This window comes from Manacus vitellinus, unplaced genomic scaffold (genome assembly GCF_001715985.3).
Source record: "Manacus vitellinus isolate BGI_N305 unplaced genomic scaffold, ASM171598v3 scaffold_57_pilon, whole genome shotgun sequence".
In the NCBI taxonomy this organism is placed as follows: domain Eukaryota; kingdom Metazoa; phylum Chordata; class Aves; order Passeriformes; family Pipridae; genus Manacus; species Manacus vitellinus.
In genome coordinates, this window is record NW_021940666.1 from 938593 (window position 1) to 996862 (window position 58270).

The 58270-nt window shown below is 37.0% G+C and overlaps 1 protein-coding gene across 1 annotated transcript; it reads left to right on the plus strand.

Annotated features, from left to right (window-relative positions):
* The first annotated feature begins 6298 nt into the window (after positions 1-6298).
* Positions 6299-41217, plus strand: DCDC1 (doublecortin domain containing 1). Its single transcript, XM_029963255.1, has 3 exons — positions 6299-6387; positions 14092-14191; positions 41026-41217. The coding sequence occupies exons 1-3, from the start codon at positions 6299-6301 to the stop codon at positions 41215-41217; spliced, it is 381 nt and encodes a 126-aa protein (XP_029819115.1).
* The last annotated feature ends 17053 nt before the right edge of the window (positions 41218-58270 follow it).

Genomic DNA, 58270 nt, shown 5'->3' on the forward strand with positions numbered 1-58270 from the left:
GAATATCTCTGAGATAACCCTTTTCAGTGTGAAGTCAACTATTGCATTCCCCCTTCCCCTCCCCCAATTTTGTTATCTTTATCTTCCTAATTCCATATTTAGTGGTCTGACATGAACTCTTTAACTTTCTTCTCTTTTCTAGCCCTTTCTGTGTAAAACTACACTTCAGATTAACTTCTAACTCAAGGACAAATCAAAAATTGAGAAGTGTCATTAGGATCCATCCATAACAATCAAATATTGTTTTTTACTGACATCTGACATTGATCAAAAAGAATTAAGAGCAGCTCGTTCCTGGTTTCACGTCAGGAGCAGTGCAGAGCTGCTTATTCTGCCCCCAAAACAGAATTTTGGTAAGTGCAATTTCCTTCTTCTTCCATCATTGTGCCAGAATAGACATAAATTTCGTTGACCCTCTTGCTGGCACAGATTTGTCCCTCATGGACCTCTTCACTAACTCTGTTTCCTCTATTGCCATGATGAAAATGTGTAGCCATGATTCAGTCCTCCCTCCTTGCTGCTGCCAGCCTACTTTCTGCCAAAGTGTTTTGGAACAAAGGAAAAACACCCCGTGGCTGGGTGGGAAGGATGGGTAAGAAGCTTGAAATGAGGTAAAAATTCAATATATTCCAAAACATTCTGTGTAGTTGCTCTCAGTGTGTTTAATGTCATCCATGACCCCAGCACTGAGTTGGATCCCATGTAGAGGATGGATTCATCTTGCCTTTAGCAAGAACCTCCCTGCCTGCAGGGGTTATATCTCATACAGCCAATATAAGTTAGGTAGAGATCACATTTTTATCACTTCTGCAACTTCCTAAACAAACTAGGGATGTTTTTTTCAGATTTAGTTTCCCACGTTTTTAAATACAGGATTCCTTTCGCCTGCAAAGCTATTTTTAAAAGAGAGATTTCAACGTAGCAAAGTGTTTTGTATTCAGTTAAGAATTCAAGTAACTCCTTTGCTTTTGTTAGAACTGTGGTGCTGCTCTAATTATAAACATTAAACTCTGTTCTGCTCTTTTAGGGGAAAAATGTAGTTTACAATGTCAAGACTCAGTAAGCTAATCATAGGATTATGCAGGGAATATTATAATGAAAAGCTATTAAATCAAGCATTTTCCTTACAATATTTCATGCAGTGAAGTTGACAGCATATTCTATAAATGAAACATTAATACAGAATTCATGGCAGTTAAAAGTCAAGAATTATTTCAGCATAAGTTTCTGGATGGCAAAAAAGTATTAGTCCCTCAGACTTAATTATTATTAAGTATTAGTATTATTAAGACTTAATTGTTATTAATACATGCATTTTATTGGAAAGATACTAGTAAATATGTATTAACATTTCATTTCCTGAAGTAATTAAAAATATTTTTAGAATTATATCAATGATACTTCATTTCCCTACCAATAACTTGTATTTGCCAATAACTTGTCTCAGTAACATTACTTTTCCTTGTCATCTACTAATTTCTAACACATATTTTTCTTCAATAAAACTGACTCACTAAACAACAGATCCATGTAGACCTCAGTCTTGATCTCCTTGCTTTGGCAGAAATCCTAAACTATCTGCCTGAAGTTGGCATGAATAGCTTTTCCAGTTTCATGTACTTAGTGATTTTATCTCTGCCTGCTAAAAGCAAGTACCAAAAAAAAAGAAAAAAAGCTCTTAATGACCCATCACTTACTAACAGAAATATGGAGGTAGAAGACAAATGCTATTTATTATTACCATAACAAAAATATGCCCAGAACCTCCCCACAAATGCTTAGAAGGCCATGAAAATAAAAAGGAACAATGAAATTTAGGTAGAGAAAGAACCATGTATCGTGGGCAAGATATTAAATATGTTTATGGTTCTAGATGCTTCAGATTTTCCAGTAAATGTCATTCAGTTAGTTCAGGGACACTACATTTTCTGCATGGAGCTTGAAAATTAACAACCCAGCTATACAAATCCACTTGATTTATTTTAATATTGTGAATCAAATGCAAGAACCATTCAGGGTGTTTTACCTCTCCTCCTAAAGACTTCTGGCACGCTAAAAAGTGTGGGAGTGGTGACAGGTACTGCACCACCCAGTGCTCAAACACCTCGTCTGGGAACAGACATGCTTCTCTTGGAATTCTTTCAGGAAGAATTTCTTCCCAGAAATGGTGATTGGATCTTGGAAGGGGCTGCCCAGGGAGGTGGTGGAGTCACAGTCCCTGGAGGTGTTTAAGGAAAGGCTGGATGTGGCACTCGGTGCCATGGTCTAGTTGACACAGTGGTGTTTGGTTGGACTTGATGATCTCAGAAGTCTTTTCCAGCCTAATTGATTCTGGGATTTGTGAGTCTGAACATTTGCACCTTTGCACCTGGGAGCAGCTTTAACCTGTGGACAACCAGGAGGAAGTGAGGAGCTGAACTGAGCAGCACAGCCTGCAAAGTGAGTGCTGCCTGCAAGGTGGTCACAGTTCTTTGGTTCTCTTTGGAATCGTGACATCCACCCCCAGAGAATGTCAGCCCCTTTATCTTTGAATATTCCTTATGTTTGAAATTAATTCAGTGGTACTTCCAAGTCAAGTGGCCAGCTTTGTCTTTAAATATTCCTTACTTTTGAAATTGGTCTAACTAAACAATTTCTTATAAGTGTAATTTGAATAGAAGGTATTCAGTAAATGACTGGGCATATTAATTATCATATGTGTTATGAAAAACAATAAAATGTAGATATATTTAGTCAGCCCAAGGTTAGATTATTATTCACTAACAACTTAATTATGCATTCAAACAATTGGTTTAACACAATTGGTATCATTGGGATACATGATATGTTTCGTATTATTTAAAAGGTGCTAAATCTGAATATTTGCACCCATAATAAAAAAAAACTAATTGTGGCACCATCACAGCCTTACTTTTGATGTTTTTCTGGTTTCTGATTACCTTTTGAATAGTCTTGCTTCTATTTTACAATTAGAGCAATAAAGGGCCGTGAAATTCCATTTCTTTCCTTCCTTAGCATTCTTCCTATGAGATTCTCAAAGGTGAGTGCTGTTGATGCTGTATTTTGAAAGTATTTGGGCATATGCAGGTGCAGAGAAGTGCACAATGTGATTTTCAAGATTTGGGCAGTATTTCCTCTCTACTGGGGAGGAAAATGCTGGAATCTTTGGTGGGGAAGTCATCATTACTTCAGTCATTACTTACTAAGAAAAGTCTTCATGATTCCTGATGCTGTTCGTTTTGCCTTGCTTAGAAAACAATTACAGATGCTGGGCTGAGATCCTGCTCTAAATCAATACTGCAGTTGTTGTAGCTTGGCTGATCTACACCAGCTGAGGATTTGTTTCACCAAATGTAAACTCTTATTGCTGTTGTCACAATTGTGTGTGTCCTGCCCCCTGTTCAGGTTTCAATTGACAGGTTCACTGCAAAGTGGCTCAGGGCACTCTCTGATAACATGAGTGGGCTCAGAGTAACAGAGCATTTAAGCTGCCAGCTGACTTTCCAGAGCCAAACTAAACGGGAGAGGCACGAACAGATACTGATAATAGATGGACTTTCTGTATAGACATGATATAAATACCTGGTACTCTTATTTGCTGTAGGTTTGCAGTGGCATCAATAGGCTTTAAGTTCTAAAATACCTTACAGAGCTACCTCAAAACCAATGGACTCTATAATCATTCATTAGAATCTATGACATTATAAACATTGCATGATAAATATTCATCAGTCCAGGTGCAGCTGACACAGCCCTCACCTTGGTGAACGTAGATTATGGAGGAAGGAAACAGCTTTAATATAGCAAGAAAAACGTGCTGCTCTCATCAGGTAGAGCTTTGCAAGGCTGTAACACACAGTCCTCTCCCATCCATGCCCTCACCCTGTCACATGCCAGCCAAGGAGATGACCCTCCTATATTTGTAATGGGAAAAGAAGCTTATTCTTCACATGTGCTTTTTTTTTTTGGTTTTTTTTTTTTGTTTGTTTGGTTGGTTTTTTGGTTTTTTTCCACGTTGTGTTCTTTTGCCATTCCCTCACCCAACTCCTGTACAAGTGTCACTTCCATGATGAGTTTTCCTGGAGAATGAGGAGTAAAATGTGTAGGCTCTCTGCAGCACAATGAGAGCATGCATTTTTTTCAACTTATGCGTACGTAAGCCTTCTTTTGTGAATCAGACTCATAGGGTCAGATAATGTTTAAAGGGAAAGGCTTTATGTCTCTCAGGCCTGCATGTTTCCACATGGATGCTTCTACACACACACAGATTGAATTATGAACAGACCTATTAATGCTGGGATCACAAAAGGTCAAGTTTTGTCTTCTTTTACCTCTATTCAGAATTGCTTTTGAAAGGGGGGAAAAAAGGGATTTGCAGAAAAAAAAAAAAGATTCATGATGAAGAATTTTACAGGTCTTTTTTTTTTTTTTTTTTTTTTTTTCTGTCCTTTAGCAACATCTGGGAGTTGGGGAAAAAAAATCTTATTATGTAAAATAGTCCAGGGGTATTGTATTACCAGATTTTAATATATCTCCTTTGGGTCACTTGGAGGGTTACCTAATGGAATGACCTGCTACATAAGCAACTAAAACACCAAAAAGGAACTCCAGGAAAATTTTTCTGCTACTATAATGGGAATGTTTAACTGAAGAAAAATTGTAGAAATATTCCAAGAAATAACTTTCTTTCTTTTTCTTTTTTTTTTTTTTTTTTAATAATAATAGAGGTCCAGTTCCTAAAATATTTTCTCAGGGAAATCTTAATGCTGAAGTTGAACTATTCCTTCAGACTGTTCATTTGAAAAGTTACATTAAACATCCACATCCACACAAAACTGGATGTTGCAAAGTGCTCTGCCAGATCTCATCATAAGTAACATTTATATTATTTTCTCAAATACCTTTGCTAGAGGAAAATCAAATAATCTTACTGAAGAGTTCCTACTGCTGTATTTTCATGTTCAATATCCAGTGATGCAGAGTCATGAAATCAACCTAATGCCTAAATATATTTTCTCCTATATTTTCTGCAGAAGACATTGTTGAGAGAAGTGAGACAATAGTAGATGCTTTTAAGATGTCAAAAAGTTAACTAAAGCTCTACATTACTTTTGGCATCATTTTGTGGATGTATATTTGTATGTGGGCATGAGTGCAAACACTTGCATATATGGATTTATAAGTACAGCACTACTCACTTTTCTTAATGCTAAAAATGTATTGCTGTGTATTTATGCTTTGCTTATATTTGCAAAAAAATAAAAAGGTACAGAATATCCTGAAGTAGAAAAAATGCACAAGTAGAATGTAGAATTTCTGACTGTGCTTAAGGCTGGACATTGATCATAGAAGTTCAGAGAAACCTAAGAAAACTAAGGAAATGGAAATGATGATTAAAAAACCGAAATGCGTTAGTAGCAAATGTGATTTACATTGAAAGAATATTTGTCATTATTTTTATGTTTTAAGAGTTGTTGATTTAAAAATGGATTGTTGTTGCTCAGTAAAAATAATCTAGGAATCCCTCTGAGCTGGAGTGAATGAGAGTAATGGAAGGAAGTCAACTCTGGCACTGCATAAAATTAGGAAAAAAAATGATAGCAAAATACTGTAATGCTGTTATATAAATGCCATAATTTGAAATTTTGTATTTTTTTTTCCACAGGCATAGGAAAGAAAGGAATAGTAAAAATACAGCTGGCTTAAAGCTTTGTCTTCAAAAAGAGTAGGAGTATTTTATTTAAAGTAAAAATGAAAAGACTGTGACTCAACTAGGATGGAAATAAAAGATTGTAAACAACATTATAAAAATAACATTATAAAAAACCCCATGCATAAAATAGATGTACAAGATGAACTTCAACAAAAACAAAGCTTGTTACATTTTTTCTTCTGAGTAAATAATGAAATTCCAGAACTCACTTTTACAAGTTATCACTGTATCTTTGTTGTTTGAAAATAACCATAAATAAGCAGATTATTCTTGTTATCTACTACTTCAGGAGATCTAACTTTGTATAATGTGGGGTACAAATGTGTACTAAGTCATTAATTCAGCAGGGCCAATACTTATCTACAGGATGTTTTGCAGCAAGGAGTCACTGCCAGAGACTCAGCTGGGCTGGGCTGGGTTGAGCACCATGTGGCAACATCCATATTCTTTCTTTAATATGCAGCAAAAAGGTTTTGTGTTTTCAAAACTGATATCTTTTACTCATAATGGAATAGAATAAGAGATGTAATGTAGCAACAAAGAAGAAGAGTCTGTTCCAGCTGTTGGAAAACATTTCACTTCAATATGTGTTACAGTGTCCTTCAAACAGAAGACAGGATAAATAAAACTGAGGAGTCTCGTGCAATTCAGGACTTCACAGCTGCCTTGATGGTGTGAGTATATTTTTCTCTTGTACATAAATACTCTGCAGTAAAATCATGTGATTGCCCACACAATACAAAGCTGTGACTCTTGAGTTGCCATGCACAGTCTGCCCCAGTCATTTCTTCAAAGCCATGAAAACCAATGGTATATGTAATCTCATTTTCTTTCAGTTAGAGGCACAATTACTTATGAAAAATGAATTTAGGAACAGAAATGGAGACAGCTGGAGGCATCAGTTCAAACAGTGTATTTTGTGTTTGTACATGTAAAGCTTACATTTCCAACTGAGAGACAAAGTTTGATGCTTCCACACTGAAAAGTAACTCCTTAATTGTGTTCCTGTGTTTGAATTATATAACTGGTGTATGACTGGTAAGACTTTGCAATTCTGACACCTGAAATTTCTGCAACCGAGAAGTTTGAGAGCATTTGGGCTGGCTCTTTGTGAGTGTCCCTGTTTTGAGCATCCTGCTGGTGTCAGCCCTTTCTGAAGGCTGATTTCGTCAGCATTTCTGAACCATTTACAAAATTTAACATTATGACAGTGATGGTTACACAGTTAACACAATCAGCTGTATTTAACAGCTCCAAAAAGGTAAATCCTAAACTGTAACTATGTGGTTACTGTGTCTGTCAAATATAAACACTGACCACTGGAAAGGCTACCTTTATTTTTTTCAAAGGACATTGTAAGGGTGATGTTGATATTTGAATGCATGGCAAAGGTGATTTTTATTTGTTTAGATGTCTTCTATACTTCCTTGATTTGAGACATTCTCTCTTCCCAAATGCAAAAAGGATATGTATCTGGCTCTTATTGTAATGAAAACATGGCTTGAAAGATGTGTAAAAATATTGAAAATATTCTAATGAAAGCTGTGAGAATATGTGCTAAATATAGTTAAACAAACATACAGTTTATACATTTAACTTTGTTAGGAGTTAAAGAACTATGTTTTTCTCCTTTATTTTAATGTATGCCATTTGTCTGTGGATACAGAGACTGTAAATTGCAAATTCTGGAAATAATGAATGTGTTTTTTCCAGTTATTAAAGATCATTTTAAGTGTATAATTACTGATGATTTATGTGATATAAAGGGGGAGGAAAACTGTATTTGTTCCCTGCATTTGCCACTCTTAACTGTGGTTTTGCCTATGGTTATGCCTCTTGTTCCTCTAGAAGCATTAAAACATAACCATACATCTGTATTAGAAATTCCTTGATATGCAGAAGTTACACATTCTGTGCCCTCCCAAACTGGAACCAGTAAACCTGCCATATTTTCTGCAGGTGTGTGAGGCAGGATCTGATAGGGGTGACATGAACATTAGCTCCTCCCAGTGACCGTTGTAATTTAATTGCTCAGGTGAGGAAGCTGATTGATGAAATGCAAGCAGCTGCCCAAAAGCTCTAGAGGTCGTGTGGTTCCCTCTTCTACTGTCACAAGCTAAGCAGGAACTGGAGGTCTTTTGTAGCTCTGTGTATAAACCAGAGCTTCCTACAAACCCAGGTCTGCTACAGGATTTGTGTCCAGGGTATGTTTCATATTCAACTAATATGGTCTGATATCTTAATTAAAAATATCTTCTGTTTGGTAATGTTGTATATACCTTTAGGAATTCTGAAGTGTAGTTGTTCAGAATTAGGCTTTGTTTCTCATTATCTGGGACGGTTTCTATCAGTTTTTAAACTGAAGTTGTTAAAATACATGTCATAAATTAATTTCACTAATTAGTTTTAAAACTCAGTGAGCAGGCCATATATATATAGTTAAACTCCTTTTATGAAAGTTAGATTCTATGGAATTAAACAGCACTGCCTTGAAGACTTTGTTGGAACATTTAAAGAACTGTTTGAACATTTATAGTATTCATAAGAGAGGATATTAATACATCTGGGAAAATACTGCCTAAGCTCTAATCAACCTTACCTTGATAGACAAATATTCTAAGAAACTCTTTGATTAGTTGCATATCCACTATACCTGTGGGTATGGGTATCCACTTTGACTGGTGGACAGCCTATGTGAGAGCTAAAATAATTCAGGATGACTTTTACACAAAAAGATTTGCTCTTAATTGCCTAAATCAGTGTTGCCTGGATTCCTGCTATGGAGTCCAGCAGGCTGAAGTGAAGAGAACAGAAGCACTTTGCTGGGTTTGGGTCAACTTTACAAACAGCTTGGAAGCACTTTGGGAATTTACTGTCTTAACTTTCTTCCAACTTAGCCTTTAGTGGTTTCATTGCTATAATGATAACTCTTAATCTTGTTTCTGTAACTGTGGTACATAACAGCAAACTTGTGTCTTCTTCCACTTTCTTCACTCTTCCACAGAAAGAAAGTGGATTAATATCCAAGTTTTAGATATTAATTGTTTCCAATGGCACGTTAATGCACTGAGTACTGGGCATCTGTTATATACATACAGGAATCCTTTACACTCAGGAAATCAACTTGCCATATGATCTGTCTCTTCTAGGAAAGTCTTGTTCTAAAAGCAGAATGTTTCCTTTTTGTATTACGGCATTTTGCTGTATGACAAACTCTGGTGATTTCTGGCTTTGTTTTGGAAAAGAAGCCCTCATATTTTTCATTTCTTGGCTGGAGAAGACAACAAGTAGTTTCATGCAGGTCAAACTGTGCTGGTGTCATTTGGCAGCTGTTTCTGGTGAAGTCCCTGGGAAGCACTCACAGCTTAGTTGTGTGTGAGTGGGGAGATATTACAAAGCTGAATGTTTGATATTGAACCCTCAGAAAATGAAGAGAACCTCCTCAGTTCTGATCACAGTGCTCTACCTAAGCTCTGATAGGGAGTGAAATAACCCTGAGGAACACCTCATGTTATAAAATCAGTCACAGTTGTTCAGTTTGGGAATTTTTTTCATGTTGTGGAATTAAGAAACTCTTCAGTGAGAATAAAGAAAACCGTAATGGTGCCTGTCAGAATGAGCCTGGGAATAATTTGCTTTCAGGAATAGAGCTTGCAGATGTTGCAGGTTGAAAATCTTGTTATTTAGTTTGCCTTATTTCTTTATGTGTTTGTGAAGTGATTGAATGTGGTACCTAGAGAGAAACACAGCCTGGAAATTAGACCTGTACTTTCGTACTTGGTTATTTGTTGCAACCAAAACCAATCCATAATCAGAGTTTAATTGGCATTCAGAATGAACTGTTGTCTGAAGCTAAAACACATTCCTATCAATACACACTTATGTTAACTCTTATGTTTTCCTGAATTAATCAGTAAGAAAACATGTTTTGACCTTGCATCATGGAGGGTCCTGCTGTGTAAACTGCAGCTGTTCCTGATGGCTGGTGATCTCTCCAGGCCATCATCAGGGCACCTGCTGCCTCAGGAACTGCACTTGGGAATGCTTTGTGGAACTGGGGCTCCAGGTGCTGCTGGAATGGAAGGAAAAGTCTGAGCTTGTGTTTTGTTGGGGCTTTTTTATTGGAAATTCTGGAACTTTTGGGGCCAGCTTTAGATATTTTGAATATTCCATCTGCTTTTAAAGCAGCGTAATTTCTTAGGTAAGCTGTAGTATGGCTGTGAATGCAAGCCCACTCCACCTCCTGGTGTGGTGGGACTCTATTCCACCTCTTCCAGGCAGGCATCTAATCATATAATTTAGGTGTATATTTCTGTAATTGTCAGGCACATCAGATTATTTTTTTGGCTTTCTGAGGCTTTGGTATTGCTTCCCAGCATTTGAAAGAAAACTTTTTTAGCACTGATTAGATATTTTTCTTATAAGCTTTTGAGAGTTACAGAAATGTTTTTTTTGAAGTACATCAACAATTCACTGAAAAAACCTTTTTTCATTTTTATTAAGAGCATGTGTTGGAATGTTCTCTATCACAAAGACAATTTTCATCTTTTATAAGTCACCTTTTTTTAAAAAAAAAAAGAAGTCTTCAGTTATTTTTTAAATTTGGGATGACTCTGTTACACCTGATCTGAGTGTGGAGTCAATATTCTTCTAAAAATGTTAACACTTTTTGTGAAAAGCTTTTCTTTTTTGTCAGGAGAAGACTTCTAATCTCAAAGTTACAAGAGGAGATTACCTGCCAGCAGGCAGTAAACTTTTTTTTTCCACTTTTTTGTTTCTGTGAACATTTTAGTCTTCAGAAGACTTGAAATGATTGCTAAGAAAAAAATGCCGTTAAGTAGCATTTCTGATTTTTTTTTTTAAATTTATATTAGGATTGGAGTCTCTTGAGGTATTTATGATGGGCATGTTGTAATATGCTGAAAAAAAATTACACACTGTGAATAAGAAGCCCAGATTGAATAAAACATATTTTACATAAACATCAGCACTACATTTGTGGACTTATTTAGAGATTACGATAGAACCTTTAGTATGAGCAGGAGTAAGTTTTGATGATGAGCTTGAATAACTTTTGATTGAAACATCTTGTATATGCTCATGTTCCTTCACAGCTATGCTTCAATTATATTCCATCAGACTTGTATTTTGCAACAACCAAACGTGTTTTTTTCAAAACTTGTTTCTCATGAGAATTTTTTCCATCTCCTCCATAGAAATTCAGACAAGTCCCATATAAGGATTGTTCAAGTGGCTAACACCTCACAGGGTCAACTGTTTTAATTTTAAAAAGAAAACAAGGGGAGGGTGAGGAAATGTGGTTGCACACAGAGCTGAGTTGCTGAGTGAGATGCTTCTTTATTGGATTTCGGTGCAATTTTGACCTCTGATTTATGGCTGCTTTTCATGTCGCTGTTCTCTGGTTCGTGGTCATTTCTTAGTATGTTAGAAAATAGATGCAAGGCAAAAAGTTTCTTTCACTGTGCACTCCCCCCCTCCCCTCCAGTCCCCAGTGAATACCTGTCTAACCACTCCCCAGCACAGACACAGCTGGCTCTTCGTTGGGAATCGTCCCTGAATCGAGCATTGTCTGTGTGCAGACTGACTCTTAATTAAATCATATATGACCAAGCCATACTGTAGGTAGGGAAGCTTACTCTGTGGTTAAAAAAGACTGAGATAAATGAAGAGTACAAGGCACAAAGCATTCCTGACATAAATGCTGTGCAGCACGCTCTGCTTTAATCCTCCTGTGCCTGCACCCGCAGGTTGGGGTGTCCTGAAGTGCCAGTGCTTACTTCTGTGGAATGCCAAGATGTGAGGTCATGTCTACAGGGAATATAGATCCTGGTCTGTAGAGTAAGGTTGTTTGGCTCTGATTTGTGCACAGAGTATTTTCTTTTGTATGACATTAAAGGGTAATTATAGTTACGCACAGAGAAATGCTAAAAATTGCACCTTTCAGCGGAATCTGCTGGTTTAGGTGAATTCCAAACACCCAGGAGTCACAGAGTGTAGCACCAAGCTTTTTAGTTCTTTGTGTAGTGAGGTTTCCACTGCTTACCTGTGATTTTTTTCATCAAGAAGTGGCATTATTTAGTTGATGAAATTGCACTGACTGGTGTTTCTCACCAATGGCCTAATTCTCCTCAATAATTACAACTGAAAAGTTCAACTTAGAGCATATAGCTGAAAAAACCCAGACTTTCAGTTAAAAATAGTTCACTTTTTCTAAATTATTTTTTAGTTCAGAGATATATATACACACATATAAATGTGTGTGCAGATTTATGTGTGATGTGCATTTACTTAAAACAACAAACAAGTGACGGTCTACATCCCATTTTCCCTTTTTCCAGTTCTGAAATAAGTTGAAAGATTGTAAACTGCCCTTTAGCCTTGAATTTTCACTTTATAGTGACGTCTAAAGAATAAGCTTTATGTGTGGTCTGTGTATCTGTTTTGACTTGTGCCTTTCATCAAATGTGAAAAATTTGTGGTGCACCAGTTCTAGGTGACTTCTGCTTGCAGCACTGAGAATGGAATAAAGATGGGAACTGGAAGCTTTGGGTGGCAGGTTTCATTTTGTTCAACAACAGCTTGGTGAACTGGTTAATTTGAGCTGATTGAAGTTAATATTTCTTAAAAAAACCTCAAATATAAAAGACAATTTCTAAGACTTTGGTCTTGAACTAGTTGCGTTTAATGTACAAACTTTTGTCAGAAAACTGTCTCCATCTGACCCTTGAACAAGTTTTATTTTAAATGAATTAGTTTTGTAAGAATGGGTTTAAACATACAGTTATGCTCTGGATTAGTGATATTTTAGAGACTGCATGAAATATTTAAATTTTCTTCAAGAAATACATTGAATGTATCAAAAAAGACACTGAAAATAGAGACATTTTTGGATTTTTTGTGCCATGTGGTCCTTACTATATATAGCAAACAGTCTGGATCTTTTCTGAATAGATTAAGATCTGTCTGGCAGTAGATGGGTTCATTTTAGCTGATTTTTCTTCTACCTGGATGCTGTAATACGAAGGAAAAGTAGACATGTAGAAAGAAAAGTTAAATTGGTGAGAATGAATGTTTGTTTTCCCTCTCTTAAAAGAATCTTCACATTAACTTAAATGATAAAAGTTCTGGAGCTCTTGATATGTTGATTGTTGCAGCAATTTTAGAGTCATATCTGACTCAAGTGCTTTGCTTGAAGCACTGCTACAGTCCTCTGCATATAGTTTTTAACAGCTATAATATTTTCCCTCTGGAGATTTCCCTTGGATCATTTGGTCTTGGCTGCAGAAGATCCTGGATAAGTGTAGTCTTAAGGCTGAACACATGTTGTTTTTCAGCCAGAGCCCTTTCCAGTTCTGAGATGTGCTGTTTTGAGGCATGGCTGTGGTTGTCTTTTGTGAGGTGATGTGCAATAAAATCACCCTTGTCCTCACAGGGAACTGAAATGTTTTATTTCCCATTTGGGTACCTTCTAAAAGAAAAAACAAACAAACAAACAAAAAGGGTTGCAAAGAGTGAGCATCACAGTTATGAAAGTCAGTCCTTACCTGTTGAACATCTAAGGATGTCAGCACTTATAGGCTGATATTTAGAGCTCAGTGCTAACACACAGAGAAAACTCTGAATTCTGTGTTGCCTTGCATTGCTTTGGTCATTATGCTGAAAACCCCATTATGAAGTTTTTTCTCATATGGGAAAAAAATGTAGTTGCTCTGAGCCTAAACTGTGAAGTACAGAAGTTAAAATTTGCAAAATATCTGATGGATTAAGGGAATGTTAGGCTCATATAACTAAGATAATTTGGAAAATTTTTATAAACAAGAAACCTCCTTATATTTGGTATTTTTTCCATAGTGTACTGTAGTATTTTGTAAGTGAACCAAATATTAAGAATATTTTCATGTCACCTTTTACTTTCAATAGCAATGTTTACAGAGTTTTCAAATCCCTGCTTGCTTTCTTGCAAGCCAAAAAGTGCTGGAGAAATGGTGGGAATTTCCCAGACAGTCTGGCAAAGATTGGCCCAGAGACTCAAGAGGGCAAAGGAGTTAATGCTGATGGCCCACTCAGTGCAGCCCGGTGGGTTGTGTTTGGCTGGATCATGTGTGATCTGTAGACTGAATGTCTTACTTGTGGTTGGGCAACATCAGATGTGTTGCTGCCACACAACTTTATGGGGAAGGAATCCAGTTCTGAGACTGGTGGGTGAAATGGAGCGTGGAAAGTGGGGATGGGGAGGAGACCTGCCTCTAAGGGGCTTCTCTAGATCTAAATTAAAATGCTAATGTAGATGCATTGTAAATGAGTACTGAGAGTTAATTGTTTTGTTTTGCATCTTTAACTTGCATATTTTTTTTCAGGTATATGGAGATGACAAAGGCACATGGAAAGTGCTTCTCTGTCAATGAGAAAGAATCGGGAAATTATTCTGGGAGTCAATCCAGAGCTGTTACAAAAAGAGTAAGTAAATTACAACTTTTAGTTCAATTACTAGATTGTTCAGAATTAAGCAATTTTTTTAGGTTTTTCACTCAAAAAAATCAGGCTTTTACAGCTTTGATGGGTGCCCACCAGGATTACCATGGGGATCAATGTGATATCCCTGGTGCAGTTGGACACTTGCCAGGTAGGGATGTGCTCAGACATCTGAGGTACAGTTGTGACACTGATGTGCAGGAACAACCCTCAGAGGAGCAGTGATGAGAGAAGTCAGCCCTGGTGCCAGCTTAGCCTGGCATTTCTGCTCCATAGGTTAAGGAACATCTCTGTGACTCTGAGTGAGAGAGCAGCTGATTTATCTCCTGCCATGTAATCTTAGGTCATTCCTCACATAGCCAGCATATTTTGTGGTGTAAAAAAAAAAAAATCTCTTTATTCTATCCCTTGTCTAACCAGATGGTCATATAATATCATGTTGTTAATTGATTTGAATTTTGTATCCAGAGACCAATGTGTTTGTTTTTGAAAAGGATTGTTTTCTCTTTTGTGCCTGTTTTGGTGACTGCTTTTACAAAAGTGACAAATTTTTATGCATTTGTGATAACCATAATACTTTCTTCTTTTATATAGTAGTTCTGATAGCACTTCCTAATCTGTAGCCCTTTCATGCTGAGAGGTCTTTGAACTGCAGATTCATTGTCAATGAATTCACAAAGTTGGTCAGAAAATGTCCATATTTTCTATAAGTAGGTGTCTTTCCTTAACCCGGGTTTCATTTTTAGATCAGTAAAATAATCTGGCTCCAGAGAAGCCTGGTAGAATCTATTAGCAATCTCATCTATGCTCAAGTATGAATACTGAAAAAATAGACTTAATGGATCCATTAAAGTATGAATATTTGGTTTAAATTGCTCTGGCATCATTGAAACACCCTAATTCATAACAGCCAGCTAGTGATTTCTAGTTATATATTAAAAATTCAACTGCTTTGAAAAGTCTTCTTAAAAACTGTCTCCCTTCCTGGAACTCTTTATTGAAAATCTCTTTGGTGACAAGTTTCACTTTTCTTTCTGAAATTGTTTTTCAGTGGTGATCACTTCTGGCAAACTGCAAAAAATTGTCCAAAATTTATTTTTAAATTGCATTCAGGGCTGTATCTAAGCTTCAGTATAAACTAGTTATGAATGTCATTTTTTTCATCAGTAGTTCTGTTTCATGCTTCTTCAGAATCAGGTGTCTATAGGAATATTTCTTCAGGTCAAAATATTAAGTTGTTACTCTAGCTGACACAAAGCCAGGTTGGATGGGGCTTTGAGCAACTTGGTCTAGTGAAACCCAAGCATTTCTGTGAGTCTGTGAAATAAGAACCACCTGTCTGAGGTTAAATTTTCAAATAATGACTTTTTACCTGTGAATATGCTTTCCAGGGATTAGTCTGTGAAAATGCATATCTGTCAGATTCAATTAGTTTAGTCCCAAATTGTTCCTTTTTGTCAATGTTTCACCATTGTTTGGTCTCTGTCACTGTTCTTCATTTTTGCAGCTCAGTTTCCCCTATGGTGCTTTACTATGAATTTCACTAGAGAAATTTTTAAGCCTTGCCACTGTTAATATCAATTCTGCCCCATCAATACCAGGAACAGTGGAAGTCTATTTTTGCAAGCCATTAGTGTCAGGCTTCTTTTAAATAAATCTGCTCAAAATCATGTTGCATGACACACGTGCTGAATTGTTACCTCTATTGATTGCCAACAGCATGTGGGTCTTCTGGGGCTGGGGATGATGATGTTGGGGTCTGCACACTTAGACAAACCTGTTTCACACTGAACATAAACCTACCTAGAGCTCTCAAATGCTTCTCACACCTCAGTTACAGGGCAGTGACTTGGAGACAGTCAAGTCACTGTCTTGGAGACTATTAAATCTTAAATTGCTCTATATTTTTGGATAGAGAACAGGACAACTACATAGCATGCCCATGATGTGAAATTGTTAAGGTATGTTTATAACTAAAGACACCTTTCATAGGAACACATTTAGATGCTTTAAGGTACTCTTCATCATTCTGAGATGCTCAGTGCAGAGACCAGAAAACCAAGAATGGTGGCTGTGCTCAGAATTTTGCCCACTGGTTCCTATATAAACCACAATGTCTACTTGATACACAAGCCTTCCCTAGGAAAGCTACCAGTCACTCTGCAGCTTTTGTGTATTAAAGAATCCATTATATTCGTACCTACCCACTTAAGAAAAAACAAACTTGCTGTTTTGCTTTTCAAATTATGCCTGATTTGTTCCACTTCTGTCTGCTAGATTAAACATTCCTTTATATAGGGAGTCAATGCTCCACTCAGTGTCTAGGAAGCCCACGTTATTGTAGATGAATGATCCCACATTTTACTGGAGGAGTCTCTGGGGACAGACCCCTTGTTCCTCTTGTTGAAACAACAGGGATTGCTACCTAGGAGCCCTTTTGTTCCTGGAATCTGTGAGTTTATTAAAGTTCAAAAGAAAGATTATTTATTTATTTTCTCCACACAGATAAAAGCCACATAAAACAAGTTGTAAAAATAAACAAAGACCCCTATGATCTTATTTACACTTTGATCTTTTCTTGATGGTTTCTTGACGTTCATGTCAGCTTCTTTACTATTCCCTAGGTAGCATCCACTGTCTTTCCCTGTATGTTTCCTTGCTGCTATATTTGCTTTTATCAACACACCCTTGATTTTCCCTCATGGTTTGCTCAAACTCTTCTTCCTTTTGTTAACATTTTAACACCTAGCATTTTCAGTTCTGCATTCAGGGTGGTAAACAAGTAAGTTTTGTCTAGCAGGGAGACAAGGAGGCATTTGGCAATCCCATACCTCCTCCCACCGGAGAGTTTTCTCCTCCCCTTTTATTGTCCCTTCTCTTCACCTGTTTTCCATCATCTTGTTCAGAATAAAATAATGAATTGGATCTGCCTCTGGAGGTTTAAGTTCCCTGCTCAGCATTCTGGTCCTCTTCAGCTCAGGTCTCAGTGCCAATCTTGGTGAGCTACTTGCTGGAGTTCAGAGAACAGGTTTTTGTTCCCAGTTCAAGGTATGTGAGGGTTGCAACCCTCTGCCCATAAATGCTGCCTGATACATCTTCAGTGTCCTCCTCAGTGGTTCCAAAAATCCAGAGAGGTTCCCTTAGAGTTCTGTCTCTGTTACTGCTGAAATGCAATGTTCAGGATTTCTACAGTCCCAGTCTTTGGGCCACTGTTGGAGATGTGATTGCCATTCCAAATGTTAGTGAGAGAATTTCTAATTGAAATCTTGTTGATTAGGATGGTAGGTCTTTCTTCTACATGTGGGTTGTTTTGCTATTTATCACAGGGATTTCCTGTGCTAGGCCTAGATACCTCTCTTGTTTCTTCCTGACTTTATTTTAGCACAAATGAAACTACTTCTTTTTCACCTAAGCCTTGCACCTCTAAGGATTAATCTGTCAATCTGGACAGGAAAGGGATATTTTAATGCTTTTGCTGTTGTCTCTTAAATAGTTTGTTGCTGAGGCCTCTGTAGACATGACTATCTCCATGTCAGGGTGCATTGGAGCCTGTTATGAGATTCCTGAGGAGGGGACATAAAGGGTGTCTGATAAGCTCAATTGATGGAGAGATGAGGAAGGATGAGGTAGAGATGTGCCTCAAAGGAAAAATCTACTTAATCTTTGATAATGAATTGTATTGGCAGTGATAATTGTGTATTTTTTTAAATGTGCTTTATATCTCATTATTCCAATGGTTTCATTATAATAAGAACATAATAAGTGTTTTTGCATTTAAATTACTTTTGCATTGAATTTTGTGCTACAATTCTCCTTGTTTAAGAGGCTGGTTGGGTTTTAGTCTCTGTTAACAGCAATTAAGTTCCTCATATAAACTAGCTGTCTAATCTGTTTATTCTCAATAGAGAGACAATGACCCAAATGCCTTGTTTATCCTAAAACCAGTGTGAATTGCCTCAGGTAGGTGTCTATCTCAACCTACAAATTACAGAAATATCCTAAACAACTGCCTTAGACTAGATGACTTAACTTTTAAAATCTCATTTCTTCTGTACGAAGCAGGAATTCATCTTAAATTAGTGGCTGAAGTAGCTGCTGTGGTTACTGAAATGTAAATTGTCATGCCTCCATTCTGTAACTGGGTGGAGGAAAATGCACTATCTATAAGTTTTTTCCTTTATCTTCTCCTGTATGTATCTCTGATATGTAAATTAGTGACTCCATTAAACTTTGAAACATGTTTATAGAAAACCTCAGATTTCAAATTAAAAAAAAATCCATTTTTTTTCATATTGCTACAGGCTGAAAAAGCATGTAAGATTAAGTGATCAATAAATGGAGCTTCAACTGCTAGGGTACTATCTTTTTCTTTCCATGAGTAATCATTAGATACTTCAAACATTGATTTGAACTGATTAATATTGACGAATTCATAGGTATTGGAATACCAAGACAACGGGCATAACAATATGGAAAACATTGTTTGGTGCCTAGCTGATCTCCAATATTTAGTTTTGCATCATCACTTAAGTACATTATTTAGAAATACAGAAGATTATGTATGTGTGTGAAAATATACCCTCCATTCTTGAGCTCAAATGAGAACTCTTATGTAAGTAATACATCGATTTTAATCTATTGTTCTACCTCACAGTCCTTCCCCTTCCTTAGCATTTGTTCCCAATGTGACTCTACTGGGTGTGGTTGGGAGGCAATTTAATGAGGTGGTAAGATGGGGTGTAAGTAGATATTATACATATATATTACATATATATAATCTGTTATATACATGTATTTTTTTCAGTGACAAATATGTTTAAGTAATCCCTGTTCTTGTCACCTCATTCCTATGTTATTGCCCCATTCTCTGTTATTTTAAGAAATAAACCCCAAAGGATCAGTTTTCTGGCCTGATTAATCACATATCTAAGAGTTATGAAGGTGAAGGTGTGAAGAACATTTTAGAACAACTATGTGAGTACACAGAGCAGAAGGGGAGACGAGACCTTGCACCAGAGCTGTGACCAAAGAAACACACTATATAAGTAGCCGTGCTTCAAGTTAGTAGCATTTGCAGAGGAACTGCTTTTTAGACAGAAGAGACTGGGAAAAGGAAAAGGTTTTAAGATCCATAGGATCATAATAGAATCATAACATGTTTTGGGTTAGGAGGGACCTTTAAAGATCATCTCGTTCCAATGCCCCTGCCAGGGTCAGGGACACCTTCCACCAGACCAGGTTGCTCAGAGCTCCATCCAACCTGGCCTTGAACACTTCCAGGGATGGGGCACACACAGCTTCTCTGGGCAGCTTGTGCCTGTACCTCACCACCCTCGCAGCAAAGAATTTCTTCCCAGTATCTAACCTAAACCTACTCTCAGTTTAAAGCCATTACTCCTAGTAAAGCCCCTCCCCAGCTCTTTTGTAGCCCCTCTAAGAACAGGAAGGAGCTATAAGGTCTCCCTGGAGCCTTCTCCTCTCCAGGCTGAACAAGCCCAGCCTGTTCCCACAGCAGAGGTGCTCCAGCCCTCGGAGTATCTTCGTGGCCCTTTTCTGGGCTCGCTCCAACAGGTCCGTGTCCTTCCATTGGGGGGCCCAGAGCTGGACGCAGCGCTCCGGGCGGGATCTCACAAGGGCAGGGCAGAGGGACAGAACCCCCTCCCTCTCCCTGCTGGCCGCGCTGCTTTGGGACCTTCTTTGGAGCGCGCTGGGATGGCACATGGGGGGTCGGTGCTGGTGCCGGAGAGCGAGGGAGGCGCCGCTGCTGGAAGGGCGAAATCCGCAGCTGGAACACTCTTTGTCACGGCCTTACGAGCCGGGTCCTGTGGAACGAACCCCGCGGGCCCTTCCCCAGGGGTGCCGCGGGCAGGGCGCGTTCAGGGGCGCGGTCGGGGCTGGTTAAATGATGCTCGGCGGCGTTCCCGGGGGATGATCCCGGGGAATGATCCTGTGGGATCCCGGCGGTCCTGCCGCGCCCCCTGCCGGTGCCGCCCGGCAGCTCTCCCGTCCCGCTCCCTGCCCGCAGCATTCCCGGGAAGCGAAGGATCGTTTGTCCCGGCTGCGCTTGCTGCGGAGCAACACCGCTTTATCCCCGGCGTTTTCCTTGTTAGTTTACTTATTATTATTATTGTTGTTGTTGTTGTTGCTTTCAGTGCTTAACGAGCTGCAAACCGCCAGGCCTCGCCCTTCCCGCTCGGCTTCCTGGGGAGAAAAGGGCAGGAAATTAAAACTCCACTTTCACTGAGCTGTGAGGGGGGGAAAAAAAAAAACCCACGGCTGAAAATTGGGTTTCTTATGGTAGAGACTACAGGTAGGAGCTAAGTGTGTCTGCGGCTGTCAGCAGCATCCTCGTTGTCAAACTAATGCGAGGGGAAGTTTGATAACCCCCAGGTAAAAGCCCTTTGATTTTGATTTTAAATTCCAATAAAATTTTAGAGGTCTTGTTTGAGGCAGGATTTGTTTGCGGGATGTGACATCTCTGTCTCTACTTTCTGTCTTAATGCCTTGTCATAGTTCTTGATGTCTGCCTGTCAGCACAGCGAGAGGGATTTTTTCATGTCTGAATAGTCACCTTAATGATAGCAGATGGAAACGCCACGGGGGGCCCGAGCCCATCACACTGTCATTGTCACAGGCTGCCCTGACCTGCTTCCACTCCTCTATTTTTTTGTCCCTTTTTAAAGGAGAAATGGATGGTAATTGAAAAGGATCTTAAGCAAGACTTAGGAAGCTGCAGACAACACGATTCCCCACTATCTCCCTCTGTTTTCACAAATAAAGTCTTAACCTCTTAAGCATCAATAAGAGTAGAAAGCAAGCTAAATTGGTAAAGCTTTATAAAGATTGGCCTACCAAAGCTTTTTCTTTTGCCTCCTCGGGATACATCCAAGCAGTGCTACACCCTCATTGTGGTTGGCATGTGATTATTTCCTTCAATATATCCTTTATTTGCATAGAATTATCAATTTCCTAAGGAAAAAATGTCTGTGGACTAACAATTCATTGCTGTGCTATGTGTCTTGATCACGCATGAAGTTATGCATATTGACAGGAAACTTCTAAACTCGTGTCTAAAACTAGTTGGGAAGACTCATAGATTCACTGTTGTTTGCTGCAGCATTTTAGGATTATTTTTACTAGGTTTCTCTAGTCTGATTTGCAAAAACTGTGTTAACTTACAACCAGTTAGAAATTTGGTTTTGGTTTAGTAGTAATATATTGCTACAAAACCTGAAAATCAGTAGCATTTTAAGAAAATAATATGTCGATGGAATAATGAAAGGAAATTTTAGTTATATATGGACTTCTCTTTAATATCACATAATAGTAAAATATCCTTCATATCCCTAGAGAAAAATCAAAAGCTACCAGTTTTACTGGATCACAAGTGAGCTTCAGAAAGCTGGGACTGTGATGTTTTGCAGTGAAGGTATGAGTTCTGAGGTGTAAGGAAAGCTTTGTACATGGATTTGAATGTCACTTCTGCCACACAGAAATAGCATCCTTTTTTCAATTTTAAGCGTTAGAATAGGTTTAAGCTATTTTTTTTTCAGCCTAAATACCTTTCACTATTCTAGTTTCTTAAATGTGTGTTTTATCTGCCTCAAAACTATTTAATGACATTCTGGCTGAAACATATAAAGTGCTTTCTTAAGTTGAAATGGAATCATATGCCGATTATCTTCATTGTTACTCAGAAGCCAAATAAAAATGAGGAATAGCATCAAAGCTTGGTTAATTCCTTAAAATCTTGGATGAAAGCAAGTTCAGGATGCAGGAGAAACAACGAAGTAAATTAAATGATTTTGTAGGGAATTCCATTTAAATGAAAATGGCACACCATGAGAGGTGAGAGGCACTTGCTGGTTTATTTTTTTATGTTGGGGTTTTTTTTTGTACTTTATTTTTAGAATGCTTACATCTGATGAAATTAAATGTGTTAAGTGATGATGCACTTTTGAAAAAAAGCTATGGGATACCTGACTAAATCCTTAGGCAATGGGTTACCTTTAAAAGCCTGGTTGTGATCTGGATATTTGACTGCACCAGTGATCAACCTAATTGATTTATTTATTTTTTTAGTGCCTGTACTAAATCTGAATTCAGTAATACTCTAAGTAAATTCAGAACCAATTAGAATTGGAAAGCAAGCTAAAAATTACTCAGTGGCAAATCTTCCAGTCATTGTAGAGAAAAGATTCTAACTGAAACATATTATACCTTTTATTTTACTTTCTTACTTTATATAAGTCAATTTGACTATTTAATATATCAGGAAGAGATTGCTTTGGCTATTTTTATACCCATATTCAAATGACCAGCTTTAAACCAATAAAAGATATCAGTTCACAATTCAGTGGAAAACAAAGTGGACTATTACATGATTAATAATGAGTAGTTATAGTACTCTGATTTCAAAAACAGTTTTCCTCTCCTTCCTCTCCCCCCCATCAATCTGTGATGGATTTACTTGGAAGGAAAGTAATGTATTGAGCAAATAACATGTTTTATTTTATACAACTTATAAATTTACATTTTACGTGGTTTGCTGTGTTCCTTTTGCTGTGTTATGAAATTATATTTCAGCCCATTAAATCTTACTGTAAAATCAAACTGACAACTAATAGTGGCTTATTTCACCACAGTTAATTAAAAGTGGGTTTGTTTGGTTTTTAAGTTAGGCTGCTTTCTCAATATCCCTGCAGTAAAAATCAAGCATACCAAATAATCACAGGGGAAAAAAAGAGGATTTAAAAACAAACAAAACCCCTCCTCCCCCCCAAAAAACCCAAGAAGCTCCCAAAACATTTACTTTCTGATTATCTGCCTGAAATACCCAAATCCACAACAGGAAAATAAATGCCAGTGAGGTGGAAATCATTTAAGCACAAAACACTATGAGATGTACACAGTGGAAAATACTGAAGGGAAAGACATACAAAATCATTTTTTCAAATTTATCTGAATAATACTTATCCTAGCTATGACTTGTATCTGAAAATAATCAGTGAATCTTTAAGGCAAGTGTCTTACAATATCCTTTAATAGATTGTTCCTACTTCTCTTTTCTAACAGATTAAATATTTTCAGATGTATAACTATTACAGGTCACTGATCAGTAACAGTCGCCAATGGATATTTCCTAATTTTATTCAGGTAAATAATCTTAAAATATGCATAATTTCCTAATGTTTTATCCAAAGGCATTTTTAGTGCTTCTAAATCATGAATAGTCACTAACCATCACCTTTATCATCAGTGGAAAGACCATCATACAGCTCAAATCTCTCTCTTTTGAAACAGTTCTTATTTTCCCCAGTATCAATCTAGCACTAAGATATCAATCACATTGAATAACCTATAACCTATAGGTTAAAAAAGGCAAAAAGCTGGCTGCTGGAAGGGTGTCTGAGTTGGAAGTACCTGAAGATACACCAGCCAGGTGGCTGTTGGGTTGTTATTTTTGTGTCCAGCATGTAAAAATGCAATACAGGTGCTTGTATTTCCTTTCTTGATTCACTCTGCAGAGCACTCAGTGCCATGTGCACTGGCTCTGTGTATATAATCTCATTACTGGCTTTGCAGCTGTTTGATTTTACTCAAAGGTCAGCTTTGATGTTATTTCTATATCCAGGTCTGCCTTAAATTATGTTCTGAGGTTGACCTTTGACAGAGCAACTGCAGCTGGGAACAGTGATGTTACAGTTTATTTTTATAACTTTTCTGAATCCTAATTTTTATTCGCTGATTGGATGTGACAAGTGCATTAATTGCCACTCTGTCAAAGTTCTCTGGTATAATAGAATAATTGGGCTTAGAGGGAGAGGGGGGGAAAGAGACTTTTAAAAAATTGAAGCTAATTGCTGATTGGTAACTAGCACAACATAACTAATTTTTATACCTGCTGAAACAATGGAAAACTGGTGATGAAGTAAACTTGTTACAGCCTTCTTATAACAGGATGTGTCCTTCAATAAACAGGAATAACATCTCCATTCCTGTTTGCAGAAGTTTTAAGGTTATTTCAACTGTGCTAATTGAGAGAAAAAAAAATCATACTTGTTTTGACGTTTGCTAAAATGTGTCTTAAGTAAAATTTTCCAATAGGCTAAAACAGAATCTACCTGGGTTTCTTAATGCCTTATGATGTCTTATGTGCAGTTTTGTTCCTGGGATTATCTTGATCCTGTAAGTGCCTGCACATCCAAGTTCTGAGCAGTCAACATTCAGGGTCTGATCAGCTTTGTTCACTGTCAGGAGAATGCTTGTGTGGTCAGAACAAGCAGCCATAAATGTATGTGTGTTTGCAGCATTAGGATCTATATTAAGTATTATTAAATGTACATATTTATTCTTAAGTACTAGCCAAGAAAAACAATTATGTACAACAATAATAACCTAAATTTATCTTTCTCAGGTCTCTCGTTGCTATTGCTCACTAGCTGGTTTTTTGAAAGACAGTTGAGGTTTGCACAAGTAAACTCTGTTTTCAGACAATAGTTTAACCTCATACTTGTGTGCATCTGTAACAAGTGGTCACAATGTTTGCTTAGGTACAAATTAAACTTTTTGCTTTAGTCAAATAAAGAGGCAATTTATGTCTAAGAGGCAGGTACTGAACTAGAATTGATAACCGTAATGGGATATTTATTGTGAGTTATCTAGACTACCTCTGTCTTTAACTGAGGGGACTACACATTTGTAAAGAGCTATCAATTTTATCCTAAAGTAAATTCCTAGAGAGGCTTCCTGCATTGCCCTCCACTGATACTTATTTCTCATCACTGGCTTGAGAGCTGGGCTGGCTCAGTGTGCATATCTGAGATTAACACAGATGACCCTCACCTCTGGGGCTGTTCCTGATAACAGTGGAGAAACCAGCTGAGTTGTCTTAGAGGAATGTACATAATTTTGCTTAGAGGGTCTATACACAGCAGTTTGCCAGTATTGATCCCTGCAACACAGTCAGTTTTGGATAAATTCCTGGTCACTGGAACTGCTGGTTCCCTTTCTGGTGGGATGCAAGGAGGGTGCATGGAGAAGATGCTAGAATTGATTAGTGCTTCTCTGACTTGAGGACTTAAGTGTTACCCAGCTTCCTTCTGGCAACAGAATAGTAATCTGCTCAACAATTTTTTTCTGAATAGTCAACTTCAACATTGTTTATTTGCTGTGCAGTGGTTTTGTATGTTGTCAGCTCACAGTGATGTAATGTCTCTGAGAGTGATCATTTTATGATCTAGAACATTTGAATATTCCTAGCCTAAATACATTATAAAATGAAAGGAACAGATAATACAGATGTAAACCCAGAAACTGTGCTTATATGTTCTGACTTTGATATTAGAAAACAGGATGAAAGAATCCAAGAGTTATGCATCTGGAATGCACACTGTACTGTAAATTGTAATGTGGTATCTTCAAGAGGGACTCTTTAAAGCTAAATTCAGGATAAAGGTGCTAGATACAGTATAATTTTATTCTCAGAGGCTTAAAGTTCAGTGAGGTACAGAAAATTCTAAGAGGATTACAGTAAGAGGGGAAAAGGCTCAGATGCACGTTCTGGATGTATATACTTTAAAAAGGTCTTCAGATTTAGGTATTAGAGCTGAGCCCCTGGCTGTTACTTTTAATCTTTTATTGCCAAATAAAACCTTTCCAGCAGAGGAGACTTCAGGATGTATAATCCTCTTGCATAAGCCTGGGATTGTAGCTAACCTTGCCAATTAGAGCCTGTTGTTCTTTTATCACCGAGAAAGATCATCTGTAAACCAGCCAGTTGGGATAGACAGTCATCAACTGATATAATCTCTCAGAATTTTGTCAACTGCTTTGGGTTTTTGTCAGAGGGCTTGTGGGAAGAGTCACTCTTGTTGGGTTTGGGGGTTTTGTTTTGAAAAGTATTACCCTTACCATAATTCAGCAGGCTGTTTCTGCTGAGATTTTAGAGGCATTATTGTGTACCTTTCTGTGTTCTTCCTCTTCTGGCAGAATGTGAAATGATTTGAATGTCTCTGTAAAGATCACTAATTTCTTTCATTCATAGAGGGGAAATTTTCAGCGTTTTGGATAATTCAAGTCTGATTTTCCACCATGCTGTTGCATTTTATGTATAACCATTCAATACTCAAGGTGCTTTGAATACAAGAAAACATATTAGATGAAAATAATTGAGACCCATTTATGAGTTAAACACATTAAGTAGAGTTTAGCCCTTTACTGTGAATACTTTGTCAAACTATTATTAGAATGAATTTTTGTTAATATAAAAAACAAGATAAAAAAAACTTAGATTGCCTACAGTTTTGATTTGACTGCACTGGCATTCTTTTTGAAGTCTTTCCCCCTGAATGTTTTTTAATAATACAGGGTTTCACTTAGCTAATCAGTGAACAAACCCTTTTTATTCTCAATTTTACATTTTTTTTTATTTTTTTTTTTGGTAGGCTTTTATTAGATCCATTATATTCTTTTCCAAGTTTTACAAACTAATTTAAGAGAATTTCGTGTTTATCTTATGCTTAAGAGAACTCCAAAGTGCCATAAAGGCACCAAGTCTGTAATTTGTGATACAACAGTTTTGCATGGCACAGTGAAATAATCTGTATAATTTTTCCTGCTGTTTGCAAACTTCACAAACTTTTCCAGCTTTGTTTGCAACTTTGACTGCTCTGTCTCAGCTAAACTCCTCTGTAACTCTCTCATGGGATGCTAGGCTTGAACAAGCTGTAAAATTAATTGAAAAAGTTTAAGTCCTCAAAAAGAAAGTCAACAGCCAGTCATTTCTGTAGATCCTATTTCATCTGATTCTGTGTTTTAAAACACTTATGGGGCAAGAGTAGCATGATGTTGGCTCTTTCTGTACTGTGAAAACCATGATGCTTCTTTTTACTGCTGGGGGTTCTATTCTTGTGATCAACCACTAAAAGAAATATTGAAAGGTTAAAATTTTTAACCTAAAATTAATTAATGTCACTGTAAACATTGTGTGGCAATTACCTCTTTCTGTGGGTGTTACTTCTTACAAAAGGTTTTTGTTTATGAAAAGGAGCCTGATCTTCACCATGAAACCATGGGAGCTCTACCAGCTCTGCTCCCAGCGAGGGTGGAGGAGTTTTGGATAAATTGCTGGTTGCTGGAACTGGAATGCAAGGAAGGGAAGTCCTTCTCATGTTTCTGTCAGGTGTGGGCTGTAGAAGGCTTGAAATGCCCATGGAAGGGCAACCTGGGAATCTGATTCTGCTTTCCCTGTGTTTGCACTCTCACTGCATTTTGAATATTCCTCTCGTGACAACAACGGTGGATTTTTGTCCTTCGAAGTTGAAAAGGCTGGATTGAATTGAATTTCAAAGAGGATTGAACTTTAAATTTGGGAATTTATACTAGGCAGGAACAATAATTTCTTGGGCTAAACCAGAAACAATATATTCTGAAGTGATACCCCTTAGTTTAATTGCTGTGAGATAAACTCTAGTTTCTCTAATTTTGCCAGTGCCATGATTGTAAAAGTTACCATGAGGAAAACAGAATCTTAAAATGCTTCTAGTGGAAATAAGCTCTCTCTCTCTCTCTCTCTCTCTCTCTCTTTTTTTTTTTTTTTTTTTTTGGTAAAATATTACTGGGAAATCTGAGCCAGTATTCAAATGGAAGGGGACAGGGGAAGTTGGCTTTTGTGTTGGGTTTTTGATTTTTTTCCCCTGTACTCTGATCAAGTGGCAGAGAAAGCTTGGAAGGAATAACAGTGTCTAAGCCTTGTAGTCACAAAAGCACAAGTCAGTGACAGAAAAGAGTCATAAGAAAAATAAAGATAGAATTGAAAACTTCTAACTAATCTTTCCTTGAAGAAGACATGGTTGAAAATAACACTAGAATTTAATGAAACCCATTGTCCTTGTGTAATGTCCTCGTAATTCCATAAGGAACAGAAAAATAACTGAATATCAAATAATTCCTAAACAACAAAAAAAAGAAACTTGTTTGAAATTGCTACAACTCCTATTTTATTTTAAGCTTTATTCAAGTAAAATAGATCTTTACAACTATTCAGATGTTCTGGCAAATTATCTAGGTCAGCAAGTCTTCCTAGAGAGGGCTAAAGTTAGTACAGAGTTCACTTGACTCTAGGGTTCTATTCCAAATATCTTTTTGTTCAAAATCAGGATTTGAACATTAGATTTAATTTCTAAGGCTTTTTCTTTCCTTCTGTAATTCAGCCCAATGTTCCTCTCATATTTCACTGGAAAAAAAAAAATCACATAACTTAGTGTCTCTCATTTGCAGTCTGGAATTTTCCTAACTAGCAAAGTGATAATTTGAAACATCAATAACTTGTTTCCCTGCTGAGAACAAATTATTTTTTTCTGCATAGTTTTAATCATTCCTTTTTTTATAGTATGAAGATCAGAAGCTTCTTACTACAAATTTCTTGAACTACTATGAAGGTCATAAAAGTTTTAGAAAGCCTCCTTGGAGGTTCTGAAGACCTGAAAATACTAATCCCTGAACAACTAGGTTCAAATTCAGGGCTGTCCCAGTTCTGAACAGGATTTTGGGGTAGATGAACTCCTAAGGTCTCCTGCAACATTCTGTGACTTAATCTTTTTGTTTGCCTTACAAAAAGCATTTGCTGGATGAAACATTTTTTAGAAGCAACGGAGCTGATGTGCCCCTGACTTTCAGTGTGGGTTTTCTACTCTACTGGAATGGAAATAGAGTAAAACAGGTCCTTGTGGCATAACTTGGACTGGGCTGCCTGCCTGTTAAAAACGGGGGTAATTGTTGGCTGTTCTCTCAAGCGACAGCAGAGGGAGCGAATTCGAATGAGAGTTCTTATTCAAATTCTAGGGAGAAGGGTCGAGGCAGGGTCTTTGATACCAAGTTATTGGCTAACATGGAGTAATAATTTTATTTCTTGGCAGAGACCCTACTGGAGATGATAGAAAATAGGGGAGAAGCTGCTACTGCTGTCCTTCTCTTGAATTCCCCTCACTGAACAATACAGCATAATCTGATGCCAGAAATTGCAAGTGCAAAGAACTCCAAATGAATTCCTGAAGGAAAGGAGAAACCTGACTTATGCCACTTTATCATGCACTCGAATTGAAAACAAATATATTTAATCTTTTAGAAAGCTTGTAGAAGTCTTGGAATACGTATTTATGAATATTAATACAGCTTGGATTAAACAAAAAACTGAACTACGTTTAAAAATATTTCTACAAGAAAAAACAAAGGTGATATTGCAGAAAAAAAAACAGAATAGTTTTGTGATTTACTTTTTTAGAAGTGTATTACATGCCAGATATTATTAAAGCCTTGCTTAGCCCACAGTCAAATGCTGAAGACCTATTATTGATGTTCTGAATGCTAATTGCTTCCACCACATTATCTTTGTTGTGAAGCTTCACCTCTTGATGAATGGAACCAGCCTCTGAATGCCAAATCAGCCCCATCAAGTTCAAGTCAAAGGTCTGGCAACAACAGAACCTTTCCACACTCATCAGATGCATTATCATATTGCCAACTTTCCTGCTAAATGTGAACTCCTTGTACTGCCTGGATTTATCTGGAGGGAGGTGGTGATACTGTAAGTAGCTCATCATTCAGACAGCACAAGGAGTATTTACCCAATTAGCTGGTTTAGCCTGGGATAGTGTTACACTCGCTATTATTTAGAGTTTTGATATCTGTCAAGAATTACAGGACAGATAGCTTACTCTGTGTGTGTGGTGTGTGTACACATTAAGTCATGTGTCTATGTGATTTGCAGAATTCAGCTAAACTCCAATTTGTTTATTTCTGGTGTTAATTGATCTTTTTTTATTGATACACCTAAAAGGGAACATTGTCCTTGTTCACCTCACATAACTGACCACCACAAAGTCCATTCCTGAAATCTCGGTGTATGTGCTTTCTAAATCTATTATTTTCGATTAAAATTTTTCCTGAAGCTTAAGAGGGAGATTCACATTACTCTCAAAATATGTAACACCAAACTGGATTAGTTTTTAATAATTCTGTCAAATCTGAATGTTCCTTTTTTTTTTTTTTTGGTATTTTTTTGGGGGTATGTTGTTTGTTTTTTTCTTAAAGCATTTACTGAACTGTCTAGTCCTACTGGCAAAATGACTTAAACACATTTTGATAGACCATTTACCTCATCATAAATTTGTCTTAGAAAGAGTTTGTTTTGTGGTACAGGTCTTGTTATAGTTTCAAGACACATGATGAACAGCATAATGCCTCAGTTCCTTCTCCAGCTATGTTATCCATATCATATTTGAGCAAGGATCAATGGTCTTTTTGTAATCAAAACGCTAATATTTGTGTTTAAAGGCTTTTTTTTCTCCCCATTATTTCAGGACACACAGGTCTCCCTTTGCATCTTAATGAGGTTCACCTCATTTGTCTTTTTTGCATGAAAACACTTATTTATTGAGTTAGGAAAAGCAACCCATATCCAAAGCATGTAATCAGAAGCTAAAGATGAACCCTCAGAAGTTCAGTTCAGTCAGCACAGGGCTGCCTGAAAGCTTCTTTGAATCCACCTAAAATGCTTTTGTGTGGAAAGCTCATGAAACTGGCACTTTTATAATTTCTGGGGGTTTACATATTTTCTGTTGCAGTCAAGTCAGCAATTCAGGACAAACTCATGGTGCTTCCATTTCTGGCCTCAGGTAGCAGAAGGCAACACAACACTCGTGAAGTTCAGATACAAAACTTGTAAAATCATGTAGTCCAACTCTTGGATATGCTGCTGAAACATTGATTTTCATGCTTAATTAAGCAAAATAATGTTTTGCTGGCATTCTATAGTACACAGGTAAACTTCAATTATCATGTTTTTATCCCTTGCTCCTCTGTTAGATAATGTTATCTGAAATATTTCCAGGTGTTGAACTGTATTTGTACAGCAAATCTTTCTTAGAAGCTACAAAATATTTTGCAGGCTGACATTTTTCTAATGTTACCACTTAATCAGAAGTTAAGAATGATTATTTTTGATTGTGTAGAAAAAATGTACAAGCAGAAAATGTTCTTAGAAATATATATAGAAAACCCACCAATATTTCACCAATAAATAGCTGTTGGGGCATTTTCTACTCCTTTTTAAGAAGGACTGAAATGTGCAATGTTGACAGTTGTCACTGAAAATGTCCTTTATAAAATAATTCCCTCTACTTCTAATCTTTTCTTACCCTTACAGTCAGTGTAGTAAAATGTTGAAAACAAAATACTTTAATGATATTATTACTGCAGCCATTCCTATTTTAAAATGGGGCTTAATCAAAAAATATTTTTGAGCCATTGATTTGTGGCAAAGGTTTAAACAATCTGCTTCTGTGGTTTGTTTTTGGAAGCAAAACCAGTTCGAACTGGACTTTTGGCACATTTAACCAGCATTGTTTCAGACTTGGAGTAAAACTTTATATTGGCTCGAAGACTATAGATTTGTTGCAATCTTTGCAGTTCACTGAACTTTTTTTCTTTTTTTTTTCCCTGTGCATACATATTTCAAGTAAACTCTGTGGTTATAACAAGTGACACGTTATGGACCCTAAATCGTTGCACTGTGAAATATGCACAGAAAAAGGACAAATGAAGATATCAAGGGTCTGTTCCATTTTTCACTGAACTGTAAAATGCCACCCTTGTTGTACAGCAGATCACTGGTTCTGAGCAGGGCTCATTGACTGCTAAGTTGTGGATAGTGTTTCACTTTCTGCAACTGTTAATATCCTGGCTTATCCAGGCATAATGACCTCTCTATTTGTGACACATTGTTGAATTTTCTGGTTCTTTTAACTTATTCAAACCTTTTTTTTTTTTTTCCCCTTTTCTCCATTCATTGGAAGGCTGGAAGGATTCTGAATTGAGCTGTGGTGCAGACCTGCCTCGCTGTTGGTCAGCCAATTACAGTTGAAATCGGTGGTGGTGGCACATCTGTAGGTAAATATAAATTTAAAAGTGTAAAGGAGAGGTATTCTACATCTGCACTAGCTCTTCTTTTGTAGAGGGTACTGCATGTGTTTTGGATAATATTGGCATATCTGCAATATTGTTTGGCTTCATTAGTTCTGATACAGTAAGTAATCCATACTGCAATAATCTGTATTATCCTATAGCTGACATTTGATGTTTAAATGGATTGGAATTAGATTCCAACTTTATGACTAGTCACTAAATTACTATCACATCATAATACGTAAGGTATTGAGTATTTTAAATGTTGATAAAGATTTACATTTTTAAGGACTTTGACACTTCAAAATATGAAAAGAGAAAGGAGTTTCATGTAGTGTACAACGCTTGGTGTTCAGACCTGAATACTTCCTCTGATCTTACAAGGATCTGAAGTTGGTGGAAGTGTACCATCTTAGTTCAGATTAGGACCCATACCTATATTTTTATTCTTCTACTTGTTCCCCACCAAAAGAACAGTATTTATTAGTTTTTATTTGCATAGTATGTTCTGAATAGCTCCAAGTTTTCTCTGGCCCTACCATGAGGAAATTGAATTTTGTAGGGCTGTTTAAGCTGCCTCCAATAATAAGTAGAGTATATTTGTGTATTCCTGGAATATGTCAGGTGTATAAATATTTTACTTATCTTCAACGTTGCTGACTGTCTTTTATGCTGTGTTTTCTATGCCTCCTTCCTTCCTAAAATCTGTAAATCTTGCCATACTTCACTGACAGAGAACTTTGAAATCCATATATTGAATAATATGGTGGCTCTAATATTCAATACTGAAGACTTTTCTCCTGGTATCAGTTTGTATTTTTGTGTCTATCATTGAAATGTTCTCAAACTCTCTGTTGGTAAATTGAGGCCTCTATGATGTGGTGAGGTTATTAAAAAAAAAAAAGGCAAATATTGATTTAGATGTTGATGCCAGTCTTCCATAGCCTTCAAGAGCCTGAAAAGAATCCACTTACTGTCTTTTTATGTGGCTCTCTGTAAAAGCACCTGCAAATATTTACAGCACTGACCATCACTAGGCCTAGGCTGCATCAGAAGAGTCAAAGGGGAAGGAAGATCTCTTAATAAATTATACCTATGACCTAGTTGAGCATGCCATCATTTGCTAAGATGGATGTGTTCCCAGTGGCACAGCTCCAAGGGGTCACTGTGCCTTTTATGCCTGGACTTTTCAGAGAAGAAATGACTGCACGGGATAGGATGAATGTTTTACTAGACCATTGGGCACATTGATTTTGATTTTCATGGATATGTAGATCAAATTGAAATAACCTAAAGGGGCTGATGTGATACCCTGGGACTGTTAGACATGTCAAGATTTGTAGCAAGTCTGTGTGTTTCTACTTCTTGGTACTCCCTGTAGAAAAATAGCGTGGGGTGTCATTGAGATCTGTCACTCGCTGACACTTAGGGGGAAAAAAATAACCCCTACCTCTGCTAGGCATTCCCTAGACATGTCCCAGATGAATAAGACTGTGTACTGAACCCAGTTTTGATTTATTTACATTTAAAGCAAGTGTTCTGCAAGTCAGACACGCACAATCCTGGCTGGCTGATATATCCTTAAGCAACTGTCTGTATATTGGCATGTGAAGAATTCCTTCTTGCCTGATGTAGGACACTGCTTCAGAAATGTGTTTTTGTAAACACCCTGAAACTACAGAGCAAGAACAGCTTCTATTTGAAAACTTGATAACATTGCATTTATTTAAGGAACCTTTGTTCAACTGTCATGTCAAAAGGAACTATTTATACAACTATAAAATGTCAAAATTCATAGAGAATGAAGATATTCGAAGAACAGAAATTAAGAAAAACCCAAACAGCACAAACTTAATCTTATTTGAAATTCAGACTTTTGAATCTGCCTGGGACATTTAAAGATTTTTTTTTTTAACATGAATTTGTATCACCCAAGGCTCAAGAAAAAAATTATGTTGTATGGGTTATTTAGAGCTCAGACTTTATTTTAAACATCAGGGTCATAATTTTCCCTGTATGTGTGCAGTGCCTTTTGTTTTATTTGAAACTGTTTTACAGTTTAAAAAAACCTGCATCACTCTTAGGTAAAGATGAATTTATCTTTGTATCATACAAATTTAGCAGATATGCCTGTGGAATATAAATTTAAGTTTTGTGACTCTCTGATTTTTGTTCAGCTGATATAGATAACTTAAAATTATGATTTTAAATTTGTCAGATTGACAGGGAGATTGCAATTTTTGTCTTACTGTCAGGAATATCTACTTTTCCTCTTCTTCTTAGCATGTATTGTTCCCAGCTTCCATATCTGGCATAAAAGTATTGCTCAGTGTCTCTCTTTTGATATATAAAGAAAGGTTGGTTTTAGTAAAGAAGTGACCACAAGAAGCTAGTCAGGGACAACTTATTAATTTTATATAGTTTGACTTATAAACTGATTTTCACCATTTCTTTAACTTATAAAAGACTAAAAATTTGGACTGGCTTCAAGAACCTTACTATAAAGACTTTACATTCCAATATGTTCGACTTTCAAACTTATTTTTTTGTAAGTCCTCTGAAACAGATGCAATTCTGATATAGAAAATCAGGCTTAGACTATTGTTCTAGGGAAATATGATACTTTCTGATATATTTATTGAGTATTGCTTTAATGCAGACAGTGAAATAAAACACTACATATGGATATATACATATATCTTTGGAGTCACAAATAAAATAATATTTACCTATATATTTTGAGAAAATGAATGAAGCTACATGTGTAGTGATGTTCCTCAGGGTTCAATTCCAGGGCCACTTCTGTTCCATATCCTTATCAATGATCGGGATGCAGGAGTTGAATGTACCAGTAGCAAGTTTGCTGATGATACCAAACTGGGATGTGCTGTTGACCCTCTTGGAGGATGAGAGGCCTTGCAGAGGGATCTAAACAGGCTGGAGCTTTGGGTTGTGATTAATGGGATGGAATTTGACAAGTCCAACTGCTGGATTCTGCACCTGGGATGGAGTAACATTGTGCACAGGTATAAACTGGGAGAGGAGTGGCTTGAGAGCAGCCCTGCAGACAGGGATCTGAGGGGCTGGTCAGCAGCAACTCTATAGGAGCCAGAGTGTACCCTGGCAGCCAGGAGGGCAAACCTCTTCCTGGGGAGCATCAAACACAGCTCAGCCAGCCAGGAAAAAGAGGTGATTATCCCCCTGAGTTCAGTGTTGGCATGGGCTCGAGTGCTGTGTGCAGTTCTGGGTCCCACAGTTTGAATGTGAAGGTCCTTGAATGCATCCAGAGAAGGGTAACAAAGCTGGGGAAAGGGTTGGAAGGAGTCACAGAATATGCTGAATTGGAAGGGACCCACAAGGATCACTGAGTCCAACTCTTGGCCCTGCACAGGACCATCCCCAAGAGTCACACCCTGTACCTGAGAGGATCATCCAAAACCTTCTTGAGCTCTATCAGGCTTGGTGCTGTGACCACTGCCCTGGGGAGCCTGTTCAGTGCCCAACCACCCTCTGGGGGAAGAACCTCATTCTAATATCCAACCTAAACCTCCCCTGCCACAACTTCAGGCCATTCTGACTTTGGCCTTGTCTAGATTGGAGAAAAAGAGGCTGAGGGGTGACCTCATTGCTCTCCACAGTTTCCTGAGGAGGGTAAGAGGAGAGGGAGGTGCTGATCTCTTCTCCCTGGGATCCAGTGATGCGTGGGAATGGTTCAAAGCTGTGGCAGGAAAACTTCAGACTTGACATTAGGAAGCATTTCTTTACCAAGAGGGTGGTCAAACAATGGAATTGGTTTCCCAGATTGGTGGGTGATGCCCCAGGCCTGGCAGTGTTTAAGAGGCATTTGGACAATGCCCTTCATAAACATGCTTTAACTTTTGGTCAGCCCTCAAGTGGTCAGGGAGTTACAATAGATAGTCATTGTAGGTCACTTCCAACAGAGCCTGTCTAGTTTAGATAGAAAAAAAATATGTTCAGAAATCTGTTTTCTTTTTCATAATGAAGGGGTTTGGGTTCAAATTCAATTCAAAAGTTTAATGGAAAATGTAATAATTATGAAACTGATTTAAAAATTCCAATGTTGCTGATATCATATGGTGCTGGAAAATTGTTCTGCTTGAGATAGGTTTTTCTGATTTATTTTACTCTAGTACAAAAATTGATTAATTTTCACTCCAAAAAGTCTTAAAGCATGATTCATTTCCCATTCCTTTAGAATAAGCTGTAGAGGACTTAATTCTTTTCCACATCTTTATTCACTGTATTACATGCTTATTCATGGTGTTAGCTTCAGAAATCAAGTGTTATTTCCTGGCAAAGTCATGCTATTTGAAGTGTAAATGCTGTTTTATCTGCTAATTTATTATCTGTGTTTTAGAAAAATGAGATGTAGCTCTTTGAGTTACTCATTTTGTATCAGGAACAAAAGCAGCACCTATCAACAGTGGGTTTAGGAATCACTGACTCCATGTACTGTAAAGTATTGCATTATATCTGTATTTGGTAAATACTAGTTTTTGGTTTGGGTTTTTTTTGTTGTTGTTGTTTGTGTGTTCCCTTTTTCTATATGAAACCTTCAATGAATGGTGTTTACTATTTTGATGCTGTGATACCACTATGTTATTTGTTGTTCATGTTATTTTTATAAATATCTTCTATTTAATGAATAAATAGAAACTTACTATGTCCTATAAAAACTACTTTAAATTTAACACAACTTGTTCATAATTTTACTTATGAATTTTGATTTTTATTTTGGTTTTAATGTTTTGTTTCTTGAATTGCAGTTTCAATTATGCAGTAAAAATGGGCCTTATTCCTTAATCTGCATAGTAACTTGTGATAACTAAGAGTCAGTGTTTAGAAATGAGGCAACTCTAAAAATAAAATCTAAAGAGCAATTGACATCTAAAATGTCAATTTAGATTCTCTGCTCTTATACATATTTTTTTAACAGAAGCTTAAAACACATTCTGGGGTAGAAATTAAGACCATTAAGCTCAAGCTTGGTTACTAACACATTTCTATTAGCAGTTAACAAGCACAAAATAGAAAGAATTCATTTATTGAACAAACATGGCAAAACTAGTAAATAGGGAAATGTTCTTTGATTAAAGAAGTTACAGGCATCCTGTTTTTATTGCAAATCATACAACACCTTTGTGTAAAATTAAGGTGCTGTGGGGAGAATTTTGAGATACAATGCTTAATGTTGTTATGGATGAATCTCAGTGAGTTTTGAAAAAGTCCTCTGTCAAAGAAGGTGTCCTAAACCCAGCACTGAAAATTAATTTTTTTTTTTTTAATATTCAAGTCTAAGCAGAAATGTTAAATTTAGAAACACCTGTCTCTGCTGTAAACTAGAAAATTCATTGCAATAGAGGGTTTTTTTTTAAATAGTGTTGAATTACTGTTTGCTTGTCCTTAGTCTTGCACAGTTAAAAAAAGTAATACCTTTAAAATAGATTGTTGATATAAAATACAACATATTTTCCTGGAAAAATAAATTTGAGATGTTCCTTTCCAGTAGGCTTGGTCGGATCAAGAGCTTAAATGGCAATGAAAATGTGGGTGGTGTGAGGGCAATGATGTTCAGTGCACGGTGTTGAGAGAGGAGCTCCTCATTTGTGTTTGCTGTGGCCAGACATCTCTGCCAGCAGATGGTTGGAAGTCTGTTTTGCAGGTCAGCTGGTTCATACAAGTTACTGCCAGGAATCCATGGACAGCAATGGAAGGCTGGTGGAGTGGGTTTTTAATCCCCAGAGCCTTGTTATCTTCAAATAAATAACTAACGAGTGGTTTTGCATTAGCAGACCAGTGGGTTATATGCAGTGATTCGTGCATTCTTTAAATTGTGCCTTTTTCTGAGCACTTGAACATTTTGAAGACATTCACAGATGTGCTGGCAGCATCTGCAGCATTTCATATTCTTGATCTTGAGCAAACTGCAGAGAACCACTGTCCAGTAGCAAGTCAATAACATTCCACTCTGGCACCAACCTTCATCCTTTCACCTGGACATTGGATTAGACTCTGTTACCCACACATTTCCAATAGTCTTATGAAGTGATGACCACATTCCCATTGTTTTGTGTGTTATCTGGAATTATGATCCAGATCATCAGTAAATTAAAACTGAGTTGTCAGCAGTACAATTCTTTATTTCTCTATGCATACTGATTGTTATTTATACAAAAAAAATTGTAGTTTGCATTTCTAAAGTTTATGATTATAACACTATTTGGTTCTAACCTGTATTTCTTTTTATCAGGAAAAAATACTAGTAGTTAGTAGCAGGTCTCTTTGGAAAATGGTGTATTTCTCCATGTATTTCATATTCACTTTATCTGTAGTGTCATGTTATTTTAAGTTGCAGCATATGTAGGCCAACAAAAACTGACATAAGGGAAAGCAGCATAATACAGTGTAATGATATGTGACACATGCAGAATGAGGAGGAAACTTGCTTTCTTGGAACTAGTACCTATTGCTTACTGTGTTTGCCATTAACATACTCTCCTCCATGAAACACTCTCCCCTATGCAATCAAGGTACTCCTTACCTATGTCAGAAAATACCAGCTTGTCTTGAAAAAAAACCAGCAAAATCATCAGTTATTTTTTTGAGATGTTGATTCACAATTCATAATTCAACCCTGATTCACAAACTATTCTTATGCAGAAACAAGGAATTAATCTTGATATTTTTCCTTTACATTTTAGTTCATAGATTAATATTTCACATCATTCATATTTGTGAAAGGTCAAGCTATGTACTCTTATTCATGTGAACCTTATAGACAGCTTCAAAGAGAAATATAAGCCAATAAAAAGTAAACTTAAAAATGTAAGTAAATAAAATAAGTCAAATATCAATTCTAGGAAGGAAGCAAGATAAACTAATCAAGCTCTTTGACATGCTCTGAGTTTTGAACATGTATTTCACAATAGATTGCATTTCACTGCCCCACAGTGAACTGGATTTGAGTACAAATACGGGTAATAACTACCCTTTTGTTGTGTTAATTTTAACATGGGTCAGTTCTCTGCTTGCACTCATTGCATGGCTGCCAAATGCTTCCTTCTGTCACAGAAAAAGCAACGGCAGGAAAGGTGAAGAGCGAGAGAGAAACGACCCAGAATCACTTTTCTTGGCAGCAAGAGTGGCAAAGTGAGTGTGAAGTTCTCACAGAGGAAGAATTTGGTATTTAAAGAAATAGCAACTTCCCTCATTATTCATGTAGTCAAGTCTGAAAAATATACGAGAAATCTAAGTGAATGTATTTTGTCAGAATTAAAATGCAGATGGAACTAGGAAGCAGGATATAAAAGTTTCATAATATATTGTCTATACAAGTTGATAAACAGCAGGAGTTACTCTTATTGATTGGTGAAGAATTTTTTTTTCCTTAAGAAATAAAAGCACCCCACTGTTTACTGTATTCTTGCTATTGAAGGGATTTATTTTAAAGTAAAATATAAGTGGTCCTAAATTGAAAATAACAGCATTCATGGGAAAACTGAGAGAAGGCTCAAAAAACTGAAGCTAAAGCCAGAACTTCTCTGTTAGTGTCCAGTACAAATCAAGATCAAAGAGCCTAAATATTTTACTGTTAATAAGTATTCTTAAGACACAAGCAAAAAAGTCTTCTCAGAACTCGAAGATAGGTTTCAGTTTTGGTATTTTGTTTTCCACTTGAGCTTAGAAGTTTCACTGAATCTGTGGGATGCCCATTCAGAATTGGCTTTGGAAAATATGCCCAAGTGCTTAAATACTGTAGTAGTACCTGCCTTATAAATGAAATTCCTTATGTTTATTCACTAATGAGTTATGGAACAGAAAAACATGGCTTTTTTTTGTACTTGTGGGAAACTTCATTTTGTGACCATAGGGTTTTAGTAGATTATTGATTTCCATAGTGGTACCTGTCAAAGTATTTTAATAACTTCTGGTTTTGGTCTAACTTAGTCTAGTTAATATTATATGCTTCCTATTGAAAAATAGTAGAGGTGCTTATAGAACTTTAAACTAAAATTTTCATTATAAATAAAAAGTATTTTCTATAAATAAAGATTCTGCCCAATTTCATCATGAAGACAGCAGACTGACCACTGCTTAAATTGGAGTAGCACCTGAGAAACTGCCCTGCACTCATTTCCCAGACTGAGCTAAAGAAAACAAATTTGATCATATTGCCATGGTATGAGATCTGGATTTTGTAAGATTAGGTAGATGAGATGTCAGTGTCTCAAATTCAAGATTGTGGTATTTAAGTTGTGAGTGGTTGTTTTTTTTATTTGTGGCATTTTGCCATGTAAGTAAGGATCAAAAGAGTATGAAGAAGGCAAATTGACTTCATTAATGAAATAAAACGGTAAAATTTTCTCAGGTTTCAAAACCATCAGGAAGGCTTTTCTGTATGTGACATGTCTTGATTTCAGAATATGCTGCTTTTAACTTCTTTTAATATAATACATGGGAATGTGTGCCAAAATGTCACCTATATTTAATTAAATATTACCTCAAGACGGGGATACGGAATTTTGTTTCTTTGTATTTACAAGAATTTTCATTTTGAGAGCTGTTGGTCTTTATTCTTAAACTGATACATGTAATATTCAAATATTTCGGGGGATTTTCTCACTTTAATGCATATAAAAAGGTCATTATCTACTGCTGACTTTGAAAACTTTGTGAAATACAAAGTTCTCTACGTGCAGGAAACTCTTGTGCCGTCGGGTACATCGACGACCGCTTTCCCCACTGTTGCCTGGTGTTTAGACTGTTGTGATTCTGCTGATGTAGCTGATGTTTTTTTTTCTTCATTATTCCTCTGCCTTTGTCCTTTCCTCCAGGCTTACCCTGAGTTTGTCCTGACCTACCTAGAGGAACTAAATGAAAGAGAGGAGGTGACCCAGACAGAAAACCGTATTCACCATGGGGCCTGGTCTGCAGCTCATCAGGAGATAGACAGCAGCTCAGCAGAAGAGGTCACAGTATTAAGCCAGAGGCAGGTCAGAGACAGTCCCTTCAAAAACACATTTTGAAAAGAGAAATATCAGTGTGGAAGTCAGCTTATTTCCTTAAAAAAAAAAAATAACCCCTTTGATTCCTTAATTTCATAAGATATTTATATATTAGGCAAGTAATAGTTATGTACAGGATTATAAATGGATAAAAAGCTGTGTTTATTTCTGCCTTAGAACAGTTCATGCTCACAGCGCATGTAGGACAAATTTTTGAAATTTCCTATGTGGAAAAAACTCAAGGAAGGAAGAGAAACAACAACAAAAAAACCCAACTCACAAGATCTCCAGATTTGTTCCTCTTGATGCATCTTGACATAGCTATTTGTATTTCTGACATTTTCTGCTAATCAACAGCCTCGCTTGAAAAAGTAGACACACATTATTTTAATTAGCAATATATAAATTACCCGGTTGTACTTTCATCTCTTAGGTTCTGCAAAAAAAAAAAATATGTCAGCAACCCCAATCAGAAACAACTTTCAGGACCTTTGGACGCCCGTTTAATGCCTGCAGATCCCCTAGGGGAGACTCCACAGCTGACAGTGGCACTGGTGAGGAAACCAGAAGCGAAACATCCTAAGGCCCCAGCTCAAAGGTAAGCCACTGACAGAACTGATATTTATTGTTCAATGACATTAGATGTTTTCCTTCAGTTTCATGTAAGATTGATTTCCTGGATATTATTGAAATATCTCAGAAACCCTCTGGCTGAGAAGCAAACAGGGATTTTGACCAAAATTAATGAAAAGGGGTGACATTTATGAGCTTCTTTTTTTAAATTTTTTTTTTATTTTTTTTTTTTATTTTGAAGATTGATGTGGACGATGTTTGGTAGTAATTGTAAGTTTAGTTTTGAATTTTTTTCTCTACGAACCTCACATCATGCAAGTTACATAAAGAAATAGGACTTGTATCTACATTGTGACATGTTTCGTGCCACAAGACTTAAATTTAAAGGGTAAAGGTGTTGTTAGAAAGCTGAAAGTCATGCTGGGCCAAAATATTAAGTGAAAGTCACTTAAAAGTAGGACTGTATTTTAATTTCAATGAAAGATAAAGGGTAGTGTTGTTATTGCTTCTACTTACAACAGGCAGAAGACTTTGCCTTTCTTTAGATAACTGAAACTGTCTTATAGAAATGGCATTTGGCTACTTACTTTTGAGGTTTTGGGTATTTTTAGATCCAAACATTAAAAATGAACCTCCCACTCAGATGAAAGACCACAAGACATCACTTGCTATTAGGATTAAAGTTGAACTCATTAGTGTTGTTACTACTGGCAATAAGTTAATGACAGTGATTTGCTAGACTAGAATTTCAGGTGTTTCCTTTATAATATTATTTTACAAATATTTAGTCTTTCAGTATCTGAAATGTGCCTGAAGACTCTGACATGACTGAGGTACCTGAAGGTACTGGCTATCAGCAGCTTTTGGGGAACTGTGTAGTTAGGGGTAGGTTACCTGTATTTTGGATAGTTTTATTTTTTATTTGATGAAATAAAAGGTAAACTTGGGCTCTAACATTAATATTGACTATATTGGCTCTTTCAAAAGATGCCATCTGCAACGGAATGTGACGGTTTGTCCAGCATCACTTGCTCCACAGTGCTTTGAATATGAATTATTGTGCTGTAAATGGGTAATGTGATGTCAGGGTCAACTCAAAGTATTTAACTTCATTGAAGTATGACAGAATAAGTGAAATTTCAACTAAATGTCTGTACTTCTAGCCTCAGATAACAGGATGTAAATATTAAGCTAGAAGTCTCTTCTTGCAGAACAAACACATTTGATTTAGAAAGCTGTCTGCAGTCAAGATCTTCCCACTGACAGTGGAGTTATGCAGTCTAAAGCATTTTCCTGAACTTGAATTAAATATAGAAAAATACATTTTAATACCCAAACAACATTATTTCACTGTCAGAAATATTTGGCATTAAGTAGCAATTATAACAAATTCAAAACTGCAGTTACATCTGTTATGGGAGGTACTAAGTGATTTAAATTCTCTTTTGCTGCAATTTTTCACTAGACTGTGATAAGTACTAATGTAGTCTGCTAAACAGCTGCCACATCCCACTCTGTAGTTTGTAGAATCCTTTCAGTGACTGAAAGGTGATGTAAGATTAGGGAGACAGGGTTTTATCTTCTGTGATTTTGAAAAGCTGTTCCATTTCCAAGTAGCAATAAAACTTGCCTTCCTTTACAAAACAACATGAAAAACTGCCATAAGCACAAATTGTGTGTTAGAGGAAAATATATCTCTGTGTCCTAGAATTGTTTCAGTTGGTCCAGACATAGGAGATGAGAAAGTGAAGATTACGATCACTGTCCCTCCAAAGTTCAACTGGATTTTATGAAACTCTTTTGGTTAATGGCCCCACTTGGCACATTGGTAGAATTTCATGAAACTTTTTGGCTCATTGAGAGGGGGGGAAGGAGATTCAACTGCCCAGACACGGGTGTTTGGGCTAATTTTTAGGTGTTAAGGGGTGTATCACCAGGCTTCCAGCTGTTTTGGATGCTGCAAGTCTCCTACCAGTGCTGTGACCTGTTTGTGAGAACTGTGCAGGTGCTTTGGGTACATTGGCAGTGTCAAATATAGCCAGTGCCTCTTTTTAAGCTTTGAGTCATGATGGAATCACAGAATATTGGAGTTGGAAGGGACCCACAAGGATCATCAAGTCCAACTCTTAGGCCCACACAGGGATCAAAGCCACCCTAAACGTTTTGTTTTCCAGGTTAGTTTTGTAGGAATATGCATTGCAGAGACATCATTCTTAGTGTTTTTCTGGTTTGGTTTCTGAGAAACATTCCCACTTTGGCCAGAACAGCATGAAGACAGCCCAAGAAAACCTTATTCTATAGGATGTGATAGGAAGAGCCTTATGAAAAGGGTTAAGTTTCAAAGCATATGGTTAATTAAATTGCAAGCTTGTCTGTTTGTATAATTGTCATACTTTCAGACTTCCTTATTTTTGCTGGTTGAAGGCTGCAGTCAGCCCCTTTCTTACCTGCACATTGTTTAGCCAGTTGCACATTATCCTATGGTATGTGTTAGTAAAGACAACAATGAAGTGAGCTTCTTTGGTTTTGGGGTTTTTTTGTGTGTCTTATCTTAGTGGTCTTGGCAGGTCCTTAGTATCTTTGAGGACATCTTATTGAGTGTTCTTTCCAATGTTGTTTTCTAATGCATCTCACACTTTTAACAATTTGCATGATACATTATGCCTGTAAGACAGAAAAACTTGAACCTCATCTCTAATTTACCTGACTGAATCCCCGACTTTTTATGTGAAAGCTGAAAAATTTACCCATTCCAGAAAATACTATTGAGGAAAAAATGGCAAGTATTGCCCCAAACAGACCAAAATCCAGTCCAAGGTAGTTGCTGGACATGGAGGATTCAAGCTGCTGAGAAGGTGTGGTGGCTTTTAGGATAAGGATGAGTAGAGAAGTGAGCTGTGTGACTGTGACATGTGTACTTCCCTCAGTGCACAAGAACTAATTACTTAACTAAGTGACTAATGACCACTGATTTCCTTCCCACCCTTGTTCTCATTCTCCCTGTTCATGTATGGGAAACAGCTAATCCATTGCCTCCTTTCACTCAAAAATAGTTTTGAATGGACACTTTTATGAAGAAATGACATATTATTATCTTTGCCTGGGTCAAGATAATGACTCAATGTTTCTGGTGTTACCCTGTGGAACTGTAAGCCCTGTAAATTCTGGCAGTGTTTTTAAATTACTTCTCTCATTGTTATGATACTACAGGTTGGGCCCAGCTAGGAAAGTGCTCTTGTATCAACTGTAGCAGATTTGTGGTGTCCTGGCAATACATTCCATTTGTGAATTGTCCCTTTAAAGGTGCTGGTCACATATCTACGATTAATCACCTGTTTCAATGCAGCTTTGGTTTCAGACCTTATTGGATCACTTTGTTGCCATAAGTAAGCTTGATTTAACAAGTTTCTGAATATTTGGTCTCCAATCCAGATATGCATTTGAGTAAGCTCCAACTAAAGTACATGCTAGGTACAAGCATTCTTGGATCTGAGTCAGAATGCTTATGACCTTGTCATATTTAATACTTAGACAGATGCAGCTGGGACACTTGGTTTCATTTTAATTTTTCTGAATCACTTGGACAAATTCAGTTATCATGTTTTTGTAAGACTTAATGGTGTAGGGAAAAATGACTAAGGAATACCCTTATGGAGATGGAAATGTTTGCCCACTTCTGTTGTTGGTTACAGCTAAGCAAACACTTGACCTTGATTCTTTATACACTGTTCATTCATTTTAAATTCCATGTGGGCAAAACATAAGTGAAAGTCATAATGTACATCTGTATTGTAATTGATTACACTATGAAGACAGATGAGAGTATATTAGAAACACAAATTCATTACTGGATTATTGTAAAGATCTATTCATAGATTGCCCATTCCACAAAAAAAAAAAAAAAAGGGGTGTTTTAGGCTGTATTTTCTGCATTTTAAAAGTTCTTGTATTCATTTGAAGTACCCCCTCAGATTTCTATTTGTGGAAAGTCCTTTCTGGTAAAAACATCTTTTCAATGAGTTGCAATGATTTTTCATGATATATCTGCCATGCAAGTGTTATAAAGGTTAAAGCCTTGAATTGTGACAAATTAGCTTTCATTATCTGCTTTGGTCACATCTTGACAAAATTATTCCAAAAGCCGTGTCTGCTACAGATACAAATCCAGCTCTGTGCTCATCACAGGGAGGAAATGTTACACATCCATCTGAAAACGAAAGGGAGGGACAATAAACATCACATTCCCCTTTTCAGAGAGGCTCTGAAGAGATTTGTTTGCATTAGTATATCCCAATTCCAGCAGGTTGCCTTTATTGCACTGGGCTAGGAACTGGGGGGCTGAGGGGGTGTGGGGGAGTTTGTAGCAGCCGACAAAGCACGGTGACCCAGCTTGTCACCCAGTGACCTGTGAGAAGGAAATAATGAACTGTGAGTAGCTGTCATCTTAACTCTTTCTGACAGTTTGGCTATGGGCACATCTGTGGTAGTTGCATGGAAAGGCCTTTGTTGTTTTCCCACTAGTGACTTTGCAGACCGCTGTGGGCTTTGCTGGCTGCCCTGCTCCTACACTTCCCCTCCTTTTCTTTTTTTTTTTGGTGGTAAGAGCAGCTGCCACTGATAGAGCTGACATTTCTTTTAATGATTTACTTGGCATTTATACCCGTTAAAACCCAAGAAATTAAACTGAAATACAACGCGCGGTTCTTGTAAATGAAAATATTCTCTATGTCCGTGTAAGATCTGGTGCAAGTATGCATATAATCATGGTCTGCATCACTTGCAGCAGTTTTCAGCAGCTGTGGATGCCCTTCCATCCTAATATCTTGCCATACTTAACTATTTTGAGTGAAATATTGAGTCTTATGGTAATAACATTTTAAATAATCCAGTGTACAATGAGACTAGCAGGTTTTCATGGCTAAATGATACATTACAAAATAAACAAACAACCTCCCCCACTTATTTACTATTAAAGGAAACAATTCCTTCTTTTTATCAGATTGACCAAAGGCTGCATGTCTTTTCTGGCACAGTAGTGCTAAATCTTGGGTAACTTTGCTCACATTATTAGCATTTTCAGCTAGGAGACTATTACATATAGGCATACCTGCTCTCATAAAAGGGTTCTTAGCTGATTTGTGAAAGATGATTGATACCAACAATTTGAAATCATGACTTATGAAAAATGAATGACTAAAAAATTACTTTAAAAGTGTAAAGCTATCCATTTTAAGAAAGTGTAAGTTTTTCACATGGTTGATATACCTAATTGCTTTTAAATTCTAATGTGATTGGAGTAGATTGGTACAAATTGCTTTGCAGGAGTTGAATATTCAAGGCTGCACTCACTAGACCTAAAGTACATTATGGTGAAACTGAAATCTCTTTAAGTTCTAATTGTTTTACTGCTGTAGGTTTTGGGGAACTTGTATTGCCTTCTCATATTTATGCTTCTTTTTCTCATTCTCTTTAGCTTTTTCATATTCCAAGTTCAAACTGTACTTGATAGTGTTCCCATGCAAGGGAAAAGAAACTTACATTTTAACTCTGAGGGCACAGATTTCTGAATTGGTTCCTTTGAGGGCTGTAGAACTGCCTGCATCCTGATCTAGATGGCAGGTCACAGTCCTTTGCCTAATTGTGAAGTCATGGAGCCACTAGATGCACATAAAAATGGGTCCTGTTGCTCCATGTTTGCTGTATCACTAGTGCAAAGTCCTTTTTTATTTAAAAGTAGTGTAAAGACTTGTGGTGAGCAAGAGATGTGCAAGTACAGAACAATTTTCCATTGTGTCACATATAGTTCAGAGAAGCATTGCAGGTACTTTCCAAATCCATATTTACACCTCTGTGTAACATGAAATCAGTAAAAAACCTCCCAAAAAACCAAAACCCAGAACCAAACCAAACATTTTCTTGAATGCCAGTTCTAATCACAGTGAGATCCTAAGGGTATAACAAAGGTTGTTTGTTCCCTGAGCAGATATGAAACCTCTTTATTTATATACTGAGAGCACACAAGGGTTGATAGAGAGGATGCTGAGAGGAGATGACCAGCCCAGCTGTGGAAGTAAATGAGAGCTGTAGCATTAAGATTTCCTTTTTCCAAACTCACTGAAATCTGTTATTTCTCTTAACAAGGTTTAATGCCAGAGAGAAACTTAATATTGGAGTTGCAGAGACCCATCCATCAGATTTTAGAACTTGCTTATTCTGTGCAGAGATATTGCCCTGCTATTATATTTATTTATGTGTATCTGTATGCATTTAAGACAACTTTGCCAGTTAAAGGCATTATTTTTCTTTCTAAACTACTGTTTAAAAAATAATAATGGTATATTAATACACACTGAAAAGTTGCAGAGATGGAGGGCCTCAACTTTTGAACATTTTGACAGTTTCATTTGGAGACCAAATCCCTTCTTTTTCAAAGCTTTTGAATATTCATTTAAGTTGAGAGTCCAATTAGAATTATGGAAACAAAAATTCTACTTTAACAGTGTCTTAACATGGGTAATAAATTGTTATATAGATAATGCATTTGAAGGGAAAATGAATGCAACTCTTATTTGCTGGCTAGATGGGCCACACTCAGTCATAGAAACTTTGTCTTTTGCAATTGTTGTCTTATCAGAGCAATTGTAATTAACTATCAGTTATAAAATATCAACTGTTTGAAAAGTGATAAATCAGTCTTAAATTCCCAAGGCAGTTCAACAACTACCTCTTTGAGTCAACTTTGAAGGATTGAAAGAAAATGAAAAATTTCAATGAAAAATTTATAAGACACTTTTTCACAACAGTTGGGCACATTTCTGCATTAGGTACAGAGATTTCTTTTTCAAATAAAATGCCAACTTTAAATTTTTCCTGTATTAAAAAGTATTGGGAAGGTAGGAGCTGAGATGCTATAAAAATCACAAGAATTTCACAAGGTTAAATGTCTTTCATAGGCAGTCTTTTATGTTTTTACAGGGAAAAATTCACCCATAGGTAAGTGTGTAAGTTTACATACACCAAAATACGACTTAAGTAGCAATAGAATTTTAACCTCCAAATATTTTTCCACCTTCAAATCATTTTTCATCAGAGTTCCTTAAGAAGTTCAGTCATGTTCACAATTACTAGTTCAGAGATAATTTCCTTCGATCACATGAAACTTTTCCTTTTAATTAGCTTAAAACAGGCAAATTCTTTTGAAAAAGTCAGATTTGATAGGTAAATTATACTTGAAAGCACACACTATCTCCATCCAGGTTCATGTATTAATCAAGTGCTCATTATCAACTGATAACAACAACAAACTGAATGAGTTAATGAACTTGAACAAGCAGGAACTGAGTCACTGCCAGCAGAACCATGGTTAGCAAAGGTTGCTGCTTTTTTAATGCTTAACCTGTTGGAATAGGAGACAGAAGGGGAAAAAAAAAAAAAGGTTTTCCCAGACAGGCAACGTGTGTCAGGTACAAATGGAGCCACTGCTGCAAATGCTCCTGGATCTGTCGGAATTGAAAGGGACGTGCTAGTTTTGCCTTGCTGATTATGGAACAGCATTATGCTCACAAGCAACACAACCTTGCTCTTGCCTTGTGTGACTGAAATCCCCTCAGCTCATGCCAGGCAGGTTTCTTCCCTCGCCCCGTTCTCGGATTTGTGATGCTTCATTAACCAATAACAGCAATATCGGGTTATTTAATTGCGTTTTAAAGGAATCCTGCTCTTCAGTAACAAATAAAAATTAAAAAACCCCACCAAACCCCAACCCAACCTCACCCAAAGACATAGAGAGGGCACAGAAAATGCTGGAGGGACTTAATTATGAAGAAGAGTGGAATGTACAGAATACAAAACAGCTAAACAAGTAGTATATAAACTTTAGAGCAGTGCATAAACACTCTCCTGATGCTTTTTTTTTTTTTTTCAAGTAGCAGTTTTTGAAAGTTTCTCTTTGTTTTGTGGGTTGGTTTTGGGGTTTGGATGGTTTGGGACATTTTCTGTGTGTTTGGGGGGTTGTTTTTCTTCAAATTAATATTTGATTTCTGGCTAAAATGAAATAAGAACGATGAGAGAAAAAGCAGTGTGTTTCTTCTTAGCTTATATTTTGAAGTAATCACATGTCATAATTCAAATATAATTTGATGAAGGTAAAAGATGAAAATTATCCTAAAGTACAGGAGAAAGTAGTTGATATTAGCTTGAATAATAGTTATATAATCCTTGTGTATCTAGAAGTGACAGTGAGCCTGTATCTGAGGAGCTGGGCTGGATTTCTCCTGAGATATAACTTTTAAATGCAACAGATGGGGTGATGTGGGTTTTGCTTTTTTAGTGAGTGTTTTCTTTCTTTCTTTTATTCTTTTTGGTGGTATGTGAAAATTCTGAGAGTTAAAGTTAAGGAAGGTTAGAAAATGTGTCAGGGACTCTGGGGAGAATCTGATAGATTGATAATGCAGAATGTGACAAAAGAATTTTGTAAGAAGGCTTCATGCCTGTAATCCTCACGTCAGTGAAAAGTCTTAGGATGTTCAAATTGAGAAATGTTGTTTTACTCACTTATTTCTTTATATTGAGCATACAACCTCCCCAAAAAGACAAAGCTGACAAATGCACAACCAATCTTCCCACTCCCAAAGGCAAGAAAATTAGCTCTGTGCTGTTGGAGCACAACTCCAGGCTTCTGCAACAATAATAGAGATTAATTTGTAATTGTGTGTTGCCCCCTGCTCCTCCAGCCATCTGTAGATGATGGAAGTGGTTGTGAATGGCAAGAAACAGGGAGGAAACCCAATGGCAGATTGAGATTTCCCTGCTTGATATGTGTGGTCTGTGCTCCTCCAGTCATATTCTTAAAATGACAGAAATTAGAGATGAGAAAGATGCAATAAGTCATATTAAAAACCTTTCAAAAAACAGAGGATTTTTTTCCAAGGGTATCTTCTTCTGCATTACCTAATTCCTTTTTAAAGGACTGGAGGAATGAGACTTCTATCACTTCCCTTGGGGGTGTCTTTTCTGCAGTATAATAGTCATCCTCTCTGTTAGGAATATTTTTTCTGACATTCGGCCAAAAAATATTGTCTGCTCAATTTACTCCCATCACTCCCTTTGTACTACATAGGTTTGCACCTCTCCTGTATTTTTGATGGGAATTTATCCCACTCAGTTCAATGGTGAGCTTAGTTCAGTCCTACATGGTTACTTCACCAACCTATTTAATGAGAAAAACCTCTTTCTAAATTCCATGTATACCTGGACTCACCTCGGTTCCAGGGGGATCTTACACTTCACTGAAGGGTGCTTACCAGGAGAAAGTTTGATTTCTGAAACATTTTAACCACTTCTTTTTCTTCACTGCAGCTCACATGCCTTTCTTTAGGCTGTTTTACACCATAAGTTGTTTGAGAAGCAATTCTGGCATTGAAGAGCCTTAAGATCAAGTGGGGTTTTTTTGTTAGGCTTGTGCTCCAGCCTCCAAACATGCTTGGAACATGTAGGATCTAAAACAGTACCCTGAAGTGGCTTCAATACTCTTATGAACAGCTTTAATGAGTTTTTTATAGGACAATACAGGTTCTTAAATATTTGTATAATATTCAAAGCGAATGGTAAAGGGTCAGGAGTGGCAAATAATTGTACCACCTCTTATTAAAAGCACTGCAGGTGTTTTTAATAGTGCTGGGCCAACATTTTATTGTTCTAATGCCATTTATTGACATCTTTAGACTAACTGGATTTTTTTTTTTCTGTTACCATAAACTTTGTTCTAAGCACATGTGGTTTTTCTATCACTATTATTTCATGTGACAGTATTGTGCCTACTAGGACAGAATTCCTAGTGCAAACACATTTATTACAACCACACACTGGGTCCTAGTATTGCTCATAACATTTTTCACCCAAAACCACACCAAAATTATGAAGTCAGTGGGTAGATTTTTTGATAGTTTTATTTTCAGGTCTTCAAAAGTTTGCCACGACTTGTCCCTGGTAAGTGGCATGTATCTCACTGTTTCTGTTGATCAGATTAATTTCTGTTCTGACTTTAACATTTTATCTTCTACATCCCACTCTTGAAGCTCTCCCTGAGCTGTCATGTTCTGCTCCTTCTGTCTACTGCATGTCTTTCCTAAAATACACAGCAAGAATGATTACTGGTACATAACCTACTTAATTTATTTCACTCATCTTTTTTTCTTCTTTCAGCTTGATATAATGAACTTCAAAATAATAGTAGTTGTTTGCTTGCAGATAGAGTTTTGTTATTAGTTTACTGGTCACTGAATGATCTAAATTTTTTGATATCTTTCATCGCACTTTAAAAATAATTCATTCATTTTCTTACCAGTAGTAACCCTTGGTACTAATAACCCACTGCCAGCATGAAGATGATAAGCTAAAAATTATAAAATGTGACAAGTAAGCGTCCATTCTATCTGTTCCAAAAAAAAAACAAACCCAAAAGTTACTTTTTATTGATTAATAAAAATCCATCTTGATTTTTATTAATCAATACCGCATCAATTTAAACAAGATGTAGGTTTTATATTCTAATTATCCTAATATGAATTGATAACAAAACCGAAAACAAAAATATTTTTCTTTGGCCAGACCTCCATGAATCTTCAAGATGGACGTGAAAATAATCATTGGCTGAATAAGAAACCATCAGAACTTTGGCTTTCTTTTTGAACTCTGTGGCAGTCGTTTTTGAAAATACATTTTTCACAGTGGAGCTTTTATTCCTTGTTTTCATTTGACTTTGCCAGTAGGGACCTCTGTTCAGTGTTTCATCCAACGAAGACACCTTTGACAGTGTGGTTGCTCTTCCCCTACGAGCGCTGTGCCTCTGTGTCATCACTGAATTAGAGCCTAAGATTTTTATGTTGGCCTTCAACCCCTGACCTCCTGGCCTGAAGGCAAGAATATTACCAGCACAGCTATGCTGTGACAGAAAGCAGAGAGCACGCAAAGATGAAACAGTGTGGAACCACTAAAATCCAACCATTTCTCTATATTTTCCTCTTCTTAAAAGAAAAAGAGGGAAAAAAAATTAAAAAAAAAAAGGCAAAACCCTCTTTCTTTTCTCTCAAAGCTCGAGTCTGACTTTAGGCAGCTTTGGCTTGTTCGCTGACCCAGGAACAAGTTCCATCATCCTATTAGTACCCTGAGTGTGAGACAACTGTACCATGACAGTGTCTTGAACTGCAGTGTATACATATGTTTTGAGGCAGATGAAGATAATGTGTTTGGATTTTTGAAGGGGTGCTGGTGGTGGTGTCTCTTTGTGGTGACAATTATGATTATTCCAGTCCATTAAAAAAACTTTTTTTTTTTAAATTTCTTTGATACGTAATGAATCCACAGTAGAAATAATTCAAAAGAACATTGCAGTAGTGTGTGTCAGAACATACATATTTCAATTTGCTTCATGTTGTTGAAATCAAACATTACAAGGATTTACCAGCATAATGAAGGTAGCATGGACTTTTAAAAGCCCACTGTGACTTTGTTCAAAAATTATAATCCTTTAGTAGCTACAACATTATATGGGCTGTTATTCCACAGGTTAATTAGGCACTTCTTAACAGGTGTTCCTTGCTTTGTTCTGAAACTTGTAACAACTTTCTCCATCTGATGACCTGCTACTTCTTAAATTGAAATAGAAAGTGCACAGTCAGGCAATCATCCCTTAGTCCCTTCTCCCTGCTCATCTACTGGATTGCCAGCATACTCTCTATCATACTCCCTGCTCTCTCTTTCCAACCTGAGAATCATACTTCCTTCCTTAAGAAACCACTACACACCACTTCTTGTGTCTTGGTTTTTTTCTAGTTTTTCCTGTGCGTTCTTCTTCATGTGGCAGGAACCAGAACTGCTTCTCTTTGTGGATTTAACAGTGGCGTAGGGATATTTATTTTCATTTTTGTTCAGTGCTCTTTTTCTAAAATATCTAAAATATGGTCTTCTGTCCTGACACTGATCTGCTGTGCAGATGAGGTTTCTATGGGGCCTTCTTTTATTGAAATATCTTGTTCTTCTACAGGCAACTGGAGTTAACTAATCACAGAAGCTGTAGAAGACACAGTAAGGTAGTATTCTGAAGAAGCACGAGCCTCAACAGAGAACTTATTTTGTTGGGTTTTTTTTTTCCCCTTTATGTATGAAGATTTGGCCTAATAAGGATAAAGTTTGATAAACACTGCAGAAGAACCTCTGTATCATCTAGTTAAACTAAAACTGGTGGCTGTGATACGCAGAGGTGTGTTAATGGAAACTGGGAGAGGGGTAGTTTGAGACACTGCAGTAAGTATTCCTTTCTATTTGCTGCCTCTCAAAGACACTGCTCCAATGTTATGTTTTGGAAATACTTCAGTCAGATTGAACAAAAGCAGATTTACAGGATTTATCAAGGCAATTTACAGGAATTTGAATTCTCCGGCACATTTAAAGTGCCAGAAAAATCACAAGGTACGTCAGTTAAGGAAGAAACATTTAAGTTATCAAAATATCTAGGTTAAACTTATCATTGGTGTCTTTTAAATTATTGAGAAGGATTTATCTTAGGTTAAAATCAGTTATATAGAACAAAGGAGCTGAAGGTTGGAATTCAGGTTCAGCCTTAGTTTCCTAACTTTAGTTGTGTGGTTTTATTTTCTGAAATGCTAATTTTTTCACAGATTGCAGGTGACAATTTACATCGACATATGAACATTGCAGGAATTCAGTGTTATAAAATTAAGCCCCAAAAAACCCCTCAGTCTTTGTGCCCTAACCTGGTCTGGTAGTGCAGAACAGTTGTGAAGCTGCTGAATTTGGTTCTGGGGGGATCCCAATGTTACTGGAACACTGGGTTAAGCATCGAGACTGCTTTTGCATTTTCCCACTGCTCTGTGGCATAGCTTGACTGAGTTCAAGAGACTGGGCATGGTTCTTGATGGACATGGAAACGTGGCAGTGAGGTGGAGAAGGAGGAGGCCCTTTTCATTTTCACTTCTCTTTGTCTCACATTCAGCATGAAGTGACAGTAAAGCAACCTAATAACACCAGATGTTTAAACACTCTCTACAGCTTTAAGTTAGGGTAAATGGAATAAGGCGTATTTTCTTCTTCCAAATCCTTTGGGAAGGTTCAAATCCTGGGGCATTTGCTGCCTTATTTGGATATCAGTTGTACTTATTTTGGACTTTGCAAATATATTTGTGATAGAACAAGTGTTTTCTTAGAATGCTTGTTTCATAATCTGCAAGAATTTTTACTCCCTCTAATCCCATCACTTTAGGGAATGGGAGGTTGGGATGAAAGAGAAGCAGGGAATCCTAATGTATCAGTGTCACGAGATCCTGATTTCCAATATAGAGGAAATTTTCACGTGAAAAAATTGATTCCCTGCTAGCTTATGTAATTTTAAAGCTGAGATCTATCAGTCAGTTAACTGTTATCAAATCCTTTATTAAGCGTTGCTGATAATTAGATGCACAAGAACACCTTAACCAGAAACTAAGAAATGTTTCTCTTCGCATATATTTATATAGTAAATATCAGAATAATTTAATTATCTAGTGGGGAAAAGCAATTTATTTAGTGCTCTTGGTAGTTTTGTACCCAGATACATAAATTTGAATTAAATAGTGAATTTTATTGTAATTCCAGATTCTTAGTAATTTCTTACATTTACTTCCGAGAAGGTATTCTTTTCCCATTTTCTTTCTGAAGGACTCTATACATGTGTTTTTAAAAAAGTTCAAATATGTTCAAAAAACCCCAGTTTAGGGTTTGAAGAGACCTTACACTTTTTTGTGTCCTTAAAATGAAACAGGTTCTTAGAATTACTTCTAGTCAAGACCAGGAAAAAAAAGCATCTAATGCTTAAGTGTTGGGTTTGTTTTTTGTTTGTTTGTTTGTTTTATATTTAAAGAACTTCCCTATTTTCCACTGTACTGTTTTCCTCACTCAGACAGGTAATTTCCTGCAATGCCACAATACCTGGCACGGATTCTGTCCAGTTAGTTTGAATGAAAATTCTGTGTATCGTATAATCTTACTTAAAATGTTGATGGAAATTATTTGCTCAGCTGTTATGACCTTTATCCTTATGAAATGTATAGTGTCTAAATGATTAATCTGAAGCCACATCCATTCTGCATATTTTCCACTGTACATTGCAGCAATAGAAATGCCCAAAGAGACATGAGCATTCCTCTGCCAATCGTAATTTTTAATGTAAATAGATAACATGCACGCTGCAATATTACTTTTTGAAATGCATTTAGTCTTTTTTCTAGGAAAAGAAATAGAAAAGGTTAGTTCCTTACTGCATTTTCCTTATGAACTCAGTAGCACTTTATTAGTTTCAAGCTTAGTTGCAAATAACGTGTAGCAAACATACACAGACATTATTCTTGTGTACAACAGAAGAATTAAATATATATGAGGAGGGAAATTACCTAGGAAATACTCCATGTTTATTTTGTTCCAGTATGGTTGAATATTTAGATTACAATGACAGTTCAGGATTTAATGACAACTTCATCAAAATAATTGTATAAATAGATTGGATTCTATGAAAACCCTTTTTTTTTTACTATGAGCAAGGTAATCTTGCATGTGAAAAATCTTGCTAACCCCACTATTGATCTGTGGGCTTTACCTTGCGAGATTCTCAGTATAATTTTTTTTTCAAATATAATAAAACCTTTGTGCATCTGGTTAACAGAACTGCAGTGTGGAAGGAGACTCAAAATACAGGGAACTTCTAATTGCAGAGAACTGCCTAGGTGTGATTCCTCTCTCCTGCCTTTACCTGTGCACCTTTATCTGCCTAATTTATAAGGTAGAGCAGCCTCAGGTTACTACTTTTGTTGTATTAATGTGGCTTTCCATTATGAAACATCAGGAGTCTTGGATCACCCTATTGCATATTAAATATTTGCGTCTTTTGGTAATTAAGCAAGTTTTCACACATTTATTGGGTGTTTGGTGGATTTAACTCTTCACTCATAGCACTGTCAGCAGAATACCTGCTGTAGGATTGAGATTATCACAATTTTGGATTTGTAGGAGCAAGCTGAAAACCTAGTACTGGTAGAACTAAATAGCTTTTGATACGAGAAGCATAGCAAAAACTTCCCATGAGAAGCATAGCAAAAACTTCCCATGAGAAGCATAGCAAAAACTTCCTATGAGAAGCATAGCAAAAACTTCCTATGAGAGTTTTTGATATGATAGAGAAGCAAACTAGAGCTTTTCTGTTAACCAACACAGGGCAAATATGATCAGTAACGCTTCTGTAAGAGAAACAGCATCCCAGTATTTTCCTTGTTCATAATGGGCTCATTGATATGTCAAGTGAGTAGGGAAGTAGGAAGGAGGGCACTGCATTTTACACTTTTTAATACATAATGCACCGTCACACTGTGTTATAATTCTGTTTTGCTTAAGCTCATAAGAACCCAGGTAAAAATAACCGCGTTCAGAAGTAGCTTCCTCTGCTTAACAGACTCCAAGGGGGGAATCTCTAAATTAATTCCTTCCCCCCCCCTCCCCAAGCAAACACACAGCCCTTCGCGTTAGTCCCATTAGCGCCGGGTAATAAGTTAGTCCTCCACCACTCTCTCAATGAGATGCTGCGGTCCTGATGGAAGTTAAATGTCCCTAAATCCTCTGAATTGATCGGCGGGAGCTGTTTTTCCGCATGAGCGGTGCCCGCAGCCAGGCGTACATCCGCGGAGCGGCGGAGGTCAGGGGGAGGCCGGGAGGAGCGGGCTGGGCGGCGGGCACAACACGCACTCCTCTTCCCGGCAGTGGCTCTGCTTCAGCAGAGGCAAGTGAAGCGCGCACGCCATGCTCAGTGGCATTTCCAAATGCAGCTCAGCTGGGGGCCTCTGCTTATTGCATCAGCGGCACACACTGTGAGGGGGGGATGAGAAAAAAAAAAAAGAGAAAAAAAAAAAAAGGAATACATAATTTTGTCCGAAGTAGTAGATCACAGTCTCTCCCCCCCCCCCCCCCCCCCACCCTCCGCCTTCAAAATCATCACCGGCACACACTAATAGCTCTAATAGATACAGATTTTATGCATATTTCAGTCACAGCAGTATTTCTAATGCATATGTGAAAGGGTCCTTAATTTATGTCTACCAACTGTGTGGTGCCCTTCTTTTGGGTAATGTCATCATCCTAATGGTGTTTCTATTATACTCAAAGGTAGCAAATGAGGCTTATTGCAGGAAGGTAATTGATTTTCACTGAGTGAAAATGTAAATAGCCATAAGAAATCCTATGAAAGACAAGCAGTTCAGAATTGCCAGCAAATTCATATACATTACTTATTGGTGTTAGTACCTGTAAAATGTGTCTTATTATAAGAAACCCACGATGACTGTATTTCACATTATTTTATTTCAAATTGAAGTAAAAATTGGAGAATTTAGATGATTTTGTCTTTACCAGTTTGACTGTGCATTTTATGAAAATTACCATCCCTGTTCAGAAAGGTTGCTTC

What these genes read in the sequence shown, in the direction of transcription:
- DCDC1 (XM_029963255.1), top strand. Translation starts at nt 6,299, where the DNA reads ATGTGTTACAGTGTCCTTCAAACAGAAGACAGGATAAATAAAACTGAG. An exon ending in TTCACAGCTGCCTTGATGGT is followed by an intron (nt 6,388 to 14,091) that starts GTGAGTATATTT and finishes ATTTTTTTTCAG; the next exon opens with GTATATGGAGATGACAAAGG. An exon ending in CCAGAGCTGTTACAAAAAGA is followed by an intron (nt 14,192 to 41,025) that starts GTAAGTAAATTA and finishes CCTTTCCTCCAG; the next exon opens with GCTTACCCTGAGTTTGTCCT.